The 65,602-nt window shown below is 43.2% G+C and overlaps 3 protein-coding genes, 2 long non-coding RNA genes and 1 pseudogene across 7 annotated transcripts in view; 2 read left to right on the top strand and 4 right to left on the bottom strand.

Moving 5' to 3' along the window:
• LOC143509700 (uncharacterized) overlaps positions 1 to 4,144 on the bottom strand; it is a 20,612-nt gene extending 16,468 nt beyond the window's left edge. Inside the window, exon 1 of the long non-coding RNA XR_013129740.1 lies at positions 4,017 to 4,144. This is a non-coding gene — a long non-coding RNA (uncharacterized LOC143509700). The remainder of the gene's footprint in view (positions 1 to 4,016) is intronic.
• A 4,657-nt stretch (positions 4,145 to 8,801) lies between these two features.
• mvk (mevalonate kinase) lies at positions 8,802 to 19,713 on the bottom strand. 2 transcript variants are annotated; one of them, XM_076999099.1, is made up of 10 exons: positions 19,458 to 19,713; positions 19,170 to 19,317; positions 18,687 to 18,834; positions 18,278 to 18,433; positions 17,998 to 18,101; positions 17,500 to 17,542; positions 13,303 to 13,393; positions 12,593 to 12,712; positions 11,905 to 12,058; positions 8,802 to 9,549 (listed from the first exon to the last, which is right to left on the bottom strand). In XM_076999099.1, the coding sequence occupies exons 1-10, from the start codon at positions 19,533 to 19,535 to the stop codon at positions 9,398 to 9,400; spliced, it is 1,194 nt and encodes a 397-aa protein (XP_076855214.1). In that variant the 5' UTR covers positions 19,536 to 19,713; the 3' UTR covers positions 8,802 to 9,397. The 2 variants fall into 2 exon arrangements, with proteins under 2 accessions (XP_076855214.1, XP_076855213.1); XM_076999098.1 differs by having other exon boundaries at positions 17,500 to 17,545; positions 19,458 to 19,711.
• Positions 19,714 to 19,855: 142 nt separating this feature from the next.
• Positions 19,856 to 23,507, top strand: mmab (metabolism of cobalamin associated B). 2 transcript variants are annotated; one of them, XM_076999101.1, is made up of 10 exons: positions 19,856 to 20,082; positions 20,289 to 20,353; positions 20,945 to 21,038; positions 21,145 to 21,202; positions 21,420 to 21,492; positions 21,873 to 21,970; positions 22,363 to 22,427; positions 23,017 to 23,076; positions 23,177 to 23,208; positions 23,306 to 23,507. In XM_076999101.1, exons 1-10 carry the CDS (start codon positions 19,988 to 19,990, stop codon positions 23,308 to 23,310), a joined length of 645 nt encoding a protein of 214 aa, XP_076855216.1. In that variant the 5' UTR covers positions 19,856 to 19,987; the 3' UTR covers positions 23,311 to 23,507. The 2 variants fall into 2 exon arrangements, with proteins under 2 accessions (XP_076855216.1, XP_076855215.1); XM_076999100.1 differs by lacking the exon at positions 23,177 to 23,208.
• Positions 23,508 to 25,956: 2,449 nt separating this feature from the next.
• Positions 25,957 to 28,858, bottom strand: LOC143509699 (uncharacterized). The gene is made up of 6 exons (XR_013129739.1): positions 28,802 to 28,858; positions 28,318 to 28,674; positions 28,151 to 28,189; positions 27,831 to 27,938; positions 27,687 to 27,718; positions 25,957 to 27,362 (listed from the first exon to the last, which is right to left on the bottom strand). It is a non-coding gene; the product is annotated as an uncharacterized LOC143509699 (long non-coding RNA).
• Positions 28,859 to 43,177: 14,319 nt separating this feature from the next.
• LOC143509608 (toll-like receptor 13) lies at positions 43,178 to 43,920 on the top strand (annotated as a pseudogene).
• Positions 43,921 to 54,136: 10,216 nt separating this feature from the next.
• Positions 54,137 to 62,316, bottom strand: LOC143510073 (uncharacterized). Its single transcript, XM_076999079.1, has 3 exons — positions 61,650 to 62,316; positions 58,879 to 60,330; positions 54,137 to 55,939 (listed from the first exon to the last, which is right to left on the bottom strand). The coding sequence occupies exon 2, from the start codon at positions 60,255 to 60,257 to the stop codon at positions 58,893 to 58,895; it is 1,365 nt and encodes a 454-aa protein (XP_076855194.1). The 5' UTR covers positions 60,258 to 60,330; positions 61,650 to 62,316; the 3' UTR covers positions 54,137 to 55,939; positions 58,879 to 58,892.
• Positions 62,317 to 65,602: the final 3,286 nt, after the last annotated feature.

The following is a 65,602-nucleotide window of genomic DNA, read 5'->3' as shown; positions in this document are numbered from 1 at the left end:
TCAGATACACTGGAATCCCAGAGAAGACCAAACAAGCAGTCAGTCCAGCTCAGGAGAACCAGAGAAGAACAGACATGCAGTCAGTCCAGCTCAGGAGAACTAGCAACAATTCCATACCTCATGCTCCAAACATACACCCCTCATATGGGATACCTCAGACACAGTTAGAGAGCTCCATTCCATCTTTTGAGGGGAACATGATAAGGAGTTGTTGAAATTGCGTGTTTGTCATCACATATTTTATGGGTGAACGTGTATGTGTTGAAGAGTATTATACATTAGGTTTATATCCAAAGGTTTATGATATAATTTTTAATATATTCATTATACATATTTTTGGTTCTCTTTCTCCACAATTTTAATGTTAGGAAGAGACAGAAAGATAAATTGACTGAGAAGAGAGAGAGAGAGAGAGAGAGAGAGAGAGAGAGAGAGAGAGAGAGAGAGAGAGAGAGAGAGAGAAAGGGTGAGGTGGAGGAAGGCCTGACTAAGGGATGAGCCATAGTCCAGACTGAGTGTTGCTCAACTCTCTCAAACATCTGCCATCTCGCCTCCCTAAGAGCACGACATTCCCAAAGGGAGGAAGAAGCAGGGTGTTATCATTCTGTGCCTCTCACACACCCCCAACGCCCCCGCCAGGTCTGACTTATGGTCCTGCCAGGAAGGCACACCCCCGGGCTTGGGTAGGGTGTGACAAGGCCACTCACACTGGCACTGGCTCCCACTAGGGCTGTGGGGAAGAGAGGTCTCCCTCTACATCAGGGAGGGGAGGAGGCAGGAAGTGAGAGAAGAGGGTGGAGGTGCGGATCCAACGGGCAACGTGGCCATGAAGGATCAATGCAACACAGATAAGACACACCTGCTGTCTTGGAGAATTTAGAAGTGACAGGCACAAGCCAAACTGAACAATGTAAATATATGAGGGTCAGGTGTGTTAGAGGGTCTGGATATATGATGGTCAGGTGTGTTAGATGGTCTGGATATATGAGGGTCAGGTGTGTTAGATGGTCTGGATATATGAGGGTCAGGTGTGTTAGATGGTCTGGATATATGAGGGTCAGGTGTGTTAAGTGGTCTGGATATATGAGGGTCAGGTGTGTAAGAGGGTCTGGATATATGAGGGTCAGGTGTGTTAGAGGGTCTGGATATATGAGGGTCAGGTGTGTTAGATGGTCTGGATATATGAGGGTCAGGTGGTTAGATGGTCTGGATATTTAAGGGTCAGGTGTGTCAGATGGTCTGGATATATGAGGGTCAGGTGTGTTAGATGGTCTGGATATATGAGGGTCAGGTGTGTCAGATGGTCTGGATATATGAGGGTCAGGTGTGTTAGATGGTCTGGATATATGAGGGTCAGGTGTGTTAAATGGTCTGGATATTTGAGGGTCAGGTGTGTTACATGGTCTGGATATATGAGGGTTAGGTGTGTTAGATGGTCTGGATATATGAGGGTCAGGTGTGTAAGATGGTCTGGATATATGAGGGTCAGGTGTGTTAAATGGTCTGGATATTTGAGGGTCAGGTGTGTTACATGGTCTGGATATATGAGGGTTAGGTGTGTTAGATGGTCTGGATATATGAGGGTCAGGTGTGTAAGATGGTCTGGATATTTGAGGGTCAGGTGTGTTAGATGGTCTGGATATTTGAGGGTCAAGTGTGTTAGATGGTCTGGATATATGAGGGTCAGGTGTGTAAGAGGGTCTGGATATATGAGGGTCAGGTGTGTTAGAGGGTCTGGATATATGAGGGTCAGGTGTGTTAGATGGTCTGGATATATGAGGGTCAGTTGGTTAGATGGTCTGGATATATGAGGGTCAGATGTGTTAGATGGTCTGGATATTTGAGGGTCAAGTGTGTTAGATGGTCTGGATATATGAGAGTCAGGTGTGTTAGATGGTCTGGATATATGAGGGTCAGGTGTGTTAGATGGTCTGGATATTTGAGGGTCAGGTGTGTTAGATGGTCTGGATATATGAGGGTCAGGTGTGTAAGAGGGTCTGGATATATGAGGGTCAGGTGTGTTAGAGGGTCTGGATATATGAGGGTCAGGTGTGTTAGATGGTCTGGATATATGAGGGTCAGGTGGTTAGATGGTCTGGATATATGAGGGTCAGGTGTGTTAGATGGTCTGGATATTTGAGGGTTAGGTGTGTTAGATGGTCTGGATATTTGAGGGTCAGGTGTGTTAGAGGGTCTGGGTGTATGATGGTCAGGTGTGTTAGATGGTCTGGATATATGAGGGTCAGGTGTATCAGATGGTCTGGATATATGAGGGTCAGGTGTGTCAGAGGGTCTGGATATATGAGGGTCAGGTGTGTTAGATGGTCTGGATATATGAGGGTCAGGTGTGTTAGATGGTCTGGATATTTGAGGGTCAAGTGTGTTAGATGGTCTGGATATATGAGGGTCAGGTGTGTTAGATGGTCTGGATATATGAGGGTCAGGTGTGTAAGAGGGTCTGGATATATGAGGGTCAGGTGTGTTAGAGGGTCTGGATATATGAGGGTCAGGTGTATTAGATGGTCTGGATATATGAGGGTCAGGTGTGTTAGATGGTCTGGATATATGAGGGTCAGGTGTGTTAGATGGTCTGGATATATGAGGGTCAGGTGTGTTAGATGGTCTGGATATTTGAGGGTCAGGTGTCTTAGATGGTCTGGATATTTGAGGGTCAGGAGTCTTAGATGGTCTGGATATTTGAAGGTCAGGAGTGTAAGAGGGTCTGGATATATGAGGGTCAGGTGTGTTAGAGGGTCTGGATATATGAGGGTCAGGTGTGTTAGATGGTCTGGATATTTGAGGGTCAGGTGTCTTAGATGGTCTGGATATTTGAGGGTCAAGTGTGTTAGATGGTCTGGATATATGAGGGTCAGGTGTGTTAGATGGTCTGGATATATGAGGGTCAGGTGTGTTAGATGGTCTGGATATTTGAGGGTCAGGTGTGTTAGATGGTCTGGATATTTGAGGGTCAGGTGTGTTAGATGGTCTGGATATTTGAGGGTCAAGTGTGTTAGATGGTCTGGATATGTGAGGGTCAGGTGTGTTAGATGGTCTGGATATTTGAGGGTCAGGTGTGTTAGATGGTCTGGATATATGAGGGTCAGGTGTGTTAGAGGGTCTGAGGGCATGAAGTAGATGGGCATATGGATAAGAGTTGGAGATATAGAGGTGAGGTTGTTGTGGAGGTGTGGTAGTGGGGTGGAGGTGAGGGTGTGGTGGAGGTGTGGTGGTGAGGTGGAGCTGAGGTGGAGTGTGTTGGAGGTGTGGAGTGTGGTGGAGGTGTGGTGGTGAGGTGGAGCTGAGGTGGAGTGTGTTGGAGGTGTGGAGTGTGGTGAAGGTGGGGGTGCTGTTCTCAGTTACTGTACCAGAATTTTTTAATTGGGACATTTTCTGCTTGTTATGGATCATCATCTCATTTCATATCTCCACCTCACCTGCCACACACATGTGCACGTACACACACACACACACACACACACACACACACACTAATCCAAGGTGACTCCCTGTCATGCATTTAATGGCTCAGGCTCATGCGCACACACACACACACACACACACACACACACACACACACACACACACACACACACACACACACACACACACACACACACACACACACACACAGGGATATTAATATAGATGACTGTAACTGATGCAGTGGAGGTCAAGTGTGGGGGAGGGTCATAACAGAGTTGCTCACCAGGGGTGTTCTGCTGTTACCAGGTTACAGGTCCATCTTTCTGCCCACTAGCCCATCCTTGAGCCTGCCTGCCCCTGCCCCACTACACCCATGATACCCAGACATACGGGAGAGAGAGGGCGACCGGAGGGGTGAGAGGGAGACAGGAGGGGTGAGAGAGGGAGACAGGAGGGGTGAGAGGGGAAAAGAAGCATCCAGATGCCTGAACACTCAACAAGCACTGCAATCAGGATGAGAGGAGGGAGTGATGTGCATTCCTGCGCTGATGAGAACACAAAGCTAAAGAAATGAGAGGAGACAGAAGGATCACCTGAAATATCATCTGCAGTGCTGAAGACTTCTGATCAGAAGAGGCAGAAAATGCTTCTTCAATATGGTGTCTCTTTTTTTATCATTTCTTCCCCATTTTCACAGTCAGAAGAGTTGTGGGAAATGATTGCTAATCTATGCAAAGAAGCAATCAGGAAGTCATGCATAATACATGAGGAGAGAAAGAAAAATGCACCAATTCAGAACTGCTTTCAGGTGATCAGATGCTAATGGAGTGGGTGGGTGAGGGGGGTGGAGGGTCGTAGCTGGGCGGTGCTTGTAATGGTGGACTGAACCGAAGACAGACCTGACGTAGTACAGGAGAAAAGGGATTAACACGAAAACACACAGCCCACACCACGGAGTGTGTCAATTACAATTACAAAACCACAGCACTCCAATTCTTAATGCGAATTATGAAGGATTATGGTGTGTGAATTATAAAAGTGATTTATTAAGGATTTTCTGTGTGTGAATTATAAATCTGAATTATGAAGGATTATAATGTGTGCGAATTGTAATGTTTTAATATCAAACCTGCTTGTCTCTGAAGAGGTTGCAAGTGGAATTTGTGGATAATAAAATTTGAGGCCACGCGCGTCTCACACACGTAACCGGCGCTAGATTATTTCAAAGCACATCGAATCACTTAATCTGTCTGATTCGGCTTTCGCATCCCAGTCGAGCCTATTTATCCGTAATTGCGCGTGTTCTATTTTTGGGAAAGGCGGAACCGAGCCAGTCGCCCTTATTCCGCGGTGCAATTACATTTGAATTTAGATTGCATCCATAGATCGCGCGGTTTTAAAGCGTGTGTCTTTCGGTGCGCGCGAAGGGAAACATCGCGTCACCACAACGCTGATTGAATTCTAATAATTTAATATGAAACTAAACCGCTTTTCGAGCAGGTGTGTAAGTTTGCACTCCACGTCGTTCACCCAGTAGTCAGTGAAGGGAGGGAATTGTGACGGAACTGGCCTGAACTACGATGCTACCCAAGGCGTCTTGATCTGAAACCTGCCACACTTTATCTGAAAAAGTGTCCAGCCTGGAAGATCCAGCTCGTCAATATGTCCTCAAAAAGCTAAAACAAGGCCCAGAAAACTGCTGGCGCTACACACATCAGGAATCAGTTCAGTGTCATGTGTCAACACGTCTGTAGACCCCCCCCCCCCCCCCCCCAACCCTTTTAAACATTACTTTTTTTGACCAGTTGTCAAAAATGTATTGAAAACACACACACACACACACACACACACTTTATCTCTGAATGCTGCTCTGAACCCGATTCCTCCACAGACTGCTGCTCTAATGGGGTCAGATGATCTCAGCTTTTTCTTCACACACACACACACACACACACACACACACACACACACACACACACACACACACACACGACCCTGACCTCTGAGGTACCTCTTATTCAATAGGGTCAGCAGTTAGAACAGGGCCAAAGGTCATAGTCTCTTACGCTAGACTGCAGTGGAATCCATTCAGTGAAAGGGCTATTGGCTCTGCGTCATCAGAAGAGGGTCACGGGAGCACACAAAGGCTCTAACCCCCCCTTAGAACACATCCTCGGCCTGGGGGATTTAAAACTGGCTTCTGACTACAAATAACAGCATGATCAGCTGGTTTCTAACCACAGTCATCAGGGTGATGTTTAAAAAGGACTCAAAGTTAAACTGTCAAAGGGAAGTAAGTCTTCACCGTGCGAACGGTTAGTTACAGACTAACTCACAGTATGTGTGTATATAAAGACTCACATACAGCAAATCTGAGCCTGTCTGAGTTGTTGTTCCTGTTCAAGACACACACACACACACATACACACACACCATGTCCAGATGATGGTATAATGATACGGTGCCCTGTTGCAGTAAGACATACACAGACGCTCTGTTGCAATAAGACACACACACACACACACACACACACACACACGTACTATGTAGAGGGAGGCCGTTTGCTCCTCAAAGCCCGCATGCTGATACCCCAGACACAACCCACCACTTGGACAACGCATTACCCAGGAGAAACACACTTACACACACACGCCTGTGTGGCTGGCCTCATGCCGACAGGTCTGTGTGTGTAATGGAAGGACGTTCTGCCCGCATGCTTTTAGCTCTTAATCTGCTTGTGTGGAAATTGCAGTGGAGTCCGGATCAGGCGTGACCGTACGAGCCCCACACAGATCTCACACACACCACATACACACAGACGTACACCCTCACACACACACACACAAACGCATACACACATGCACGCACACTATTATTCTACTTCAGCAGGGGAAAATAAAATTTTTGTTTGTTCTATTCTTTCTTAAATGTCATTTTCCTAACAGTCATCAAGACAAAACGTGTAACCTGGTGAAATGAAGTGATTGTGGTTCTTTATACCAACTCTGTTCACCTGAATCTCTGCGTCCCGTCGTCTGACTACCAGAGCTTTAAACATCGAGGCCATTACTTTGTGTGAGCTTCCTTAATGCAAAAGCAGATAAAGAGAGGGGAAAACACACACACATGCATGCACTCACACGCACACACACACACACACAACCACACACACACACATGCACACACACAACACTCAGACTCACACACACACACACACACACACACACACACAGGCACACACACGCACGCCTTTTTTGGTTTCCATTTTGTTTCTGCAGTGGTGCCTTTCAGCCTGCACCCTTGACCCCATTTCCTGGCTGCCTCTGTTATCTGGAATAATGTCAGAACATCTTTACAATCTATTCATCTGAACACAGAGACGCTTTTTCTGACATTGATAAAAAAAAATACCATCTGTGCCTCACAGGGAGGGGGGAAAGAGAGAGAGAGAGAGATAGGTAGAGACAGATAGAGAGAGAGACAGAAAGAGTCAGAGTGAGAGAAGAAAGAAAGAGTGAGTGCAGGCAGTTGAAAGTTCTTGCTTGCTCTCTCTCTCTTTCTGTCTCTCTCATCAACACAATTTAAATTGAAATGCTCAGAGGTAATTAAATTCCAGCAGGACCAGGTTTTTGGGGGGAGGTGGATGGCAAGTGAGGTGGAGTGAGGGTGATGTAGCAACTGCAGAGGTGAAGGTGGAGGGGACCGAGGTGGGTTGGATGCCAAGCAGCTCGCCCAGAGGCACCCCTGCCCTCCTCATACATGGTATGGCCCGTCTGGCAGTACTACGCCACTAAAGCCTTCTGACATTTAAAGAAATGAATTAAAACAACAGAAAGAGAGAGTGAATGGGAAAGAGAGAGGGAGAGAAGGGGGGGGGCAGAAATCAATTATTCCAGACTTTCCCCAAATTGACCTTTTCTCTGCCAACATTCACTGCCAGCTGTTTGCTGGCTGAACTTCAAAAACGCCAACGGGGCCCACCTCATAACTCTCCTCATCATGAGAAAGAGGGGGAAGGAGAGAGAGAGAGAGAGAGAGAGAGATAAAGGGAGGCAGACAGACAAACAAAAGGGAAAGAAAGACAGTTAAAAGGAAGTGTAAGAGTGGACTCAGAAATGATTTACTGGTTCACTTTCACGGAACTGTTTGTTAGCTCAAACAAGATGCGCATGCCAATCCCGTGGCTGGTGGGATTTGGTGGAGAGAGAGAGTGAGAGGGGGGGGGGGGGGGGGGGGGGGGGGACAGAGGGATGGAGACAGAGAGAGAGAGATAGAGACAGAAAGATGGAGACAGAGAGAGGGAGAGAGAGAGAGGGGGAGGGAGAGCGAGACGCTAATCCCAGCCTTCTTGCTCTGCTTAAACCCAGCTTTATTGATCCGTCTCCTCTTCTCCCAAACGCTCCCTGCGTCACTGGCTCCTGTCCCCACTAATCCCGTTAGAGCATTCCCACACGGAGACCCTCTGTCTGTCTCCGTCTGCCTCTCTCATTAGAGCAGGTCTGAGAGGGCGGTGTGGTGACAGCTGCCTCGTCCGGATCAGGTTAGCGCAGCTCAGGGGCCGGAGCGGGCGCAGCACGGAGCGCGGACATAAAACGCCTCAAAGCAAGACTGCTGATTTGTGGCTAGATATCTTTCATGCGGTAATAAACAGAACTACACCAGGACGGAGATTAGGTGATACGGGTTGAGCAGTGGACAACCGCACATGCAGGTGTCACTGAGAGAGCGGAGGTGAAAATGAAACTGTGAGAACACACAGGTCCTTGGGCTCGTCCGAACAGGTTTTATTGGAAAGATTTACACCATGGGCATTTCTCTGGAGTCAGAATCAAATTCTTGTCCTTTGAATAAAAACACTTATGCTAGTCTAGTGTGAAGAATGTGTGTTTGAGGCTTGGAGTGCCCATGTCTCCCCAAAGGTTCAACACTCTCCGTCCTAACAGAGTTCAAGATGACAGGAAGCAGCTGGCTCACCTCCAACTGCACCTACCCAACTCTTATCACACTGACCTCCTCATACACACACACACACACACACACACACACACACACAGACCTTTTAATTGGCCAGGACCATAACGAGCACTGTGAAGTATGAGGTTTAGACTGGGTGGAACAGAGGTGTAGTGGGTGGAGGAAGGGTGGGTGCACCAGCTCTACTCCTCTTTGTGGAGCGCCACATCTGAGGGAGGGGCTCCTCAGGACGCTAACGGGGTCCCTGAGAACATGGTGACATCAGGCAAAAGGAGGAAGGAATGTGGATCAGCAAGGCCTTTCCTCCCTCTCACACACACACACACACACACACACACACACACACACACACACATTTGTTGTTGGACCTCGTAATCAGTGAAACTGACACAGTAAACCTGAAGCATGCTTAGATATTTGTTATAATTGCATCATTGCACGTTTATCATAATTTAACACAAGCAGCTTAATCTGTCGCTTGAAAGTTTATTGTGGACGCATTAAAGTGATGCATTAGCTTACTAGACATCCGAGGTCCAAGAGGTTTGCCATGGTTAACATTAGTTATCAAGACTCTGCTGCCATCTACTGGTCAAACGGAGTCAAAGCTTGATGGAAAGTGCAGCGTGAGGTACAACCAGACATTACGCTGACATTTATAAATAAGTAATCCCTGTAAACCAAAGCCGTTGAATACTCAGTCAAACATGGTGAAATATCCATTTTATTCAGGAACTTGGTCCTCTAAGATGATAAGCTAAGAAACCTCCAGCAGGTCCCCAGACGTCTTCAGAGAATGTCTCTAGACGTGTGGCACCACCTGTTTGTCTGAACCGTGTACCGTAGACAAGCCAAGCTCAGAGTCGTTGTTAACGGGACTTTAACGCCTTTAGAACCACACGTGCGAGTCCTACTACTGCTACATTCCCAGGACCGCCGAGAGCCTTTGGTAATGGACGTCTTCTCCTTATGGTCGCTTTAATGTCCGTGTTGCACGTGTTCAACAGCTGGTGAGGACGTCGAGGACACCCTGAGGTAGTGACGAGGGTGAGTGAGGCAGGACTCCCGGACCGCCGATGCTCGTCTCCCAGCACTCAAAGCCCGCCTCCCTCAACTCCTGCCCCGCCTCCTGGACCGCCCACGTGGGCGTCTCTGTGGCAACAGACACACAGCACACACCTCTGACATCGACCAGGCTGCAACAATCTACAATGACCTTTAATTTAAAAACAAATAAACACAGTCAGTGTTATGAGTGTGTACATACATAGACCATAAACATTGCTTATGTGCCATAAAGTGTCACTTAATTAATGACCTACTTGATTGATGATGACCTTTAAAGCTGGTAGTGTGTGACCTACACGTTCACCTTTACTCTGACGTTCTGATCAACTGTACATGGTTGGTGGGCAAGACGTGATGTGCTGAGGTCTGTCTTAAGACGTTCAGCATATCGAACGTTGTGTCTTACCACAGGCCTCCAAATAAGGCCCTTACCACACACACACACACACACACTGCATGTATACACTAACCTCAGATGCAGACAGTGATGCACCTGAGACACTCCAGCAATAACAGTGGGATGCAAGATACTAGCAGACAGAGCGTACGTGGAACGGCATAACCAAGAGTGTGTGGAGTCTACACATCAGATCTACGTAGTGATGGACAAACAGGTTGAAACAGGAAGAAGGTGTAGTGGTAGATGTAGTGATAGATGGATCAGTCCCAAGTGATAGCAGCATCAGGAACAAGGAACACAGAGAGATGTATTAAACACAGGTGTTCTAACACAGGCGTTCCTGAGGAGCAGGGTGTTTCAGACAGAGCTTCCCCAACTCTGCCCGTCTCCGTCACCACCAACCGTGACCGTTATCGATCACGCATGTTTCCCACTCTGCACCTGGGTCTGACAGTGGAGTGATCAGCTGTTTTACGCCCTCTTAACCACACTGGAAGTACTGAAATGACAAGTGGAAAGTGTGTGTGTGTCTGTGCGTGTATGTGTGTACGTTTAGCCTGTGGTCATGAGCCAGAGGGGATAAAATACTACAGGACAAAGGCCTAAAGGACTAAACAGCTGTCTACGTTTGTGTAAATGGGGGTTTTTCTAAAAGTTTCCACGTATAATTCCCAGATCTGGATTTTCCAGTCCCGGCCCACCACTCTACCAGACCCCTCCCCCCACTCTTCAAGTCCCCGCCCATCACTCTACCAGACCCCTCCCCCCAAAGAAAGACTATGAGGGTGCAACGCCTGCTCACCAGATGCTGAGGCAGATGTAGACTAACAGTGTAGAGTGACAGCACGGGCTTTCCACGGGACACTACCATGAGGGAGACGAAAAAGAGGACACAGTCGGAATGGTGTGTGTGAAGTGAGAGAGAGAGAGAGAGAGAGAGAGAGAGAGAGAGAGAGAGAGAGAGAGAGAGATATAAAGTGAATGAGTGAGAGATGACAGACGGCTAAAGAAAAGCAGAAACAAAAAGAGACCCAGGCACACGCAGAGACTGAGGGAGAGAGCGGGAGAGAGAGATGTCCTCTCAGAGGGGGAGAGAGAGCGATGTCCTCTCGGAGGGCTGCATTTAAGCTTAATGAAGTGTGTTCTAAAAAGGCAGCAAGCGCACAGAGCTCCTGTGTCTCTCCTCAGTGTCTCGTGGCGTCTCTGCCCCTCCGCGCTCCACACTTCTGACACGCTTACGTTCCTGCCTGCTGCTGCCTCCAGGCGTAAACAAAGCAACAGCTCGTGCTCATCAGCCCGCCAGCCCCATTAGGCACGAGCGACAAATCCCATCCGCTTCCCACAGGAACGTTAGCACCACTGTTTCCCACAGAGGAGCGCTAGCATCACTGCTCCCCACAGACGAGCGCTAGCATCATTGCTCCCCACAGACGAGCGCTAGCATCATTGCTCCCCACAGAACAACGTTAGCATCATTGCTCCCCACAGATGAGCGTTAGCATCACTGCTCCCCACAGAGGAGCGCTAGCATCATTGCTCCCCACAGAACAACGTTAGCATCACTGCTCCCCACAGATGAGCGTTAGCATCACTGCTCCCCACAGATGAGCGTTAGCATGACTGCTCCCCACAGAGGAGCGTTAGCATCACTGCTCCCCACAGAGGAGCGTTAGCATCACTGCTCCCCACAGAGGAGCGTTAGCATCAGCGCTCCCCACAGAGGAGCGTTAGCATCAGCGCTCCCCACAGAGGAGCGTTAGCATCAGCGCTCCCCACAGAGGAGCGTTAGCATCAGCGCTCCTCACAAGAGTGTTAGCATCAGCGCTCCTCACAAGAGTGTTAGCATCAGCGCTCCTCACAAGAGTGTTAGCATCAGCGCTCCTCACAGAGGAGTATTAGTATTAGCACTCGTCACGGCGGTGTACCAACATCGCTGCTCCCTACATAGGAGCATTAGCATTGGTGCTTTGACCATTGGTATATTTGTTTACACACACACACACACACTACAGGTGTGCAGAGGTGGTGGGTGGTGTTACCTGGTCGGAGCAGGGTGATGCCACAGCCCCCTCCGCCTGCTCCTGTCAGCTTGCTGTGTAGCCCGCGAGCGAGCGTGACCCGACACAGGGTGTCCAGAGCCGGGTGACCCACACCCATCACATTCAGGTGGTGCTGGTTGATGTCCATCAGCTCCTAATGGGGGAAAACACGGGGTAGGGTGGGGTTAGTGGGCCGGTGGCTACAATCTAGTGGCTATGTTAGTGCTAGCTCAGCAGCTAGCAAAACGACTGATTACAGACCCCTCCCCCTCTACAGTTATACAGCACAAGTTTCCCATAACTAAATATTTACTTCATAAAATTTACATACCAATTTTAGCTACTAAACATTATCATGTCACTCTAAACATCAACAGTCCAGTATACATTACTGAAACTCCAGTATCTCCAGGACAAGAAATTGACCTAAAAAAATTATTTTCTCAAAGTTGATTAAGTCTGTTTATTTGCCATATTCTGTAGTGTGATGTTCTAGCACACAGAAAATCAAACTACACTCCTGTACTTTCCTGAAGTAGTTGGCCGGCCCAGACCACAATGCTACTGTGTTGGGTTCACTGGTAGTGCATGTGTTAACTCTGGTATGTTACGTATGGTGAATGGTGTGTTGGGCCTGTGTGCTGTATGTTGGTAGCATGTGTGGTATGCCGATGTTAAGCATCTCTACCTCCAGGATGTCGTAGTGTTGGGCCGACGCCCCCTCGGTGGTCATCTCCTCAAGAGTGAGCTCACAGGTGCGAGACACGGCATCCACAGACTCCAACACCGGCGCCATTATTGAAGGGAACTGCACCACAGAGAAAGATCTAACAACCACATCCATAGGCAGGAGCCCAACAGGATATAACTTTACACAACTACACACCAGCCACACAGCCATATACACAGCATTACACAAATTCTACACAACAGCTTACTACACAATTACACTCTACACACCAGGTACAACAAGCAGGGAGTTAAACCCTGATCGCAACGTCTTTCGCCAACTTCTTGCACAGGAAAGGGCTCGAGGTTCCTCAATTAACACTACACCATGGCAACAGCAGAGATGAAGCCCGGCCGATTAAACCTCCATCTACCCCCCCCAAATCACCACGCAAAACTCAGGCTACCTGCTGCCGTTGCCAGGGCAACAGGGCACCGAGGGGGTGCAAGCAGAGGCCTTCATCTGGAGCTTTTATGAGAAGCACTCAGGAGCCCCTGGAGTGTCCAGACACACACACACGCACGCGCACGCACACTCACACACACACACACGCACGCACGTACACTTGCATGCACGCTCACACACACACACACACACACGCACACTCACACACGAGTGATTATGCTAATTGGAGGTGTATGAATGGGGTCACAGGGGTGTTTTGGTACCTTGTTAATTTTGTCCTTCACACCAGAGACCAGAAGCTTGGTGCTGCGGGGAACTTTAGTGTTAGTGAGGAGGATCCTCAGCAATGGCACCCTGGAGATCACACACACACACACACACACACACACACACACACACACACACACACGCACACACAAACACGCAAACACACACAAACACACCACACACACACACAAAAACACACAAACACACAAACAAACACACAAACACGGACACACACAAACACACACGCACTCACGTACCACACACACACACAAATACACACATACATACAAACACACACACACGCACTCACGTACCACACACACACACACACACACAAATACCGACACACACACACACACACACACAAACAAACACACAGGCACGCGCGCACACTTTATACTTTATTTGATTCCATATACAGTAAATAACATCATCAGGAAACAAAATATTGCTAAAAAACATCCAGCATGGTATACAGTTCATTTCTCAAGTGTGATTTCAAGGATAAAGAAAACAGCGCCTTTTCCAAATATGCAGACTCCCGATAATTGCTGAGATTGAGCAATATCTCACCACCTGTTTGGCTTTTGTTCTGCTAACTCCCCCAAGTCTAAGACCACGTACTGCAAGTTTATGTACATGACCAAGACTTCCGAACACCAGGACTATCAGTTGGCATTTAAATCCTAAGCCTTCAATAGTATTCACTAATGTTTGGTACTTTAAAATTTTTGACGTATAAGATTCCTCCATATACAAATCAAATGCACATGATATTTCGTATATTATAACCCGCTTCTGACTCTGAGAAATGCAAATGATATCTGGTGTATTAGCAACTCCTTGAAAGATTTCAGATGTTACATTAAACCACTCAGGTCTAACTGTAGAGTGTTTATAAATGGAATCATTCTTTGCGTATGGAAGTTGAGCTGATATCACGTCGACTAGTCTATCATGACGTGCAATGTACAGACCTTTAAAAGAGCTACAGCCATTCAGAATGTGGGCCACAGACTCCAACTGCTGGGTGGAGCCATGAAGCAAACAGAAAGGTGAATGGATAGATGGATACCAGAGTGAGAGGTTATATTTAGTTGGTAGAATCTGTAAGCGCGCTTTCACGCCAAATATCAAAACCTCCTCACTGATTTCAGCATTTCTGAATATTGAGTGTGATACTGAATGATCAGCAGATGCCAGCTGAGCCAGCTTCCCCTGAAGCTTCAGACTGGACCAGTATTGTTGTTGCTCTACACGTTGAACTTCCAGCAGTATTTTTCTTGATGTTTTACTCTGCAGCTGGTGGGATGTTTCGTTAACATTAACACAAGCCTCAACAATCACTGACGTATCTTTCACTATTATTTCTGAAACTTTTACAGATTCCTGTTCTAGTGTTGTCCATTTTAATTCTGTATTTGTTCTCCTACATAAGTCATTTAGATCTGGCCAGTCAGATGAAACACCAAATCCCTGAGCTTGCACATCTAGTTTCCCATTATCTTTTCTTCTAAATCCTAAGAAATTATCTTCACCAGGCAAGGCTAGTGGGATTTTACGTCGTCTAAAGTCTAGGAATAGCGAGGCTCTTGCCATTTCCCGCACCAATTTATCATCATTATTCAACATATTAATAAGATGAGCTTGTCGGGTTGCATTGTATAACCAAGAGCAGTTAGGAACACCCAAGCCTCCATGTTTTCGGCTTTGGAATATAAAGCACCTGGTTGACCGTGTGTTTATATTAAGCCATTTTCTTACAACCTGCACAATCTTGTTGTCCATTTCTTGGAGAACATGTTGTGGTAAATGAACATTAGCAAATAGATGTTGAATTTTTGCCACTACAATTTCTCTTATTGCTTCTAGCTTCATCACAATTGGGAGTGGACACGTATCAATCATCTCTAGTCTAGAATTGAACTGGGTTCTCATTTGTTCCACCTGCTGACTCCACTCTCCTGCTATGTTAAATTTGTGACCCAGATAGCTGTAGGTCTCATGTCTACTATACACTCTAACTGGCTGATCAAGAATTGTAAACGTTGGCGGCTTGTCTGTCTTAGATCTGTACCAACGATTTCCTCCACTTCTCCTCTCGTAGAAAACAGCACATTTAATCTGCTTTACCTCTAGACCAGACCATCTTAAGAATACATCAGTACATGAAAGCATGTTCTTGATGACAGATTCCTCTCTAGATGCTAGTACAACATCATCAGCATAGCCCTGCACAGGATTAGGGGAGAGCACATGAGGTGGTGCATACATGCATAGCCACTTAATCCAGTGATTAATGGCAAGGATAAAATTCACAGCGCTCCAGGGACATCCAGTTTTAATTCCTATTCCCATATGTATAGGTTTGGTAATAACTTTATCACAAATAACCTGTAGGAAGGACCCGGTATATACATCTTTCACTATTTCCACAAACACTTTAGGAAGATGTATTTCTTCTAGAATATTAAGCATAATGTCATGTGACAGTGTTCCAAATGCATCTCTAAAATCCAGAAAGACTGTATACAACTTTGAGGATTCATGTTTAAAGTCATCGATGGCAGTCTTTAAGCAAAAGACATGTTCATTCATTCCTTGGCGCTCAATATAGGCTTTTTGTTTACTTGACAATATTCCTGTATCAGTAAGCCAGGGAAGTATTCGACACAGCAGACATTTCATAAAGACTTTGTACACAGTTGGTAAAAGAGAAATATCCCTCCATGTGGAAGGATCTTCTGGTATATTGTCTTTTTTTGGAATCCTATGTACTAGTGCACCTTTCCATGATGTGGGCACTTTTCCATTGTACATACAGGTGTTAAAAATTTGTGTCAGAGCTAGGATGGTCTTTTGTCTTGTATCTTTCAAATTTTCGTATGTAACTCCATCAGCACCACTGGCTTTATTATTCGGTAAACTCATAATCACCTTTTCTATTTCATTAGGTGTAAAGGGTGAGGTTGATGGTAGATAGTCTGGCTCATTTACCTTTAATTCATCACTCCAGGGGGGCAGTTCTTTTACTGGAGATGATTTAGGACTACATTTTTCCACATAATAATTATATACTTGTTCTACATTGGAAGCACTAGTTGGTAGACTTGGATACATGCTGTTGTTTAAGATAATCTGAATCGCTTTTGTTCTGCGATGTTGCCACAGGTAACTGAGTTTATCTCGTCCTACCTTGCGAGGTGTTCTGTATCTCTGAGTCCCATGAGTTAATGATGGTTGAATAACATCCCGCACATACCGTAGCTGTTTTTCGATCCATTCCGACAGACTCACTAGTGTCGCCTCGCCTGGTACACGTTGCACCACAGGTAGCGTTCTCAAAATACGGGTCACATACTTTAGAAGCGCTAATCCAAACGGCCGCCCGTCTCCATGTGATACTGTAAACACTCCGTTTTTAAAGAAAACTCCGTTCAGAATCGCCACCAGCCGCATCCATCTCTGAGGACTTTTACCGGTAAATATAAACTTTTGTTTCTCGTGTAGCCGCTTTGTATCGAGGCTTTTTCTAAAAAGTTTTTCATCTCGCTGGAAATCATTCCATTCATTCTCCTGCAGAGGTCTTTGATACCTGGAGAAATCACCGGCTTCAATGTAGTAGCCAGTCAGACAGGTGTGCTGCTGTGTTTGTTTGTGGATCTTCCCGCTCTGTAGCGCTTGTTTAAAGGCAGCTTTTAGCGATATCGTAAGGCACATAATGATCAGTAAACAGCAAAAAGAACACATGCTAGACATTTTCTCTACTTTATCGACGGCAGTTACGACGGGTGCGTTTAGTGGGAGCGTGCGGCTACATGGAGGCAGCCATCTTGCACACACACACATACAAACACACATACACACACACACACACACTTGCTCACTTGTGTGCATTCACATGTGCATGCATGTGTAGCTGAAAACCACACACGCACTCACAAGCACAGCTTGCGTGTGATTTTCAGCAGTTGCTATTCAGATGTCTAAACGATCATATGAACATTGTTATTAGCAGCCATTAACGTGAAGCTACTTATTAATCATAAAACATAACAACCTCTTGCCAGTCCTGAATTTCACCACGTTTGAGGGTGAAATACACAACACACGTGCAAACATACACGCAACCAGACACACACGCATCATGACGTTTACCGTGAGGAGCACTGGTAGTGGAAGCACTACGTTACCTGCTCAGAGGTGTAATCTTCCCAGCGTGGTACCGCAGAACGCCTCCTGACACACACACACACACACACACACACACACACACACACACACACACACACACACACTTCACTCTACTAGGACAGTCTGAGCTTTCATTCCTGCTTCTCTGTTTTTCATTTTTCCACAGGGACAACTTCTCATTTTTGACAGGATGTCTCACAAAATATGATGCTATGTTTTCCCCCCGTTTGCTGTTCCATGGCATGTGCAAGCCATGTACCCCAGGAGCCTCTAGTGAGGCTCAGTCCCAGTCTGGTGCACCGCAATCTCTGGGTAATGCATTGTGGGTAATGTAGTCATAAGTTTTGCTACTGACACATAAAAGTGCTGATATTCACTTTATGACCTAAACAGGAAAAATAATGAAAAATGTGCAACACAATAAGCAATGAAATGCATTGCTTTATGACTACATTACCCACAATGCATTTAACAGGTGAGAAGAGCTGCAGTCTCACCCCATGTGCTCACGGCGTTGTCCACTCCAGATGGGTTGCCGTGAATGATCTTCTCGCCTAGAAACGCCCACTTGTTGATCAGGTCCAGATCCTTATCACTCCACCTCAACACACGAATTGAAACGACTTACCCACAATGCTGCAGTTCATTACACATTTAAATATTTGCAAAATAGGTTCAGTTTGTAGTCTTGCTGAGACCGAATAAAATGTGTGTGTGGTTTACCTGGCTGTTCTATTCCCGTGTGAGGAGAGCCATGTGTGTGTATGTGTGTGTTACCTAGCCGTCTCCTGTTGCTGTGTGAGGAGAGAGGAGATGGTTCCTTTGGTGGAGAGGAGAGCAGCAGACAGACACACAGTGTAGGCAGCACTAGAGCCCAGCCCCGCCCCTGTAGGCAGCTCCGACCACAGACACACCCTCAGACTGGGCAAGGCTCTGAACGCACACACACACACACGCACACACACACACACACACACACACGGAAATACAAGCCAATTTATCATTCATAATTACATTCGTGCTCACACACATTCAGACATGGAACAAAACCTGAAACTATACATGATAATTCTAATAAGACCTTAAATTAGTGCAAAAGAGAAAAAACTCAATCAACTGCGGACTTTGTCATCTGCATCTCACATTTAAATCGAACGGCCTTTCTGACTCCTGCAGCGGGTCTTACTCTGCGCCTGCAAACACCGCCAGGAAGATGTAGAGGAAGGCCAACACTGCCAGACCACCGCTGTCCGTGGAGCCCTCGGTGACGCCCGCAAACTCCCGGAGTCTCTCCAACAGCTCGAGATCCAGTTCCTCCGAGCTCCCGCACGCGGCTGCAACCGGGAGATGACGGATGAAGCATTAGTCTGCCTTCCTTCTGTTCATATCTAAACGGTTGTGAGATTCCATTGGTCCAGTGGAGATTATAGACCATCTGAACCGGGGGGACCAGACATGAACCAGTGGGCAAGGACGGTCTGACAGGTGCACTGCCCCCCCCAGAATTGCCTCGGTCTGGACTGTTGCGTTTTTCTTAATCCTAGTGGTTCAGTTCTTGAAATGACTAATTAGGAATTTGATTAGTGCTATCAACACAAGAGGTCCCACACAACAAGATAATACTTGACGGTTATGATTAATGTAGGTCACGGGGCTTATCCAGTCGCACCTTTCCTGCCAGACAGTAACGACTGTAGCGCGGCGACATCCCAGGACCGGAAAGTGTGGATATTAGGGAGACTGATGCAGACTTCACCGGAGGAGGTGGACACCAGCCGCAAATACGTGCGCAGGTTCAAACTCACAGCCAGGGCGACCTGTTTGGAGACAGCAGCACTCAAAAAACATCCTCAACTGTGGCTTTTACTAATTAATTATTAGGAATTTCCTGATGTCTCAGACAGAGAACCTACCTGTCACAGACAGAGAACCTACCTGTCACAGACAGAGAACCTACCTTCCCGTGAACGACGGCATGTTCGCCGTGCAGAATGGACTTGCCCGGGGCCGAGACGAAAGACTCCCCGGCGCGCATCTCCAGCGACGCCCGCTGCAGCCGCCCGGCACCCGGCTGAAGGGTCAACGTGACCGCGGACAGTCCCCGACACGGCTTGGCTAACCCGGCTAGCCGTATATTCACTATGTAGTCGCGCTCGTCGCGTTATAGTAATCCCCAAAAACGTGCGGGACGTCTGGGTAAACGCCTGTAGAAGGAAGCGCCGCCTCCGCGGAACACTCGCCGTCAAACCCCCGTCACTTGTCGACACATGAGTCGGACCTTACAACCGCCACCCATCCACCAATCAGAATCGCACCCTGCATGCGCGGACGCCGAACATCCAATCGAAACACAGACAAGCAAGTCGTGCCATTGGTCGTGTGTTCGGACCGGTCCGCCCACTCGCCTACGGATACCGAGAGAGGCCAAAAGTGATCGATCGTAAACACTGTCGAGATTAAAACCACGTTTGCTTGCCGTAACTCAGCATGGCCGCGACGTTTTCTCGGTCTGTGCACCTTCGCCGTGTTCTTCGTCTAGTAAAAGCGCAGACGGCACCGCGCACCTGTGGAAATAACAGGAGGTAGGTGTGTGGCCGTGGTGTCTTCGTCTCACGGCTGTCTGTCTTCATGCCTAGCTGTGCGTCCCACTGCTTGCTAGATAACCTTACATACAAATAACATCCCGTAGAACCCACCGCGCACATGATTGTAACAGGTTTTCTACCTGGAGTCCTTCTCTGTCGTCCTTGTGTGAAGCTGTCCAGTAACGTTTTATTACCTTTTCGAGGTATTCCACAACGTCTGAGGGAGACCGTCGACTTCCAAAGATATACACGAAAACAGGAGATAAAGGTTTCTCGTACTTTTTTTATTTCTTTTCATAACGTTGTACATGCATTAAATTCATGTGTCCAATGAAACATTACGGTGTGGTGTTACTACGAAATCTGTGACCACCGAATTCTGCAACTGTAGACTATATTTAACTTGCTCTTAAATTGTATACACTACCATTTACTATTTAATTACGTTTTAATGAACAAAATTTACTTTAAGGGGACATAATTGCGCAGTCATAGCAATAAGAGATCACACTTAATAATGATAATGAATGAGTTAAACACCAGTCAGAATGTTTCCGGTGTTGTCACCTCACCTTCATTTGCACAAAGGCCTTTTATGAGATCAGCAGAGAGCCAACTCTCGTGCACACACCCGTCACCACACCCTACACATTTAGACGGGTGTTTAACTCATTTATTATGACTGTACAGTGGGGTTACATATTGTGATGACAGCTGTCAGAAATTGTGACCTGTGACCTTCAGTGACAGAATTTGATGGTCACCCATTTTTGTGTAGCATTCACCTTATGAAACAAAGTGAAAACATTGCTGATGTGGAGATTATTTTATAGGACGCCTGGTTATTCTATTTATTTAGGATTTTCTAGCACTTTCACAGGAGAGAGGAGGCCGAAAGAGGATGGGATCTTTGAAGCTTTGGGGACGACAGATGAGCTCTCGTCAGCCATTGGGTAATGGAACACTTACCTGTGCACACGGCTGCGTTCCTGTCTGTTTTGCCATGGCGACGGTATAAGTGTGACTCCTCTTTTAATAGTGCAACGTGTCCCCTCTTAGGCTGGCCAGAGAGTTTTGCCTTGAGAAAGGACATTCCTTCACAAATCAACTAGACAAGGTGTGTGTGTGTGTGTGTGTGTGTGTGTGTGTGTGTGTGTGTTTATTTTGAGTAGTTTCATTCATTAGGAGAACAGGGCATTTGTGCCATTGTGCCAATGAAGAATCTGGATTCAGGCCTGTGTGTGTGTCTGTGTGTGTGTGTGTGTGTGTGTGTGTGTGTGTGTGTGTGTGTGTGTGTGTGTGTGTGTGTGTGTGTGTGTGTGTGCGTGCTGTAGATCCAGTGTGTGCTGCAGGATGTGGGATCTAACATCGCCACTCCTCATTCATCAGCCAGGGAGAGCCACATAGGTACATAAACACAGTATGACGTCTGACCAATGGCAACGAAACCAGAGTCTGACTGTGCATGGATAATGAATTCTCTTAGATTTGCTGTTCACTAGGAGGTAAAGTAAAACCATGAGGATGTGTGTATTTGTATTAATATCTCTGACATGGCCAAGTCAAAGTGTGGTACATTTAACACCTTTATCAGGCACCTTGAGCTAAGCTTAAGGTAGAACTGAGCTGAGCTGAACACTTTCCTTTGGGTTCTGCTCAGGACCACCTTAAAAAGTCATTCATGCTGTTTAATCCATCTTCTGTGTGTTTGCCCTCCGCTGGGTGGCCGAGCAGTAAAGACTCCCGTGGTGCTCTGCCTTGTTCACTGTTTTCTCGTTCGAAACCAGAAAAGACGAAGTTCAGTAGCCAGCCCGTGTCCGAGCTCGAGGGCTGGATCGACTCCTACACAAAGGAGCTCCCTCCGCTAACAAACTTCATACTGCCCGTAAGTGTGCTGGCAAACAGCATGGCTCAGACGAGAGAGTGTGGTGTACACATGGTATGTGGTAACATGTACATTTAAAATGTGTCCTCACCATTACGTTACTGCTTCTTGCTAATAATACTCTGATTAGAAGCTGCATTTCTACAGCTTTTCTCTCAGTGCCACTTTAAAGGACTGTTATATTTCTATTGAAATTTGATTATGCTGTGATTAGGTATTGTTTCCTATAGGTGGACTTAATTATAATGCTGACTGTGGGCTGTGATTGGTTATTATGTTCTAGTGGAATAACACACTCCATTGTTGACCGTGGGCTGTGATTGGTTATTATGTTCTAGTGGAATAACACACTCCATTGTTGACCGTGGGCTGTGATTGGTTATGTTCTGCAGTCAGGGGGGAAGAGCAGTGCTGCCCTGCATGTGGCTAGAGCAGTGTGTCGGCGGGCAGAGCGCTGGTCAGTGACACACACACACACACACACACACACTCTCTCTCTCTCTCTCTCTCTCACACACACGCACATTTTGGGCAGCACATCTTTCAGAGGACATGCTCTACTCTCAGCACTGTGACTAACTACATGTTATCTCTGTATGAATCTGTATGAATGATGTTGCATTGTGGACTTGTGATCCTAACTACCACATATTACATTTCTGCACATTATGTGCCTTTGCTGGCTTCTGAAGGCATCTGAAGTGTCTAAATAACTTCGTATTTCAAGATCTGTAAACATCAGCACCAACAGGTTCATGATTTGAAACATATGGGGTGTCAAATCTCCGTTATTCTGGTAACGTCCCCGAGTTGTGTGTCACCCCTCCCCCACTGTCCATAGTGTAACCCCTCCCCTCTCGCTGTCCACGGTGTGTAGCCGCTCCCCTGCTGTCCACAGTGTGTAGCCCCTTCCCTCTCGCTGTCCACAGTGTGTAGCCCCTCCCCTCTCGCTGTCCACAGTGTGTAGCCCCTCCCCTCTCACTGTCCACAGTGTGTAGCCCCTCCCCTGCTGTCCATAGTAACCCCTCTCTTCTCACTGTCCACAGTGTGGCCCCTATTATACGCTCAGGTGAAGCCGACCCTGACGTCTCCAAGTATCTCAACAGGTAACCTCTTCATCTGAATCAAGGAGCTCAAACTGCAGCCACAGGACCTGATTTACTCCAGGAGACTTTTATTTTGACTGTAATCTGTATTTGTTTACAGCTGGTACAGGGGTACATACAGTGACATTCTTGGTCAGTCTACATAGAGCACCATTGTTGAACAGGTCTTTTCTCTTCTGTCCTGGTTGGTTGTTCTAATGGACCATAAGAACCTGTCTTTGCTCCACAGGTTGAGTGACTACCTCTTCACAGTGGCCAGATATGCAGCTATGAAAGAACACAGTGAGGAGAAGATCTACAGGAGACCAGAATGAGGACGTGTGTTAATCACCACACTGCACCTCCCATTTTACACAGACCCACTATGACATAAAACACAACACAGTTCTCAGTTTCTCCCTCTAAAACTAAATAAATGGTTTTCTACAGTGTCTTGTTTTTATCAATCATTTTCATCCTGAGCACTATTAACTGATGAATTGGGCAGTGACTACACTACAGGTAAGTAACCTAAACCAGCAGGCTGCATGATGGTCAGCTCCAGCATTGATGAGGTTAATCCATGGTGACCCTGCTCTACCCACTGCTTTCTAAGGCATCTCATGAAGGACTGAATACATAACTGAGGTACTGAATCAGATGTTGTAGCAGAGGTTCACCACTAGATGGTGCCAAGACACTATTTGTGTATTTCTACGCCGCATCTTTGTTTTGCTATGTACAAAACATTTCCTATTAATAATATGCCAAATATATAAGCCTAAAATCTCAAATCTTTAGCAAGAGGAAAAATAATAGCATGCATTAGTGTAAAGTTGTTATTCGGCCATGCAAACAGAATATGGTTTTCTGATAAATTCAAGAGTGATTCACAAGTAAATTTGATATTTTAAGGATGTGTACACAGCAGGAATGTGCAAGTGAATGTAGTTGTTTCTTAGTTGTGAGACATTGTTTTATGTCTGTTTTATTGTACTATGCACCTGTTGAAATGTATTCAGGGAACATCTGCTGAAATTCAGTTTCTGTGGCAGACAATAAACTGTTATTTGCTAAATACAAAGATGGAGTACATTTATACATTATTCATTATTATGGGGGAAACAGGCAAAATCCAACAGCTGCCCCCAGCTGGAGAGGGCAATCTCACCAAGACAACCCTGAAAGAACAAGAAGTGAACATAGAGTGTGGTGTGAATGTAGAGTGTGGTGTAAATGTAGAGTGTGGTGTGAACGTAGAGTGTGGTGTGAATGTGGAGTGTGGTGTGGAGTATGCTGTGAATGGAGTATGGCGTGAATGTGGAGTGTGGTGTGGAGAATAGTGTGAATGGAGTATAGTATAGTGTGGTGTGGAGTATGGTGTTGATTATGGTGGTGAATAGTACACATCAGCCTTAATCAGATTAATGGTGGGAAGACCAAATTAAATGTTCTGAAAATGCAAAGCATAGGCAGGTACTTCAGTTCCTTTCAGTTTAAACTTGCTGTTCATGTTACTTCTTATACAACTTATTAAATACTACTATTCATATTACTTCTTAAATACTACGTATTTCTAGAACATTGCGCAGATTTCTTCATTAATAAAGAAGACCCTCTCCAGTTCTTTGGATCTGGGACACCTGCTAATAATTCTTGCACTCATTACTTATTGAAAATACCACTCTATACAAAATATCACCTTAAATATTTTAGTTTAAATTTGCTACAGTTTTTTTTTTTACATATCTTTTATAATCTTAAAGCAGCTCAAATCCCAGTCCAAACCTCAAAAAAGCCAACACAGTTTAGATGTGGATGTTACAAAAGTGAATTAAAGTGAATTCAATTAAAGGGACAAAGCCTTTAAGGCAGAATCAAAAGGGAAACCCAAGGTTTGTTGGCCAACACACAACGCTCCTGTCAGTAATGCCAATATAGTTAGGCTACCTGTTCATTATCTCCCGATTCGTAATTCCATATATACCCCAGTTGTTGAAGTTGAAGATGTTAGTGAAGCTTTGTTGTTATTTCACTCCTGATCTGTACATTTTAAGGAATTCCTAGAAATGTGTAGATTTATTGCTTAATGCTTGTGGATCACATTTATACTTACATACTGCAGAACCCTTCAGCATATCATAATAATGTGATCTAATGTTGCATGAAACACAGCCATACAGATTATTATGAATTGTGTACAAAAAAAGTATTAAAATGGTTGTTTTTGCTATTTTCCAAAAAATTGGATACTTATCTTTGACTAACATATATTGTCAGTTACCAGGTCTCATTCAGGAGGAACAAGTTGGTCTCTTTTTTCAAATTTTACATCAGCTAAAACCTGAAAGGTATGTCAAACCTTTCAGTTGAATACAGTGCGTCGTTTACCCGCTGGTATATGACATTTTCAGCAGTGTGAGATGTGCTCTGGTGTGTTTTAACCACACACGTGTGACAGCTTCACTTGGTTCAACTTCAAGCTGAAAACATGTTGCTGAAAGTCACAGATCAATGCAGAGGGGTACGAATGGAAGTTATCACTCATGAGAATGTGACTTTCTGGTACATACTCCCATTCTTTTACTTTGATCTAAATAAATACATCCTTTGTTTAACTTGTATCTGAATAAAGACTTACAGTTCCTAGTACAACTACATCTGCCAGTGACCCCGGTGCTGGATGGTTATGAGCGTGTCTGAGATGAAAACGGTGTTTGGGTGTTTATCATGCAGCAAGGAATGTGTGAAAATGGGTCACAGCCTTGTTGGAGACCACAGAGATGTGCCACACCCACAAGTGTAAGCAACACTCTTTCAACTATGATTTTACACAAACAGCATGATACAAGTGAATGCAGACATTTAAGTTAATGATATGAAGAAAATGAAGATTTTTAAATTATGTAAAATATTTTTATTTTGTTAAGCAACTCTAGGCTTAGCTTTTAAATTCTGTTCTGCAATTACTGTAGGTACAAAATACAATTACAAAATAACAATGACATGGGAATTATACTCAAATAACTTAAAACAAACTCAAGCAAACATGAGGAATTGAGTATTTTCAATTGTCAGAGTATTTTCTCTCATTTTAAATAGTTTATTAACATCAGAATAACTCGATGTTTTCAGTTAATCAACTGTGTCAAACCACATGTAGTTTGAATGATAATAAATGAACATAAATATGCTTATATATTCATACTTATTATTCTGATTCAACTTATGAGGAAACTAAATAATAAATACTCACAATCTGCCACAAATAGACCATATTTATGTTCACGGCTGCTTATACCAAAATGTTAATTCTTTAAACAGTAAATAATATTAATTTCAGGACCACTAATTAATTGATTATGTCAAGCTACAAGTTTTCAAGTACTTTCAAGTAACATAAAACATCATTTTAAAAGAGGCATTTATCATGTGGCAAAACCTGAACTTATTAAACAGCAAATGCCAGTGCCTTTGCACTGTAAATAGAGGTTAACTAACATATTCAGTTTCTTCACTTTTAATGTGGATATTGTAGCGAGTCATATATAACTGTACTTTCACATCATATTAAGACCTTTCATATTAATTATTACAACAGAAGGTTGCAGCAAAACAAATGCTTTTAGTCACACACACACACACACACACACACACACACATACACACACACACACACACACACACACACACACACACACACACACACACACACACACACACAAATAAAAATAAAAACAACAATAAAAAGTAAACATAAAATCAACTAGATCTAAACACTCTTTAAATACAAAAGGTTGTACACATAACTGATGTCTGGTGTGTTTGACAGTAACTCTAAACTGATTTGTTGGTTTAACAACAATTTGAACACTCTGCTTAAGGATTTTTGTTTATATTCTAAATACATGCTGACCAAAAACACAAATATAATAATGCATTTCCTAATCAGTAACCTGCAAGTATATAAAGTGGATCAGAGTAAAAAAACTCCCCCTCCATTGCTGTACTGGTACAAGGTAAAACTACATAATGTATGATTACTGTTACATATATGACTAAAATCAAAGTGAGGCCACGAGCTACTGCATTACCGCTCATGACTTTAATCCCTTAGGATATTAAAGTAGATAAAGATGTTCCAATCAATGAAGGAATGATGTACAACTTTGTTCTGTTACAACACACTAGTGTCTTACTGAAGAAAACTCTACATGTGTATCCATCACTTCATGTGCCTCTACCCTCATGGTTCTGTGATGAGAGAACTGTACAGCAGCGTAGTTGACTGAGTTATGATCCTGCTCCTGTACCAAGGTAAGATAATGCATATTAGTCACACTAAAATATAGTAATGACATATAAATACGTATAAATACAGACAATTTATTATTTTATTATATAATTATGTTATTTTATAATATACTATTTTAATCTTAAAAATTATTTGGAGATTATGATTTATACAATTGGTTAAATTTTGGATTATGTGCTTATGTTTGTGTAAATTGTAGATCAATGTTCACCAATACAATCACTTTCAAATGTAAACATATATTAAAATATAAATTACATAAAATCTCTTGTAGATTTTAGGGCTTTACGCTTGTTTCATGAATTTTCAGAATTACCTCTTGGTCTGTTTTAACTTTATAGCCATTTGCTGTAGGAAACATTGAAAAGAGCATAGTTAACTGTGTGTGCTGTTGAGCAGTAATAAGCATTCATCTCATAAATATACAGCAAGTCATATATAACTATATATCTCATTATACTTCTGTTTTGTGTTTTTCTCTTCAGAAGGAGAAGGAGAACACTGATGAGAACCATATTCACAGCACTGATCACCACCGTCAGGATGATAACATCTGAAGAACAGTGAACTGAAAAAGAAAAATGTAAAGAAAAAATATATTATTTTTAAACTGTACATGTGACAACACCAGGCAGGTGATCTAAATTTTGCAGCTGATCCACATTTATGTTTTAAAAACCAGAATGAAAACAGCAAACTGAAGTGAGGATGATTCTAATCCAAGTACTGCAGATTAATAAATCAATCAGAAACTGATCAGCAGAACATGAGATAACGAACCTTCTTCAGAATTGTTCCTGGAAACTGTCTCATTTTGCTCTGAAAAAAATAGTTTATTGATTACATCAGTTTATTACACAACATGCTATAAAACATAAGCACTTTAAATCATACATGCCATGTTTGTTGATGGATAATGTAGTGTGATTCTTTTGCACAGAAGGTACCTCTCACTTGTAAGTATGTTGCATTGCTGAAGTAAATGTTTATGCCCTGCTGAACGCCGAAGTAATACAGTCCTGAATCAGTGTGATTCACAGCGGGTATTGTGAGAGAGGTGTTCTGGGAGTTTACAGACATTACCATTCGATTACTTTGATGAACATGAGAACAGGGCCTGGGTGGGGAAAAAATACTGTAAAACTGGCATGAAACGTAAACTGGCACAGATCTGTCTGTGTGCTTTAACCAGTAAACATAAGTTAGTCCTGTTTGTTTATGTTGGTACCAAATGGTGACATCATCACCAGGTTTTGCCACCAATATGAAAGTATCTGGAGAGCCGAGAGTCACTGGGAGCAAATCTGTAATCCAGATAAAAACAACAAAATGAAAATTTTATTAAATGTTGTCATTTAAATTGGCCTCTTTGCCATCTTCAGAACAATAAAGTTTGTTTTAAATAATGTAATTGAGATTAATATGACATACCAGCACCACGGAACAGCAGAATCAGAACTGATAAACAAACCATTCCTGCTATCAGACATGAAGAGGAAATGTGACTCTTACATCAAACTCTGTTTTATGTAGTTGGAGGTGGGGCTTATACATTAAACGAAAATGTATAAAGTGCAGTCATTTGAGTGCAAATTTCTATTTGCATTTTGTAACACAAATGAATAGGTAATATACAACAAATTGAAGTCAACATACATTCATATACAAATTCATTAATGCTATAATATTTATTCATATCCATTAATATATTTGTTCATATTTACCACTGCTATCACTGTCAATATACAGCTTCACCTGTTGAAGCTCTGAATCTAATTTGTGAATCAAGACTATATTTTGTTTAGTACTTATACTATTGCAGATAAAACCATATAATTATATTACATTAAACTATAGTTTCTCAGGTAAATTGTGATGCATTTTTCCCCTGTTCATTTCAATTCACCTTGCTAACACAGCTAGTTAAACAATGGCTGACAGGGGTTGGGTGGGTTGTAACATAGCTTTTAAAGTGTTACAACCATCACCTTACATACAACTAAGAAAACAATTTTAAAAATAATTTTAAAGAAAGACTGACAGAGGTGTGCCTGCAAATGTTTTTTAAAAGACATATCTGATGAGGTCACAAAGAAGGACAAGTCAGATCAGTTGCAAAGGCACATGGTATCTGCCATGTAACACACACACACACACACACACACACACACACACACACACTGACATTATTTATTATTTGACCTACATGTTCTTTACACAGGTACATTGTATTAGTGTTCATTAAGCATACATGTTGTTAAATAAGTTTGTTCTAGTACACTAATTTACACACACACACACACGCACACACACACACACACACACACACACACACACACACACACACACACACACACTTCTAGGTGAAACTATTTTTGAAGCATTTTGCATGGTGTGGCCTCTGTTTTTGCTTCTTTTGTCTAATTGTTACAACTTACCCCAGCATGTGTTACAACTTTACAACTTACCCCGGTAGTGGGGTAGGTTGTAACAAGGGAACACCATGTATTTGACATCAACTCACAACGACTGTGATATTTCAATTGAAGTTTGAACTGGGGCCATTTGTAGTAAATAAACGGGTGTACTTTGTATAAAAGTTTTATGAGAAGTCTAGCTTAAAAAAAAGCAAAAAGTGTTACAACCATACCCGGTCTCCCCGATCAGTGATTAGTATTTGATCGGTGTCAGTGAAGGTTTTTCTTACATCAAACAGTAGGCTACCAGTGATTCTTATACTGTGAGTTTCCAACTTAGTATCTAACCAGATGCTTAACAGAACAGCGAAGCTGTTAGCATAAACTACTGCAGTGTACTGTAACAGATAGATACTCTCATTTTATGCAGACAATGAACAGCAAACTACACATTTCTAACAGTGAATGAGTCACATCATGTAATGCAGGGGTGTTCAAACTTTTTGCAATGCGGGCCAGATCTGGTAAAGTGAAACTGTTTGGGGGCCGACCATTATCTAATTTATGCAAATTATCTAATTTGTTTTACAGTAAATAAAAGGGGGGGCTGCTTTTTGTTTGCGTGGAGGGGATGGGACTTTTTGGGGAGGTCTTCTCGTGTGTACCAGGCCTACTGCCATCTCCTGGTGAAATATAAAATAGCGGGTATTTTATTTAGAGAAAATAGCGGGTGCTTGCGCATCGCATATTACTGATTTTATGGCATAGGCTGCGGGCCCGTGGAAGTTGATTTTTGGACATGCCTGGTGCAATGTGTTTTTAAGTGTGTTTTCATATTAATACGTCAATATGTTAACAACAAATTAACGTGATTTTAGAATTAGTGCCTTGTGACATTGTTTTCAGTAGCTTCCACATTTCATATTGCATTTCCTGGTTTGTGCGAAATCGTAAATGCAAAATATTGGTTTAGTTTTGTTTCTTGGTTAGTGTAATAGTTTGCTTATTTGTTTGTGTGTTATTCAGTTGTCAATCATAAGTTTATTACAAACAAGAACAGCATCAAATCAAGCACCATGGTCTTGCTTGAGAGGGGTGTCTGGCCAATGTGAAATCTTCTACTCTCGATCGCTGCATCTTCATACCTTTATATATATTTAGAAAAAGGGGCCTCAATATGTAGTCTAGACAGAGACAGGAAATCGGCCCACCTGACCTTTGACCCCTAGACTTGTACTCCTTTCAAAATCAGAACCATATGAAACCAACACTCTCTCACCTCTTCTCTGACTAGCTCACTCATAAGGAAAGATAAATGAATTTCAGACACTCTTACATTTAAACCTAATCACTACATAAAGGCCTACATACACTTAGACATTACAGTGGTTTAGTGAGTGTTTGCTACATGATTTGTTAGTGCTGAGTGCTGCTAGCAGTGGCCTCCTTGTGGCCTGATGTGCAGCAGGTGGCAAGATGAAGATCTGAACACACAAGCAAGTCATGACATACTAACCACATACAGTGACCATAGAGGAGACTGAAGCATATGTGGCAAATGGAAGTGAAGCAAACCACCCAAGAAATAAATGAGACAAGAAGAGAAATATAAGTATTTAAAAGAGGATGAATAATATACAACACAAACACCAAGGGTGTTCCAGTGATGGGTCGCATGGTGGTGTGACCCCTGGACTGAAGATGTGGCTTTAACACATACGAGGAATATTGACCCCAGTTCAGTAGGACACCCTCCTAAAATACTGTGGATTTTACATGTGATAATCTAAAGAATATCCCCGGGATCTACAGTATACTGTACTGAAGATGTAGATGTGGAAATAATTCTGTGCAATTTTATACTAATTTTAATATAAATTGTATTAATTGCATCATGTAATATTAATGTAGCTTTAATGTTCCCGCAAATGAGCATTCACATTTGAACTAAACCTGGGTTCTACATTTATTTTATCAGCAGACACTTGGCAGGTAATTGAATGGCTTGTTATAACAGAGCTCCTCAAGTGAACTTTTGTGGTTGGTTGTTGACGTGAAAAACAGAATCTGATGAGAACAGTGATCAAGTGGTTTTGAAGCAAAGCGTGAGGTAAAACTGGGGGGTCCACACTGAGGTTGGAAAATATTCAGACCACAGTGTGCAGAGAGCAGAAAGGCTAGAATGGCTGGCAGGGATGGAGCCACGGCCTTCAGTGTGGTTAACGAGTAGACACTGTGCAGACTTTGCACAGATAGACATGCACACACACCTGCAGATCTGTTTCCTTCACACAGTGCACTGGCCCAAAGGTAAAATTAAGTTATATGTTTTATTTATAAATGGAAACAAATACATGGAATATTTGGAATGTTTATTTATTACAAAATAAATTACAGATGAATCTACAACCATCAATCGAATAGTCTTAACAAGAAGCAAATTATTTCCAGAGCATTCGATCACTTTGGATAGTGATCCGCTAAATCACCAATGTAAGCACAGAAAATGTCAGCACCCCCAAACACTAAGCCAGTAACATTATCCCCAAACACTAAACCAGAACATCTGAGCTACAATATACTTCCACCAACAACTTAACAAATGGAGGGCTGGATTCTATCACCACTCTACCAACCAAGCTCCACCCCTACAAACCTAGCTTCTCCTCTACCAACCTAGCTCCACCTCTACCAACCAAGCTCCACCCCTACAAATCTAGCTTCTCCTCTACCAACCTAGCTCCACCTTTACAAACCTAGCCCTGTCTTTACAAACTTATCTGTATTTGAAATAGCGTACTACATACTGCACTCAGTATATACTGGATACTGCATACTGGTCCTCGTAGTAGTATGCAGTACAGTTTCCAGTATGCGACAAAAGCAAAGCGCACTACGGAGTCACGTGAACGTAGCGTTGCATGATGGGATGTAGTACACCACGAAGATAGCTCTGTTCGCATACTGGCATATTTTGCGGAAGTAGGATGTCAACCGGGGATGTTTCTCGTACTGCAAAAGTTATTTTATTTGCATACTGCATACTGGATACTGATTTGGGGCCCAAGCAGTACACCAGTAGTATGTAGTAGGTTATTTTGAACACACCCTAGTTCCACCCTAAAAACCTAGCTCCACCCTACAAACCTAGCTCCACCCTACAAACCTAGCTCCACCTCTACAAACCTAGCTCCACCCTACAAACCTAGCTCCACCTCTACAAACCTAGCTCCACCCTACAAACCTAGCTCCACCTCTACAAACCTAGCTCCACCTCTACAAACCTAGCTCCACCCTACAAACCTAGCTCCACCTCTACAAACCTAGCTCCACCCTACAAACCTAGTTGCACCCTACAAACCTAGCTCCACCTCTACAAACCTAGTTGCACCCTACAAACCTAGCTCCACCTCTACAAACCTAGTTGCACCCTACAAACCTAGCTCCACCTCTACAAACCTAGTTGCACCCTACAAACCTAGTTGCACCCTACAAACCTAGCTCCACCTCTACAAACCTAGCTCCACCCTAAAAACCTAGCTCCACCTCTACAAACCTAGTTGCACCCTACAAACCTAGTTGCACCCTACAAACCTAGCTCCACCTCTACAAGCCTAGCTCCACCTCTACAAACCTAGTTGCACCCTACCAACCTAGCTCCACCTTTACAAACCTAGCCCTGTCTTTACAAACTTATCTGTATTTGAAATAGCGTACTACATACTGCACTCAGTATATACTGGATACTGCATACTGGTCCTCGTAGTAGTATGCAGTACAGTTTCCAGTATGCGACAAAAGCAAAGCGCACTACGGAGTCACGTGAACGTAGCGTTGCATGATGGGATGTAGTACACCACGAAGATAGCTCTGTTCGCATACTGGCATATTTTGCGGAAGTAGGATGTCAACCGGGGATGTTTCTCGTACTGCAAAAGTTATTTTATTTGCATACTGCATACTGGATACTGATTTGGGGCCCAAGCAGTACACCAGTAGTATGTAGTAGGTTATTTTGAACACACCCTAGTTCCACCCTAAAAACCTAGCTCCACCCTACAAACCTAGCTCCACCCTACAAACCTAGCTCCACCTCTACAAACCTAGCTCCACCCTACAAACCTAGCTCCACCTCTACAAACCTAGCTCCACCCTACAAACCTAGCTCCACCTCTACAAACCTAGCTCCACCTCTACAAACCTAGCTCCACCCTACAAACCTAGCTCCACCTCTACAAACCTAGCTCCACCCTACAAACCTAGTTGCACCCTACAAACCTAGCTCCACCTCTACAAACCTAGTTGCACCCTACAAACCTAGCTCCACCTCTACAAACCTAGTTGCACCCTACAAACCTAGCTCCACCTCTACAAACCTAGTTGCACCCTACAAACCTAGTTGCACCCTACAAACCTAGCTCCACCTCTACAAACCTAGCTCCACCCTAAAAACCTAGCTCCACCTCTACAAACCTAGTTGCACCCTACAAACCTAGTTGCACCCTACAAACCTAGCTCCACCTCTACAAGCCTAGCTCCACCTCTACAAACCTAGTTGCACCCTACAAACCTAGCTCCACCTCTACAAACCTAGCTCCACCTCTACAAACCTAGTTGCACCCTACAAACCTAGCTCCACCTCTACAAACCTAGTTGCACCCTACAAACCTAGCTCCACCCTACAAACCTAGTTGCACCCTACAAACCTAGCTCCACCTCTACAAACCTAGTTGCACCCTACAAACCTAGCTCCACCTCTACAAACCTAGTTGCACCCTACAAACCTAGCTCCACCTCTACAAACCTAGCTCCACCCTACAAACCTAGCTCCACCTCTACAAACCTAGCTCCACCCTACAAACCTAGCTCCACCCTACAAACCTAGCTCCACCTCTACAAACCTAGCTCCACCCTACAAACCTAGCTCCACCTCTACAAACCTAGCTCCAACTCTACAAACCTAGCTCCACCTCTACAAACCTATCTCCACCCTACAAACCTAGCTCCACCTCTACAAACCTAGCTCCACCTCTACAAACCTAGCTCCACCTCTACAAACCTAGTTGCACCCTACAAACCTAGCTCCACCTCTACAAACCTAGCTCCACCTCTACAAACCTAGTTGCACCCTACAAACCTAGCTCCACCTCTACAAACCTAGCTCCACCCTACAAACCTAGCTCCACCTCTACAAACCTAGCTCCACCTCTACAAGCCTAGCTCCACCTTGCAAACAACACAATATGTTATTTTCAAATGACTGCAATCAGCATCTCTAAAATATATACAGAATCATATATAGCAAACTTGACCTGTCACCACTCTGCATCTTCCATTCTCCATAGAAGCACAAGTGCATGACACACAATGATTTAATTCAGAAAGGTTTATAGTCTTGGGTTGTCCTTAATCATTTCCTGCATACTGATTAATTTATTGATCAATTAGACAATGAAACATTACAGGTTAGCAGACATAAACCAATGGGCTTCATGCTGGTCAACTCCAGCAATGTTAAGGTTAAATCGTGATTTCAGAACCTGGAGTGCCCCTCCTCTACCCAGTGTCTTCTAACACTCCTCATTCTGCATACAAGTAATCAATCAGATGGTGTAACAGAGGGTCACCACTAGATGGCGTGCCAGGGCTGCATTTGTGCATTTCTGCATTAATTCAGTGTTTACCATATACAAGATCTTATATTACCTGCTAATAATAATAAGATACTGTTGAGTTTAAAATCCTCATTGAGTAAAGTCTCATTTACTGTAAACACAACCAAGCTGGGACCACAGCAACAAATGATTTGATAAGCTCACACACATAGTAGGAAAGTGAAAGTGGTTGTAACTTTGTGAGCATGTATCTTTATTTCATGGATGTTTTAATAACTTTGGTTTGTATGTAGGGATTTAGCTATCACTTCCAGTTTACTCAGTTTCAGTAAACTGTAAGCCATTAGCTGAGCCAGCTGCAGTCAGCCTGTTTTAGTACCAATTATTGCAAATAGAACTGTGATTATCAAACTTGCTGTTTTTTTACTGCTAAACATCCATAAGTACATAAGGACCATTGTCACGTGTGTACTTTGCAGAACCGTCCAGAACATCATACAGGAACAGCTGGACTACTGTAGCTGATGTTATTTGAAGGCAAATTTACTATAAATACACAATCTGGAATTGTATATAGACCATATGTCAAAACTGAAGCAACTAAGCTGGTAATATTTTTTAATTATTTTCCAAAAATTATAGATGTTAACTATAATATATTGTTAGTTAAAAATATAGAAGCATTTCCCAAGTTTTTAAGGGGAAAAGCCTGTAGTGGTTCATCTGTTTTCTGCCGTTAAATCAGCTGAAAGCTGACTGATCTGTCCAACCATTCTGATAAACACACTCTGTTTCTCTCTGTTTCTCAGCTGCAAGCTGAGAAAATGTTGCCAGAGGTCACATTTAAATACCAACCACCAAACTGGTTTATACCCAGTTCAGTTCATGGTTCACATCTAAAGTAGGCTTACGGCTCGTGATCCTGTCTGGAGCAGGTGACCAGCTTATCACTTCTGAATGGCACCGTATCAACTTGCCATAATTTCTTCACATAGCCCATCAGCTCATTCACCTGAGTTGGTACCGATGTCACCAAGCAGTGGTGTGGGCAAGCCGTCTGGTGTACCATTCTAGCAGGCCCCTGTAACGCCCAGCCCAACCTCATATGAACTGCAGCGGGGCCTCCCGCAGGCCCCAACCGGACCGGCTCCATGGGAGTAATGAGATGTGGGTGGTCACTCCCGATGAGTAGAAGGGGTCTGACGGTCTTGAAGGTCTGTATGGGCAGACCAACCAAGTGCTTGTATTTTCGCTGAAGCTGCTCCATGGGGTAGGTATGATCTGCTAGGTCGATGCGAGCTGCAGTGAATGCTCCTGTGATGCGATACTTCCGTCTGGGGTTGGCAGGAGTGGAAATCGAGAAGGACACTGATGCACCATGGAGAGTCTGAACATCTTGTCGTATACTACGCAGTGTTAGATCTTCTGGGGCACCTTGCAGACTAAGCCTGTCTGTGGGAGCAGACAGCAGCATTGTTCTCTCTGAGCCATCATCTAAGAAAGCGAAAGAATCAAATGTCTAGTTGGTGTGATGAATGAGTATGCGGACAACTTTTAGCAGGACTCTGGCGTTGACCTCATGAAGCACCTGTAGGTGTTTTCCCTGACACAGACCGCAAGCCTTCTTAGGTTACACTGCGCTGCCTGATGCTGTCATGCACATCAACATCTTCGACTGGTCCTTATCCTACCTGCGTTGTGGTGAGCTTAGATATTGCTGTTGGGGGAGATCTGGGGTGGGCCGGGGGGGTGCTGGGTTCCGGACTCAGACCAGCATATCTTCACCGTGTTGATGTCTGTTGTTGTATGATTATTGCGAGATTGGTATGGTAGTGGGTGCCTGCATGGGTGCGATGTACATATAGCACAAGGTGTGTGGGTGTATATGTATGTGGGTGTACATATGGGATGAATGTGTGTGGGTGTGTACGTGCGTGAGAGAGAATATGTGTTTAGGTGTATGTGGATGTCTACTACTCTGCGGCGGGGGTTTTGGGGGTCTGGGCTTGGATGCGGTGGTGGGGTGGGGTGTCCCCCTGGTCTCCCCGGGGCGACCACTCCCTGCCTCGAGCGGGGGGGGCAGCGAAGCTTGGTGCCCAATGAACCAGCTAGCAAGCTGGCTCTCCTCCCTTACCCTTTCCTCTGGACCTAAGCATCCCCCCCCCCCCCCCCACACACACACACACACACGCACACAGTCCTTTTACATTTAGGATCCTGGGGGGCAGGCATGTTACCCAGAGGTTGACAAGGTGGGCCTGCTACCATGGTTCACCCGTTTCCTCACCACTGTCTGTCCCTCAGTTTTTACTGCACTTTAGACATTGAGGGGCTTTGAGGGGACGGTGTGGACGAACACTGAGCAGTGGCCCAAGGCTTTGACCACGTCTGTCCCAGCACCTGTCCCCTCAATTTTAACTGCACCATAGTATCACACACTACCACACATGCATATACACCAACACCTACACACAACACAGCACTGGGGGTGGAGGGGTGGGAAGGCCTTCCTTCACCCGTTTCCTGCTCCCTGCCGGGGCGGGGGTGGGTCGCTAGCGCGGAGCTGGGCTGGGGGCGTCCTTGGGCTGCTGCCGATCCTTGCTGGTCCGGCCATTTGCCCCCGCCGCAGAGAGTGTGTTAGTTTGGATGTATGTGTGTTTTTGTCTTTGTCACTGTTTGTATAGGTAGATGAATGAGTACGTGTTGGGGGGGGGGGGGGGGTATGGGGACGTGTGAGGGGGTATATATGTCCGCAAGAGTGTATATGGGTGTGGGTGAATGTGTGTGGGGATGTATGTTGGAGTGGATATGCATGCAGGTGTATATATGTGAGGATCTAAAAGAGTGTGAGTTTGGGGGTGTGTGTGTGTATGTATGTGTATAAGGATAGGTGTAGGTGTATACATGGTAAGGGTGTATATAAGGGGGTGTGTATATGTATGTAGGGGTGTAGATATAGGGGTGAATGTAAATATTAGTTTGAGTGTATGAGGACAGCTGGTTCTGGGTCGGGGGCTAGTCGTGCCTGGTCCACTCCCGGCTTCTCCCCTGTGATTACTGCTCTACTCCAGAGGGGGGGGGGGGGGGGCCTTGGGGTTCCGGGGCCTGGATTGGTGCTCCGGCATGGGGGCGGTTGGCCCGCTCCCCTGGGGGGTTGTGGTCCGGGGCGGCTCGGGACTCCTCGGCGGGAAGGGGGCCCTGCCGGGTGGGGGGCTTTGTTTCCTCTGGTTCCCCTGGACCTGCACTCCTTGGCTGGGGGGGCGCTGTCCGGGGTCTCCCTCTCCCGCCTGCGGGGGCAGGCATGCGAGGGTCACTGGGAAGTGCTGCCCTGGGGCTCCACAGCTCCTGGGGGGGACGTGGGCGGGTGAGATTCCCGGGTCTTTCTCTGCTTACCTCTGGCCTCTGGGGGGATGTTGTCACAGCTTTCTACCCTCGCTGGCAAGTACATTCCATACATTTATCCTATGTTGCACTTTTGTGTTGCACATAGACACACATTCACACATACATATACATCAGTCATTTGTGCTATATGTCTTGGGTACACTTTCTGCTCTTCTTTGCAGTGGTCATTTGAGCTGCTTGTTTTTTTACTTTTTTTTTTATACATATATATGTGTACGTGTGTGTGTGTATATGTGTATATTTGAATGTGTGTGTGTGTGTGTATGTATGTGTGTGTATATATATATATATGTATATATAAAATTTATTTATTTTTTCTCCCCGCCCTTCTGTCTTTTCCCTTTTTATTCTCTCTCTCCCCCTCTTTTCTTTTCCCCTCTTTTCTATACTGTCACGGTGAGGCGGCCCCCTACCGGCCGCCTCCGTCCACAGCGGCTGTTGTTGTTATTGTTTGGTGACGTCATGTGCGTCCCTCAGGTGGGCGGAGCCCATGATCCGTCTCACCTGAGAGTCGTTTGTTTGCCTATATATGTCTTGTCTTTGTACCAGTTGACCGCTGGTCATTATATCCTTAATTTGGATCTTTTGCACGGGTTTTGGTTTGCACACTTTCTATTAAACCATCCTTTTTCCCTGAGACTTGGCGTGATCGCTTCCTTTTCAGTTGCTCACACTGCCCGTCACATATACTCTATCCTCTCATGGTCCACCTAATCCCAATAATTATCACTTCACACTATATTATACAGAATTGTTATTATTTGATCCATTATTTGATATAAAAACAAAGTTGTCCTCCAAAGATGGGGGGGTGGAGGTGGGCCATAAAAAAAAAGATATTGCAGTACACTGACTGAGGTAATGCTCTGAACTGTCACAGGCTCTTCCCTTGCGAGGGAGCTTGATTGGGTGGAGTGCTCTCCTTTTTCATCGCTTCACCAGCGCCATGCAGCACAGTAACTGATCTCCTTCCCTGACACGGTTCTTGTCTAGGCCTCTGTCCTTCCCTGGTCCCCTTTGCAGGTAGCTGGCCCTCAAAATTCAGCTATGCTGCAAGGTGAAGCAGGGTGTAGCTGGTCCCGGAGTAGTGAAACATGTGGCAGCGAAACTCTGCCCTCTGCTCGGCTGGACTGTGTGTGAAGAGGTGACCGTGATCTGGCGGGAACTGCAGGCTGTGGAACTGTCAGCTGTCGTTCAGGATGCTGCTGCCTCATCGGTAGAGTCCAGGAACTAGGAGGGGGTGCTGAGATCTTGGTGCTTAATACCTGAGGCAAGTGAGTAGTTCCACGTATGGCGTCCTCCTTCTGCGTTTGCGTTGTGAACTGGAGCATGAGGAGATGTCTTCGCTTCAAGGTGTATATTCTCGTCAATTGCCTGAGCCTCCATCTTGATGGCCTGAAGCTCTCTAATCATCTGGTCGAGGTGGTCCGTTAGCGGTCGGTCGCTACATGGCTGCACCTCTTCTGAATCGTTTGGCCAGGGAGGTGGCACAGGCCACTCATCCTCTTCGCTATCTGGTTCACTCTTGCAGGATGGCCACATCTGTTCTGGGGTCGGGTCCTGTTCTCTAACGCACGTGTCTTGTTTCAGTTGTGTGCTATGAAGAGGACTTTGGTCAGACTGGAGGTGACGAGCTGTATCCACAAGCTCCTTCATATCTGCTCTGATGGAGCCAAGTTCAGCTTGGTCAGATGAAATGCGCTGCTGTGACTGTCGGAGTAGGAGGCGTTCATGCTGGATCTCCTCCACCTCTACTCTGATATCCTCTTCAGGCTGCCGAGAGAGAGAGAGTATAAATGTGGAGTAGAGTAATCTCGTGTCGCTCCCCTATATATTTGAGCGTAGCTGAGATGCCCACTGGTTCTCTGCTTCAAACATAAGACGGGTGCCAGGATAGCACACATTTGCCTCTGTCCAGGCCTCATCATATCCCATGGGCTGGTGGGGTGGTGAACTGTGAGTGTAGTTGAGGGGGGTCATCTTGGCCCTTCCCTCCCAATACGGATTCCGCCCATCATCGTGTCCATGCCTGTGGGGATGATAACCGGCTAATGCTACCTCATACTCCTCATAGCGAGTTGGGAGCCGCAGAAGCCGCTTGGTACGTACATCCTGTGTCTCTTGTTGCTGAACTGCATCTTCAGGGGTAAACACAGCTCTATCCAGTTCAAAGGACCATTAAATGTAATGAAGACTAAACTTGAGAGTTAGAGCTGGTCACCAGTCTACCCTCTTTCGCTGTATTCAACCCCGGTGTGTCGGCCAGAACACCACTTGAGGCCAGGATGCGTTCAACTCTTTATTCTCCAGTTCAAGGCAGGAATATGAATGTGAGGTGTGTGTTCCAGGATGGCTGTGTATAGTGCAAATCTGTGTATGTGTGTGTGGTCTGAAAACACAAATACAGATATGAGATGTATAATCTCCAATTATAGATAACAAGCACAACAATAGAAATATAATAAACAGTACAACTGGTACCTTTGCACCATCTGGTGGCGGATATACACATTTGTCTTAATGACTTATTAAAGCTGTACAAAGAAATGTGTAACTACTCGTAACAGCAAAATAATACCCTATGCAAATAGCTATAAGGTAACAAACACATATAACCATAAGGGCCGGACATTACACACATTGTAAAGAAACAAGTCATCGTAAATGAACTAACTTATTAATCACGTGCTAACCGCTAACTTATGAGTTAGCTAAACCCATGCAGTGAACCCAATGTAAATAATATCATAAGCTTTTATTTAAATGCTTTCTCTCCTTTATTGCTTTTATTTTGACATTGGTAAATCCGGAAGTAGTGGTCCGTCAGACGCACAACTGAACAGAGCACAAAAATATAGTTCAGAAACGCGAGCAAAAGAGAGGGAACAGGGGAAGGAACATTTACCTGAAGAATTTTCACGTTTGAAAAGTGCTGGAATTTTGACTAACGTAGCCTACTTTAAAATGCTTGAAATTGTAATGGTATTTCTTTTCACAACAAATAGCTGTGACTGAACAGTTTGCTTGTATTACGTTTACAAATACATTTACAAATAGTACCGCGCAGCTACACACCGCGACTACTACTCCTCACGGTGAATTCCCTAACAGACAGGCACTTGGCCTCTCAAGGTGTCTTAGCCCTTTAAGTGACACTGGGGGGCGGAGCCTGTGCGCGCCAGCGTTGCGTTATCAATAGTTTCCCTCCTCTGGATTTTTGGATTAAGCAGTTTCTTCCTCGGTTACCGAACCTGCTTCAATACATTGTTACTGTTAAAAATGCACTTCCAATAATGAGTATTGGAAAAATTAATTTTGTTGCTGAATGTAACTACTAAAGTAACTTGTAAACTAACGTAGTTACTTTTAAAATCAAGTATTCAGTAACGTAACTAAGTTACTTTTAAAAGCAGTAATCAGTAATCGGATTACTTTTTCAAGGTAACTAAGCCATCACTGCTCATAAGTTCAGAAGTGTTTGATGTGTTCAGATGTGTTCAGAGGTCCAATGATATTTGAAAGGTTCATGTTGAGAAGGAGGATGATGGGTGATTTGGTTCAATGCAATTTTGTACATACACTCACATGCACATACACATATATGCACATATACACACAGACAACAAAGCAACAAGAGCAACAGAAACTTTTTGGAAGGGGAGGACGATGAGAGAAGGAGATAAAGGAGGAAGATGAGGGATGAAGATGAGAGGAAGATGAGAGGGTGTGAGTTAGCACGGCAGGGGAAGTGACTCGAGACTCAACACAACAGCACAGCTGCATGATGTAGATGGAACTTGGCAAATCAGAGGACAGATAATGATGTTAAGTGTTTTAAAGGAAGCTTTCTTACTCTTGAGATGTTTTTCAGAGCATTAATTTGTTTTATCTGTTCAGTGGGTAAGTAGACAAGCTTTTGGACTTAAAGACTCTTTTAGTTGTTAGAGGGTAAATATTAATGTTGACCATCCATTTAAACATTATGGATATGCAGAATTTAACAAATGCAACATGTATTTTATCGAAATCCACACTGTCATCTTCTGTGTGTTGTCTAGCTGTGCATTTGTCAGTGTGATAAATGGATATTTCTTGAAAGACTACACTGTCAAAGGCTCTTTAATATCTCCAACGATGAAAGTGCTCTGTTACAAAAGAGGCCTGTGTGTTGTGCCTGAACACATATTGACCAGTCGGAGAGGGATCCAAATGCGGAAGAATACCTCTTTTATTTAAATGAAACACTTGTACAGAAAACGGCAGGTGAATCACTAGGTGAATTGTGGCTACTAGACCTCAGCAAGAATTAATTACAGTGACTATCAGTAGAAATATTTATACAAATGACAAAACTCAGTAGTCAAACAATGATGCAAACACACATTCTGGCAAACCTCAGCGAATTACAAAGTTTGTGGATTAGAAGAAATTCAATAATGAGTGTTATTAATGAGTCTGTGATTGAATCCCTTCCAAAGTTATCCTATTTGGATATACAAGTAAATGATTTTTCGTGTGAATGTGACAATACCTGATTCATTATCTGGACAATCACCAACAATGATACGCAAGTTGTAAATGTTGATCAGTTCACATGCAGCTACCCATCCAATCTCAGAGGTAGTCGACTCATAGATCTTGATTTAAACTCCTGTACTGTTGATGTGGGGTTTTTATTATTCATCTCCACCCTGCTCAGTTCATTCCTCTATCACTTCCTGAAATGGCAGGTTGTTTAGGGAGAGCAGGGCTTGAGGTTGTGTCTGCACCACAGGGACTTCCAGCCAGGAAAACCCATCATAGACAACATCGTGGACGGCATCTACGGCAGCCGCAAGACCATCAGTGTGATCAGTGGCCACTACCTGGAGAGCGAGTGGTGTTCCAGAGAGATCCAGGTGGCAAGTTTCCGCCTGTTTGATGAGAAAAATGACGTCTTCATCCTGGTGTTCCTGGAGGATATTCCAACACATCAGTTATCTCCATACTACAGGATGAGAAGTTAGTTAAGAAACACACATACCTCAGCTGGCCCAGATCACAGCAGGACACCCAGGACTTCTGGCAGAAACTGAGCGCAGTTCTGGAACCCAATCTGGAAAACACGACATAATTCAGTGAAGAGATGTGAGTTGTGAGTAGTGAAGACATGTAAGGTTTTCACTAAGGTTTTAACTTTCATAAAACTTCAAAAATCTAATTCAGAATTATTTGTATGGTGCTTTTAACAACACGATTCATCATAAATCTTCACAGAAATTTTAAGAATCAGAGTGAGCTGCTAATGACCAACACACAAGCCAAGGTGACCATGTCAACTGATTATTTATTGAGAACAAGAGAAAGAAACCTTAATAAAGAGCCAGGAAGGGAACCAATCCTCCTTTGTTCAGCACTGAATGACAAATAAACACATAACAAATAAAGTTACTTTTTACTTTTAATTAGTGGTGGGCTGTAACGGCGTTAATGGTGTTCATTAATTTGATACTCTTATTGGGCGATATAAAAATTATCGCCGTTAATCTATTCTTAAAGTTGGGTTGGGTTAAACTATGATGACTGTCAACTTGATAGTTAGCTTGGCTGTATTCCTAACCAAATTGCACAGTAGGGGCGAGAACGAGTTTTCAAACCTGTGAATTACAAATCGTACGTGTGTTTACATGGATGCAGCCACGAAGTCACCAGGTTTGCCAGCAGCACATTCAATACCATCCAACCCCACCTACTGGTGGACAAACTGGTCAAGTTAGGTGTTAACCCGAGGCTCATCATATGGATGAATAACTTCCTGTTAAATCGTACTCAGCAGGTTAGATTTAATCAGGCCATCTCATCCCCTAAGGTCATTAACACAGGTGCTCCCCAAGGATGTGTGCTGTCTCCCATACTCTACACTTTATACCAATGAGTGTCATGCTCTTACAACTACACACTCTTATTTTAAGTACAGACGACACTGCCCTGGTGGGGTTCTTGAAAGCAGGGGAGCTGTCAATGACCAGCTTTGAAGAGGAAGTGAAGAGCTTCATAAAATGGTGCTTTGACAATTTCCTTAATATTAACACAAGCAAAACTAAATAAATGGTTATTGGTTTTAGACGTAGTGCAGAAGAAGTACCAAACACTGTCGTCAACAACACACCGATAAAGAGAGTTAACACTTACAAATATTTAGGGGTTGAAATTGATGATCAGTTGAGATTCGACAAATGTGCCACTGTTAAGGTGAAGAAGCTTCAACAAAGAATGTTTTTCTTAAGGAAATTGCATAGTTTTAATGTTGACACTTAGAGCTATTTTACAAGTCTGTACTTCAGTGTGTCTTGTCCTTTGGTCTGGTCTGTGTCTTTGGTAGTATGCGTAAACAAGACCAGGATAAATTGCAACGCATTATTAAAACAGCTAGCAGGATAATTGGGTGCAATCAAATATCAGCTGCCCAGCTGTTTCAAGACACCATACTACACAAGGCTGAAAGTATTATTGCAGACACTACCCACCCTTTACATAATAGATTCCAGTTAAGTCAACGTGGTAAGGGGAGGCTACTACAAAGGAAAATAAGAACAACTAGGTTCAGTAAGTCATTCGTTCCTCTTGCAATTAGAATGGTTAATGAAAGACAGTTCTCAGCAAGGGACTTGACACTGTAGCACTGTGTGTGTGTGTGTGTGTGTGTGTGGTATTTTTATCCTGTTTATGTTGTTTGTACCATACGCACCATGACCATTTGAATTTCCCTTCTGGGACAATAAAGTTAACTTTGACTTTGACTTTGACTTTGACTTGCTTCATGGAAAATTCATTTTTAGGAACGTAAAGTGTTACCGGAGCGGAGCTCGGAGCGGTCGTTTTCTGCATGGGCCTAGCGCTAGATTCGTCGCTATTTAAATATTTATTTTTAACCGTTAAAACTACAGAGGACCAAAACTGGCTTTTGAAAAAGTCCCCCCCAAATTACGCAGACATCCCAAGTCTCCCGGAAGCTGCGGGAGTCTCCCGCATTTCGGTAGTGGCTCCCTGATACCCGCGAGTCACATATAATCTCCCGGAATTCAGAACAAGTGCCCCACATAAACGTGCACACAGGCGACATACTATTTTTTCTCAAATCGCGAGTGGGAAGGAGAGAGAGAAAACAGAGAGGGTTCTGATTGACCCCCCCCCCCCCCCCCCATCAACTTACACTCACCAACCCCCCCTCAAAAAACTTACACTCAGGGGGGCAACCTCCCTGAAATCAACTTTTGCAACTTGGGATGTCTGAATTACGTCCGTGAGGTTAAATGTACTAAATGTTGGCTTACATTTCAAATATCATGTTTAGCTGAATAAACATGTTATCAACCCCTTTTAATGTACAGTATGTAGGCTTACAAATTCATGTTTAACTGAATAAACCGTTGAACACGAGTAGCCTACATTTTATTGAGCATGTTTTTTTCTTCAAGTAGAACAGCTTTCTCAAGCAGTCATTGATGGATTTTGGAAATGAGATGAGCACCTGGTCTAATGCACCCTCTGTATTAAGAAACCCCATCTCAAAAACTGACTTTTAGTCATTACTTGGGTAGCACGCATATGAGCCATTTTAATATAGATTAATCTAGATTAATCTAGATTAATTTCAAGATTTCAGTGAGATTAATCTAGATTTAAAAAATTTATATATGCCCACCCCTGCATTTAATTAAGGTGTTACATTAACAATTGTAGTTTGTAAGACTTATGAAATGACTAACCTAACATTTAGCAGAGGTGCTCAGATTATTCAGTGAGATCCATTTGGTAGTTCTAGTAAACAGAGAAACATCTAAACACAGTTGTGCAGGAGAGATTAATGAGGTGGTGATGCACTCTTCACTAAAGTCTCTATGGCAACCAGGAATCTTATCTGGAGAGTAGGTGGCACATGCAGATGAGTGATCGTGTCAGCTGAAGAGTCCATGATGTTCATGTTCATAATACCATAAACGTCAAAGCTCAGGTGAGATCTGTGCGCTGTTCATAGTACCATAGACGTCACAGCTCACTGTTTAAGAGCTTGCTGTGTGGCTCAGTGTTTCCTCCGTTAACATCTGGGATTAATGTTCAATCAATTAGAGGGAAATGCCCACTGTTGACCCAATGACACTTTACTCTGGAACCCCACTAAACCACAAATGTCCACTTTTTGTTTTATTTTGTTTTGAGAGAAAGATGTTTATTTAGTAGTATAAATGTTTATTAGTATTATTATTATTATTGTAACACCTGGCACCGCCCCCTCCCTGTCTGTCTAGCCTGGCTCCTCCTCCTCTGGTCTTCTTCTGTTTAGTTCCGCCTCTGTCACGGTGACAGCTCCGGACCCTTCCCAGTGGGCGTTTTGCTATGTCGTCTGAGTGCAGTTATATCCATGTTTGTAGTTCCGTGTGGGTCGTTTGTGAGCATGTTCGTAGTCTCACCTGTGCCTTGTATCGAGATCACGAGGGTATGTGTTAATCACCTATATAATGTGCGTTCGCGCAATGTCTTGTGCTCGTCTTTGTCTAAAGTTCATGCCAGCGTGAGTGTGTACTTGCATTCTTGCGGTAGAAGTGCTGGACTTGTTTGTTTTCGTGTCCATTAAAGTGTTTTTTGTCACCACTATTACGCTCGTCATGCCTCCTCCTTCGTGCGTAACAGCCTCTGTTTTTGGTTTCTATGGTTTCAGTTCTTTTTCTCATTGAGTTCAGCTGTTGCTTGAGTTTAGATAAAAAAATCTTTATGGCACACCAAACTCACAGTAACGATCTAATTTGTGAAGCATGCAAGGTATTCTACCAGGCATATATTGAGGTTACTGATATAAAAGCAACTCAAATTGAATTTGAGACAAGAGAGCAACGTGCATCTGATTTGTGGCACAGTGCAAGAAAACTCAGAATTACAGCTAGTTCTGCAAAAAAGGTTCCAGTACATACTACCACAAAAAAAGACAAATTTCTATGTGAGCACATGTACCCTACCTTTAGAGGCAACTATGCAACCAATTATGGAAAAGAAAGTGAACTTGCAGCTTGCAAACAACTGAAAGACAAGGGCATAAATATTTCACACAGAGGGACTGTTATAAGTCTCCAAGAACCTTGGCTCTCAGCAAGTCCAGATGGAGTCATTGACTCCAGTGTGCTTCTTGAGATAAAATGTCCTGTGCCAAACAAAAGCCACATGTCACTCATTGATCAGCTTACTCATAAATGCAGTGACCTCAAATTAGTGGATGGAAAGCTTCAGCTGCAGAAAACTGGTAGCAGAGGATACTACATGCAGTTACAACTTGCAATGTTCTGCACATGTCTGAACACAGCCAGATTGTTCATCTGGACACCTAATGAGAATGTCATTCTTACAGTTAAGTTTGACAATGTGTATGTACAGGAGCATGTACAGCGTCTGAAAGGTTTTTACTTTTCATGTATGCTGCCTCACCTTGTAGATGAATTTGTTGGGGGACGGTTTACACTGAATAGCAGATATGTTGACATTATGAGAAAGTTATAGATTAAAAGTATAATGTGTGCTGTACAACAGAATCACATCTCTGAATGCATTTGAGCTGTGTAAATAAATTACATTCATTGTAATGTAAAGCATGTACAACATAGCACAGAAATACAATTTATTCAAATTGTCTTCACTGCAATAACAATACACTTCACAAGTTAGAGGTTATGTAAACAATTCATTACATATAACATGTTCAAAATATACCAATGGTTTCCATACGGCTATGATAATACTAAATATTTTACAAATACATTTATCTTCAGTAAATAATCAACTTTGTTCCAAGATATCTTTCTCTAGACATTTATTTGTCTGTGTTTTGATAAAATATACTTCTCAAAAAGGAGAATCAGTGTCGGATCTGGTGCTTTGTATGACCACAACTTTTTAAATTTAATGTAGAATACATATAGTAGTGTTACTTGTACCCTTAAATAAAATTACTCAGAATCACGAATATGTTCATCCCTTAGGTTCACAAGGGCAGCACATACTCTGAGAATTTTGTCTATCTTAGACCCCATGGTAATTGGTACAACCTGTGACAGAATTTTATATACTTTCAAACGTCAAATTGCTCTTTCCACATGGATTCTAACATTTGCAATTCTTCTAGTTGCAGTGACCTGTTCTTCAGTGAGGTGAGCTCCTTTTTTAGTGAATGATGGCATTACTAACTTTACTTTTCTTTCGAAGAGTACATCTCTTATTAAAAAGCCCCGGTCTGCCATTACTTCATCTCCAGCATTCAAGTAATCTAAAATCCCACAGTCCATTGTTATAAATTTATCACTGGATCTGCCACCATAAGCTGCAGAGATGAACATGATAAGTCCACATGGGGCAACTGCTACAAGATATTTTACTGTGTTGTGTGAATAGTAATGGCTATATGATTCACCCCTTGAATCCAAGTTTTTGGGTTTTTGTAGTAGGCTCTCGCTGCAGTCTAAAAAGCATGTAATATTTGGAAATGTTTTAAATGCTGCTGGCATTGTTGCCTGTATAGTTTCCTTTGGAAGCCATGGAATAAGGGGTCGTAAGACCTCCTCCAATTTGTCAATCCAATATGAGATGATCTTACTTGCCATGCTCTGTGATACACAGAATTGCCTACTCAGGTCTCCTAACACACGGTTCAGTTTCAACTTCATAAGCGTCAATAGCAATTGGTCTTGTATGGGCATTTTAAAAGCACTGCTGCTAAACATTTCCAGTGTTGAAACAAGGGTGTCGAATGTTTGAAGTTTTAAGCCAGTGTACAGCAGGGAATCTGTGTCATTTTGTAACATGAAGTACCCAAAGTCATTACACTGTGTCATCTGGTCCCGCGTAGCCTTTTCCTTGACTGTCTTTGTGTAATCATGATCAAGCAGGGTGCAGTCTTCCCACTGTGTGTGAACAGAGTGGCACTGTGAGGCAGATGTACATTGAATGCTTGATAGTTCTATGTCAGAGGGTTCCAGGGGGAGGGCCGCACTGCAATCTGATAAGACAAGTGTAAACACAAAGTAAATACAGGAAAGAAAATTATACATGTATATCTAAATAGCAAGAGGAGAATAATATCACATCACTTCTTAGATCCCTGCTAACAAATACAACATGTCCAACTCAAGCTGGTTAAGATGGTCAACTACCTTTTGATTTTGACCTGCATATGGTATGTTATATTTTCAGTTTGATGGCTTAGCTGGTCAAGAAGCATGACCAACTTGACCAAGCTAGAAAACAATTATGACCGAGCTTAACCATGCTGGTAGACTAGTATGACCAGCAAAAGCATACTGGCCAACCAACACGACCAATATCTAATTCCACATACACTATGCTGGTAAAAAAGCTGGTTAACCTGTTGCAAGACAGTGTTGTAAAACCACAGAATCAGTTAATAAGAGTTCCGCACAAGAGAAAGAGTTAATCACACTCACGAGGTTCACCGTCTGCATCTTCATTGGGGTTGGTGGTTGTAGATGCCGTTTGGCTCATGCAAATTAGCTTCCGTCGCTTCTTTTGGGGTGGTCTATCATAACCCAAATACAGCTCCGGGTCAGGATGTAGCTCTGTAGGCTTCTTTTCAACGAAGTGAAACGAGCAAACATATATCTTCTTTGGAGGGTATTTGAGTTTTAAAGCTGCAAGCCACGCTAGGCTCCTTCCTTTGGGCATGGAATGCAAAGCATAAGGAGCTGGACACGGACAGTGTTTACGAAGCTGGTGATGTTCAAAGCATGTATTTTCCAACAACAACTTCAACTTTTTTGAGTTGTAATGGCACCCGACAACGGCACACGTCGAGCCTGAACTCATACTTGAAGCACAAAATCCAAGCTACTTTTATTCGTCTCAAAGCTCAGTCACTATCACCAGCAATGTTTTGGTTAGCGATGCTGAAACGCTAGCGAGAGCGGAACTAATGAACCATAAACCGGAAATAGTGAGACGTCATGGCAACCCCCATTGGGATTCCAGGAATAACGTGGATAGTCACACTGAAGAAACATGTGACACCTTTGACTTCAGAAGAATACCACACCATTAATGAGTGTCTGGGTGTGTCATCTACCTTCAATGAAGCAACCACTGAGTTATCAGAGGAACGGAGAGTGTCAGGATTCAAAGTCATTTCTCTCATTAGAATGCTGAGACATGCCTTAAATACAAGGCACAGAATGGAAAGGCAGTAAAATTGTGCAGCAACCTGTTGAGACTGCTAAATGAAAGGGTGTCTTCCTATGAAACAATGAGCATTATGACACTGCCCACTCTTTTAGACCCACGATATAAAACTGGGATTCTGTAGCCAGTCTAATGCTCAAGCTGCTGTAAAACAGCTCACAGGAGAATGTGCACGTTATAAGGATTCAAGAACCACAAAACACTCCATCTACTTCCACTGGCACCAGTCAGCCACAGATAGAAGCAACAGTTGCCTCATCCAGTACTACACCTAGCACAGGTACTCCCTGTGACACTTTGTTGTTACTTATAACTTTGTCGTGAAAATATGTAGTGCAAAATGTTTTAAAAAATATCTGACTATTATGCTTCTTAATTCTTTCAGGTGAAGGGCTGTGGGATTTATTGGACAGCCATGTGGTAGAAACCAGGAGAGTGAGAAATGCCACTGCAGATGCCACTGTTGAGGTTCAGAGGTACCTCAGTGATCCACTATTACCAAGGACTGAGGATCCCTTGAGATTCTGGGCATCACAGAAAAATGTTTATCCCCACCTTTATCATCTTGCACTGGAGTTTTTATGCACACTGGCCTCTTTTGTCCCATGTGAACGGATCTTTTCAAATGCTGGAGAAGTTGTGACTAAAAAAAGAAACCAACTGAACCCCAGCACAGTGGAAAAAAATGTATTCCTAAATAAAAACTGTACACATGTACATAACCACTTCCATTAAATAATGTGACCATTGCCCCTACACAAACACCTTCACTCCATAAAGTTCCTTCATACAATTTTTTCCTTCATATAACCTATGTAGCAAATCTACATGAGCCTTGCCTATGGAAAAATAGGCAATGGACTAGTGATACAAGCCCAGCTTGGTAGGATGTGAATAATAGTGAATAATATAGTTTTATAAGTGAATAATATAATCAATAACATGGTGAAGGGAAACAAGCAACAATGTGTAATTAGAGTTATAAGTGTAGTTTTTCCAGTGTACCATATCAAGACACATTCTGAGGGTGTTATATATTAATTCAAAATATATTACAGTGTAATGCAGTGGGGAAACATCAGGGCCCTCTATGCCCTCTCAGAGGGCCTAAAAATATTCTTAAAACATAAATATATATCTTATATAATTATCCAATTTTATTTTATCTACTTACAGTGACAATCGACATCTAAACAATTACAAAAATGTAAGCAAATAAATTATTCAACCGTGTCTATTCAATCTATGTTGGAATGTGAGGGGTTAAGTGGAAGCCCGCTGTTCGTTTACAGAGGGCCTGGCAGTTATAATTCAACACAATACCAGTTTCAAATGACAGTAAAATTGACCAATCATATCTTCCCTCTTAGTGGGCAGGCTTAACTGTATGATAATTTCCGCCCGCTGTGGCGACGCTAGCTGTCGTTAGCGTACCACCGCTAGCTAGTTTCGATTCATTCCTTTGATGCCCTCGTGCACGTTGTTTACATATTCCGCTCCCGAGGAACCTTATTTTGCTTAAGAAGTTATCTAGTTCAGATATTATTGTTTATTGCGTTTCTAAAGCTGTACTGTCATCTCAGTTTTTTTTCTTTATTGCAATTAATTAGGAGAGGAAACAATTTTTTTTTGGGTGGGTGGGAGCGGGCCCAGGTTTAATGGTCACGGTTCGCTACTGGTGTAATGTCTTTTAATATATTACATTAAATTATCCAGACATCAAAGTATCCTGCCATTTGTTTTTAACAGTTGTTTTTAAACCTCAAATGTCGTGTCAATGTACTGGAACAGTTTTAAGAACTGTAATTCTTTTTTTTTTAAGCCCCTCTTCCACTAAATACACAAAGCACGTTCAGGTGTTGGCCAGATGCCGCTAATGTCCACTGTGTTATGAAGCTCCGAGTAATGAATCTTTTTTCGATACAGTTAGGAAAAAGACTTCAGTGCTTCATGGTGGCTTGGTGGTTAGCACGTTTGCCTCTCAGCACTGTGGTCTTGGGTTCAAGTCCCTATCTGAGTGGAGTTTCCATGTTCTCCCCGTGTCTGCGTGGGTTTCCTCCGGGGCCTCCGGTTTCTTCCCACAGTCCAAAAACATGGAGATTAGGTAAAATTGGCATTCCCTGATTCCCCAACAAATTCTCCCCTTCCTGCACCCCATTCAGTCCCCCAGGGGGCTGTGGATCCCGGTAGAGAGTATGCTGTGCGCAATTGGCTGCCGCTTCTTGCCGGAGTGTGACTGGTTGTACCTGTGTTAAAATTGTAAAGCGACCTTGGGTATATAGAAAGGTGCTATATAAGTTGAAGATTCATTCATTCATTCATTCAGAAAGCCTCGGTTTGCCATCACTACCATCAGGTTTGCAGCATTATTCTCACGCAGAAAAAAAATACACAACATTCCAAATTATTATGCAAATTGGACAGAAGTGTCATATAGACACATTTTTTTGTTTCTCAATTAAACTCACGGATGGTATTGTGTCTCAGGGCTATTTGGATCACTGAAATCAATCTCAGACACCTGTGAATTAGTTTGCCAGGTGAGCCCATTTAAAGGAAAACCACTTAAGAATGATGTTCCACATTATTAAGTAGGCCACAGGTTTCAAGCAACATGGGAAAGAAAAAAGATATCTCTGCTGCCGAAAAGCGTTAAATAGGGCAATGCAAGGTATGAAAACATTAGATGTTTCATGAAAACTTAAGCGTGATCACTGCACTGTGAAGAGATTTGTGACTGATTCAGAGCACAGATGGGTTCGTACAGAAAAAGGCAGAATGAGGAAGGTTTCTGCCAAAACAGTTAATCGGATTAGGAGAGCAGCTGCTGAAATGCCATTACAAACCAGCGTACAGGTATTTGAAGCTGCTGGTGCCTCTGGAGTGTGGCGAACCTCAAGGTGTAGGATCCTTCAAAGGCTTGTGGTGCGTAAACCTACTATTGGCCCCCTAACCAGTGAACCTCAAGGTGTAGGATCCTTCAAAGGCTTGTGGTGCGTAAACCTTCTATTGGGCCCTCTAACCAGTGCTCACAAACAGAAACGGTTGCAGTGTGCCCAGACATATATGAAGACTAATTTCCAAACAGTTTTGTATACTGATGAATGTCGTGCAACCCTGGATGGTCCAGAAGAATGGAGTAGTGGATGGTTGGTGGATGGACACCAGGTCCCAACAAGGCTGTGATGTCAGCAAGGAGATGGTGGAGTCATGTTTTGGGCTGGAATGATGGTGGAGATCTGGTAAGCTCCTTTTAGGGTCCCTGAAGGTGTGAAAATGACCATGGCAAAGTATATTTTCTTCCATGGTACAAAAAGAAGAACCATGCCTTTTGGAGCAAAATCATCTTCATGCATGACAATGCACCATCTCATGCTGCAAAGAATACCTCTGTGTCATTGGCTGCTATGGGCATAAAAGGAGAGAAACTCATGAGGTGTGACCAGTTTGTTTGAATAGATCAAAGTCAATGCAGGCCATTGGAGATATAGCCAGGGGGAGTATCATAATGCAATCACAATACAGTGTAATTCATACTGTATAAATGCAAACTGGTATTTATTTTCAGTGAATTAGTTGCTACCAAATAATGTTTCGATTGTTATATGATCAAGACATTCAACCGTGATGTGAGTGTAACAAACTAAAGACAAAAAACACAAAGGTCTGTTTGTGTAGTATTGCTTTTAATCTGTCTCTAGAGCATTTACAGACTTTCAGAAGAGTTAAAAACACCACCATGGTTTCCATGGAGTCCCAGTTAAAACATTTATGAACATTTCACATCAGCTTTACTCACATATTAAAAACTAATAAAATTATTGAAACACATTGAAATTTCAGGCTTAATATTTTTAGAGGAATCCAAAAAAACACAGTAACTTGTATATTCACTTTGCAAGCAAGTCTAGTCCATACTTTCTGTAGGCCATGGAATAGAGGTGATGCTGAGATTTTAAGGAGGTGTCATGTCTAGCTCCGCCTCCCTGTCAATCATGTATCACTTTTTAGTCTGTTCAGTCAGGCCCCATGTTACTTCCCCTTCAGCTCTGTCTCATTTGTAATTTAGTTCTGGTATTTATTCATTGGTGTTCAGTCTTTGTGGGTTATTGTAATGTTATGGTGCATATTACAGTGAAACTTATTGTGAAAGTAAAAATTATGGTGATCGTTTGTGGTCTTGTGCAGTCTGTTGTGTTTTGGAAGTCAGTTTCGGTTAATCTTTCTATACTTCTGTTTTGTTTATGGCTTCTCGTGTCTGTAGATGTCCGTTTGTGTAGTTTGTTATCTAAGTTTTAGTGTTCTGTTATATGTCAGGTTGCTGGTTGAGTCTGTTGTCTTGTCTTTATGTCTAATGATTAGTTGGTCATATCTGTGTTAGTTCCGTTAGTGTTACCCAGCCTCATTGTGCTCGTGCTGTTCGTGTGTCTGTCAATTTGTGTGCCACCCCATAGGTTCAAAGTAAAACCCATAAAAAAAAAAAAAAACCAATCCCCTCAGAGACTGTGTCCACTTCCTTATTGCACAACACCCGCCACGTCACAGAACAATCCACCATTAAAGGACAGTGAGGGAGTCTTACGAGGTGAGGCATTATCAGGAACAGGATTACGGTTATCTTCCAATGCGTATCTTGTCTGAGGACTTGATTAAACAGGTTAAGGATGGTGAGCCTTTTGAGCTACCCTCCTCGATTTGTCCCTCCCACGAGTTCAATGAGGAGGATAAATTGGAGGGGTTTATTCTCCAGAGCAGACAATTTTTTTTTTTGGCTTTGTCTCAGCCGAAAGAGGAAATTAACACCCTCGATGGGTTATTTGAACTTCTTTTGGCACTATTTGCACTATTTGGCAAGAGTGGATCCACGGTTGATTTTGAATTTGGTGCATTCTCTGCTCCCGAGGTAGTTCATTTTCCACCTAGAGCACACACAGAGGAAGTCTCAGCACAGGCACCAGCACCAAAGAAGGTTACCACAGCCCCAACAACTTCTACTACTAAGAGACCTGCTACAAGGACAGATGAGCAGTACGTTAATATGGCTGTTCAGTATGAGCCTACAGTTCACTGCTCCAAATCTGTAGTGGTACAGTGTACATTCAAGGCCAGCCGACAAGTGTCTGTGGCTGTACAATGCAGCCCCAAGCCTGCTAACAAGTGTCTACAGTCATGGCCAAAAGTTCTGAGAATGATACAAATATACATTTTTACAAAGTCTACTGTTATAAAGAGTGATCACCTTAAAAGGACCAGCTAACATCGTTTTAGTGATTGCTCCATTAACACAGGTGTGGGTGCTGATGAGGACAGGGCTGGAGATCAATCTGTCATGATTAAGTAAAAATGACACCACTGGACACTAAAAGGAGGCTGGTGCTTGGCATCATTGTTTCTCTTCTGTTAACCATGGTTATCTCTAAAGAAACACGTGCAGTCATCATTGCTCTGCACAAAAATGGTTAACAGGGAAGAGTATCACAGCTAGAAAGATTGCACCTCAGTCAACAATCTATAGCATCATGAAGAACTTCAAGGAGATTCCATTGTTGCCAAAAAAGCTCCAGGGCGCCCAAGAAAGACCAGCAAGCGCCAGGACCATCTCTTAAAAGTGTTTCAGCGGCGGGATCGTGCTACCAGCAGTGCAGAGCTTGCTCAGGAATGGCTGCAGGCAGGTGCGAGTGCATCTGCACGCACTGTGAGGCGGAGACTCTTGGAGCAAGGCCTGGTCTCAAGGACAGCAGCAAAGAAGCCACTTCTCTCCAGAAAAAACATCAGGGACAGACTGATATTCTGCAAAAGGTACAGGGAGTGGACTGCTGAGGACTGGGGTAAAGTCATTTTCTCTGATGAATCCCCATTCCGATTGTTTGGGACATCTGGAAAACAGCTTGTTCGGAGAAGACGAGGTGAGCGCTACCACCAGTCTTGTTTCATGCCAACTGTAAAACATCCTGAAACCATTCACGTGTGGGGTTACTTCTCAGCCAAGGGAATCGGCTCTCTCACAGTCTTGCCTAAAAACACAGCCATGAATAAAGAATGGTACCAGAATGTCCTCCGAGAGCAACTTCTCCCAACCATCCAAGAGCAGTTTGGTGATCAACAATGCCTTTTCCAGCATGATTGAGCACTAGGGATGCACCGAAATGAAAATTCTTAGCCGAAACCGAAAATGAGGAAACCAAGGCCGAAAGCCGAAACACCGAAATACATTATGCCAATTATTAGTAACATTGGATTTATGGCTCACCTCACTAAAATCAAGGCATTGCTATTCAAAGAATAAATCAACTACAAAATTTGATTTGAAAATATTTATTTAGCACTGACATTACAGTAATGCATATTATAAAGTAAAATTAGTGGTGGGCCGTTAACGGCGATACCGCTGACAACGGCCGACCACTAATTAAATTTAACTCGCTTGCAGACCGTTTTTATCCGAGAGGATAAATATATGTATTTTATACGAGTTAAATTTAATTATAACTGACTGGCCTGAAAGATAAATATAAATTCTCTCATAAAAACGTGACGTGAGTTGCAACAACATTAAACAGCTCAGGTAAACACGCTTCTGAGAAATGTCGTCTGCTCGGCAAAACATAACGGGGCTCAATGTGCTCTATTAGCCTACGAAATCCCTACGACAGAGAACGGCTGATCGTCTAAGGCAACGAGTTCCATAATTTTTGGTGTAATGTCCTTTGCCTTGGCGCCATCACTGGAAAACTTTTTTGCTAGCTTTATCCAAATAAACACGTGCAGGCGATTTTTGCTTGCGTCATCACAGCACATTGTTTCGGCCGTGTTGTTTCGGTGATGAAAGTATTTCGGCCGAAAACCGAAAATGCAAATTTAAGCCATTTCGGCCGAAAATTTTCGGTGGCCGAATTTTCGGTGCATCCCTATTGAGCACCTTGCCATAAAGCAAAGGTGATAACTAAATGGCTCAGGGAACAAAACATAGGGATTTTGGGTCCATGGCCTGGAAACTCCCCAGATCTTAATCCCATTGATAACTTGTGGTCAATCATCAAGAGACGGGTGGACAAACAAAAACCTACACATTCTGACAAAATGCAAGCATTGATTGTGCAAGAATGGACTGCTATCAGTCAGGATTTGGTCCAGAAATTGACTGAGAGCATGCCACGGAGAATTGCAGAGGTCCTGAATAAGAAGGGTCAACACTGCAAATATTGACTTGCTGCATTAACTCATTCTAACTGTCAATAAAAGCTCTTGTTATATAATTATATTTCTGTATGTGATAAAACATCTGACAAGCACACATAAAAACCAGAAGGGCAGCAGATCATGTGAAATAATATTGGTGTCATTCTCAAAACTTTTGGCCATGACTGTACATCAATAAAGTGGTAGAACCTGTTCTGGCTCATGTGCCCCTGGTGGCACCCCTAGAATCCCCAAAGGTACCAAAACATTTTTGGGGGTACGGGGCACATTTGTATATGTGGTTTTTCATATATTCACCTCTGTGTTGTTATCTAGTAACGTTTGTCATGTTCCAATTACCAACTACTATCTCTTATGTGCTGACCCATATTTACACTAACAAACTGACATCATTCTTAACCAAGCAGGGACACTGATGCATGTGAATACTCCAGTTAGCCTGCTGGCCATGAAGACTGAAAACATAAATAAACTATAATCATTCATGACTGATGAGGAAACGTTCAAACATCTGTGCTCAGAGTCTCCCACTACTGTTTACTGCAGATCACATGTAGTCTGTCCAACATGTTTCATTTTGTACTAATACAGTGCAGTATTGGTGCAAAGCAGAAAATGTACAGTAAGCTAGAACTGTAGCTAGAAGTTTCTGACTTACCACACTGAGCAGTGTTATGGCATCATTCCTGTGTGAATTTGCTGGTGTTTGTGGAGATTACTCTGTGTAGTAAAACTCATCCCACACTCTGAGCAGTGATATGGCTTCACTCCTGTGTGAATGTGCTGGTGACGTTGAAGAGTACTCTGTTGAGTAAAACTCCTTCCACACTCTGAGCAGTGATATGGCTTCTCTCCTGTGTGAATGCGCTGGTGCTGATGAAGACTACTCTGTGTAGTAAAAATCTTCCCACACTCTGAGCAGTGATATGGCTTCTCTCCTGTGTGAATGTGCTGGTGTTCGTTGAGACTACTCTGTCTAGTAAAACTCTTCCAACACTCTGAGCAATGATATGGCTTCTCTCCTGTGTGAATGCGCTGGTGCTGATGAAGACTACTCTGTTGAGTAAAACTCGTCCCACACTCTGAGCAGTGATATGGCTTCTCTCCTGTGTGAATGCGCTGGTGCAGTTGAAGACTTCTCCGTTCAGAAAAACTCTTCCCACACTCTGAGCAGTGATATGGCTTCTCTCCTGTGTGAATGCGCTGGTGTTTGTTGAGACTACTTTGTTGAGTAAAACTCTTCCCACACTCTGAGCAATGATATGGCTTCTCTCCTGTGTGAATGCGCTGGTGACGTTGAAGACTACTCTGTTGAGTAAAACTCTTCCCACACTCTGAGCAGTGATATGGCTTCTCTCCTGTGTGAATGCGCTGGTGCAATTGAAGACTTCTCCATTCAGAAAAACTCTTCCCACACTCTGAGCAGTGATATGACTTCTCTCCTGTGTGAATGCGCTGGTGACGTTGAAGACTTTTCCGTTCAGAAAAACTTTTCCCACACTCTGAGCAGTGATATGGCTTCTCTCCTGTGTGAATGCGCTGGTGTTTGTTGAGACTACTCTGTCTAGTAAAACTCTTACAACACTCTGAGCAATGATACGGCTTCTCTCCTATGTGAATGCACTGATGATGTTGAAGACTACTCTGTTGAGTAAAACTCTTCCCACACTCTGAGCAATGATATGGCTTCTCTCCTGTGTGAATGCGCTGGTGCAGTTGAAGACTACTCTGTGTAGTAAAACTCTTCCAACATTCTGAGCAATGATATGGCTTCTCTCCTGTGTGAATGCGCTGGTGACTTTGAAGACTACTCTGTTGAGTAAAACTCTTCCCACACTCTGAGCAGTGATATGGCCTCTCTCCTGTGTGAACACGCTGGTGCACTTGAATACTTCTCCATTCAGAAAAACTCTTCCCACACTCTGAGCAGTGATATGACTTCTCTCCTGTGTGAATGCGCTGGTGTTGCTGGAGATTACTGTGTTTATTAAAACTCTTTCCACACTTTAAGCAGTGGTAGTTTTTCTCCTTTTCCATGTTTACTGATTTCAGCAGTCCTCCTCACAGATAAATGTGTTTGTGTGTTTAGGAAAGTGGACAGCATTAATTCCTAGAGGAAAAGGACAAATACCATAAATGTAAATGTAATTTGTCATCAGAGAATTAATCTATGGGCAGCACCAACATATCACAGAAAATTCACCTGTGCACACGATTACTCAATGTGCCATGTTTCCAGGTAGATTGAAGGTAAAAATTATGTTGGCCTCTTTAGAAAATGCTCCTGTTAAAAGTGTGCAAAAAGTCACATGATCCACAAAGGACATTTTTTGTACGTACGTATTTGTACGTGTAGTGTGATGTATTAGAAAGTTGCTGTGCATTTGCTTGAAAGTCACATATGAATTTACATCTATCACATTTTGTATTTTTAAGTTGTGGTTTTCATTTAAAAATCACGGGATGTTTGCTTGCAAATAGTATATTTGTGGAATATGTTCTGTTTGTTTACAATGATTTGGCAGCATTATACTCCATAGCAGAGTTACTGTCCTGTTCAGAAGGGTCTATAACTCTGTCTATGTGGGGGAGATACTGTATTAATACTGTGTTAAAGGATGTATAACCCAGCCTGTGTGTGTAACGAGATTGGGAGCCAGTTCAAAGACCCAAAAACAAACAAGGCTGCATTAGGTATCCAAATCCAAAAGGTACAATTGGGCCTACAGGCTACCTGTAGGCTGTGTGTGTGCTTTAAACTGTTGCTTATTTATCTGGATTATACTGAGAAATGTATCAGTCGCAGGTTTAAAATATAACTCACCTCTTCAGAAGATATCAGCGAACGTTACTTGTTGAGCGGGGGGGGGGGGGGGGGGGGGGGGGGGGGGGTTGTATATCGCGATCGAGGTTATCCATATCCAGATATGGATCGGATATAGATATGGATCGGAGGTCCATAGATTTTTTTTTCTCGCCGTGTGAAATCGGAAGTGTGGCGTGTGAGCGTGTGAAGACGGTCAAATGCGTGTGTCACACGCTCAATGCGTGAGACTTGAGAGCCCTGTCAAATGTATTTAATATTACAATACATCCACTATAACAGCATACAGTCAAAAGCTACTGTAATAAAACCGTACAATATAACTAGCATATATGCTTTTATCTTTGTAACAGGAACCACTGAGCTACTAAACAAAAGAACCAAACAGAATTATATTCGTATAGTAGCAAATAAGTAGCTACGTTATCTGGCTGGGTTAGTTAGCGCTACAACATCCATTATAAAAACACTTTAACACGTTGAATTTTCCACCAACTTAGTCAAGACACGAGATTCAACCGTGAGGTAACGGAACGAACAAAATAGTGTGGTTAAGATTTGGTTAAAAGGTGTTAGTGGTACGTATTACTAAGTTAAGTACTTACAGGTCAACCAGTAGTCCAACACTTCCAAACACCAACACGACAATAGGCGCAACTCCACTAAACGCCCGATGCTGATATTGAGAATAAACCTGTGGTCTGTAATGTCCGACGGTGATGGTAGGTAGAGGTGGGCGGATCGATCAAAATATTGATACCAACGCTGGTATTGATTTTGAGCAATGCTCGTGTAAATAAGATTAATACTCAATCTTTTTAACTCTCCCGCACGCACCGACTGCTGTGTACGTGGATTCATCAAAGTCTCTTCTCTGTCTGTAAGAGCAGCGTTGCCAACTCCTCAGTAAGGAAAGTCGCTATTGGCTATCCTAAAAGTCACAAAATGGCGTCATCGCCTAATTTGCATAACATAAAAGTAAAAAGAATAACGTTGTGGGAGAGGAAAATGATTAAAATACCCTAAATATGTTAGAGTGACTGACTGAGACTGTGTGAGTTAAATTCAGTAATTTATTTTGTATTACACTGAAGACGCATTTATATTTACATCCGGTTCTGTAAATACGGGGCGGGGTCAGCGGCGGCTTTGGGCATGCGCAGTTCATTTGCAGCGTGGACGTGGAGCGGTGTCGGTCTGCTCTGACTGTCAGACTGCATTGTGAGTGTTGTGGGCGGGGCTCACGGCAGCACCCGCTGCTCGCTGAGGACAGTAACTGAAGACCATGTGTGTTCATCTCAGAGTCTACAAAAGTCTCCAACAACACCACAAAAAGTGGCTAGATTTGTCGCTAATCTACGGTGGCCCTGAAAGCCCATCACGCTGCAAATACGAAAAGCAAATGCATCAAAATGACGACGCGTGCGCTACATTTCGGAAACATGCTGCAAATTCAGAAACGCTGCAAAACCAGCGAGTAGGGTCTGGCCGTATATTTCACCTCTGACGCTTAGCTCATCTGTGGGACCTAGGTTCCAGAGAGGAGGTCCTGTATTATCTTGATCTGGCGTCGGGCGGTATTGCACTGGAATATAACGTGTCATTTACCAAACAAAGCTGAGTGTCTAGCGTTCGACTTTTAACAAAGGTTACTTTGTTAAAGCAGGCCAATTGGACTGACGAACAATTGATAAGGCTGTAAGTGAAAATGTGTTTTTTGTTCTCTTTTGTTTTGTACACTGCGTGTGTCTGTGTCTGTGCATGCTTTTTGTGACTCTTGGTAGTTTGTCTTGAAGTTCGTTTTGCATCATGCATGGCCACGTTAATGCACTTTATTGTTCATTGTGCTTAAATGCCACTGTCAAAAATGGTTACGTTCTGTCTACTCCGTTCAGTTTAAAATGTGTAGTAAAATATAATTTTTCCTAGAAAAGTGTAAAATAAATAAATGTAAAGTGTAAAACAAATCTAAAATAAATAAATATATATATACGCTCCTGTGTGTGTGTGTGTATATATATATATATATATATATATATATATATATATACACACATATATATACACATACACACAGGAGTGAAAGAAAGCAAGCATGATTTAAACTCGCTATTCCTACACATGGTAATGGTCACGTAGGGCTACGCCCCCCTCTCTAGCTGTCACTCCGGGTCTCTGCTCCTCGTGTCTGTGTGGTTCCCTGCGTGTCTCCATGGTTTCCCTCCATTTGCGTTCCGTGTATTTATAGTCCCTGTGTTTCACATGTCATTATGGGTTGTTTTGTTCTCCTGTTCAGTTTGTTCATTCATGCTCTTTGTGGATTTTTGTAATCATCGTGAGTATTGTGCTTTCCTGTTCCTAGTCACCCTGCTTTATTGTTTTCGTGTCCCCAGTATCGTCATGCACGTTTACCTGTCGTGTTCTGATTGCCCTCCCGATATGACCCATGCCTTGCGACCATGTATATGGAATTCCCTTCAATAAATCTCGCTCTTCTCAGCGTTTGTGTCTGCCTCCTCGCTACACGTTACAGTTATATTATACAGTTATGTGCAAACATTTGCAAACGGAGTTTCATTTATATATAAATATTAATTATAATATTATTAGTTCATTATAATATATATAACAAATTAAACTCCATTTGGCAAGAGGTGTGTGTGTGTGTGATGTTTCCTAAATATATATATATATAATATAACCCAGGAATGGGCAACACACGGCCCTTGTCCTCACTCAGTGCGGCCCGCAAATAGATCAGTAATAATTTAATAATTAAAAGAAAAAAAAACAGATAGAGCAGGACTTTTTTGTTCTTGTCACGTAGGGCTACGCCCCCCTCTCCCGTGTCGGTGTTGTTCCTTGCCCGGTTATCCCGCCCTGCGTGTCTGTTGTCCTGGTTTCCCTCTGTCTGCCATGCACGTGTCGTCATTGTGTTCAGTTGTGTCTAGTTTAGTCCTGTGTACTTGTATCTCTGTCTTTCGCCCATTGTCGGTTATTTGTGGTTTGTTCGGTTTTGTGGATTATCTCGGTCATCGCTGTTCTGGTATTTTCCGTCTCCGTTGTGTTTCTCTGTTGTGAATGGCTCTCCTGTTACGACTCCTGCCTGTCCTGTTGACCACTTGGATGGCTCTCCCGTTTTGACCCGTGCCTGTACAAACGACTTCGCCTATGGAATTCCCCTTATTAAATCTCGCTCTTCTCAGCGTTTGTGTCCGCCTCCTCGCTCCGCAGCGCAAGCTGCATTACAGTTCTTTGATATGAAGGAGTTCAAATTCCTTTTTGCACTTTTTTATTAAGCAAATGTTTTGTCTTTGTTGCTTATTAAGGACATGTTAATGCATTTATATGCAGAAAATAGATGTGTGTTGGTGCAATAAACATACAGATCTGAATTCATTTAAAATGTGTTGAGAATAATTTGTGGTGTCTTTCATATCCAATTATTTGAAGTGTGTGGTCATGTGGCCCTCCAATAATAGTGCTGAAAATTTTTTGGCCCTCTTTATCATGGAAGTTGCTCTTCCCTGCCTTAGCTAGTAGCTAGCTTGTTGCTATGACAATATTAAAACTCAATAACTCTTACTCCTTTGCACAAAGTATTTAATTTAACAAGCAAATATTACACCAGCTTAACCAATTTGGTTATTTACTGAAATAAATGAATTATTAACTAATTACATAAAGGCTCAGAATTTTCTTTCCCAAGGCCATCTGTATCTTAAAACACACAAAACTTTTTTAACCCCCTACCTTCTTTTCTATTTATTATCCCGATGAAACCAACTTACTTTGTCTACCCATGCTGAATATGAATTTGAATGTTAACATTGAAAACGTTGGGACACACTACCTGTTTTCACCCTATGTATATATGCCCACTAAAAGGCAATAAATCCGTACAATGTAAATAAAACCATATGCAATCCATGAAACAGAGCATAGGACAGTGGAACATGTTTCAAAACATGACATAACCCAACTACAGGGCATAGTTCATGGGTTAAAGCAAGAAATTTTCATTTGACTGAAAATTTTTCCTGGCAAAAGACAATGCCAGCAATTACTGAAAATGTGGTGTAGCCTCTTTTGTCTAATTCTACACAATAAACACATTTATAAAGTATATTTATCTAAACAGCCTGTGTAATGAGAGAAGAGAGAATCTATGAAGCGACAAAATGCAACACCTGAGCTATAAATGTACATAAATGTTTTTATAATGGAGTTATCTGGGGGTCCTCTTCCAGAACATTGTTTAAAGATCAAGTCAAATTTAGTGAATCCTGGTGAGTTTTAAAATGGTATGAAGCTCTCTTGTTTTTATCAGATTCACTATCGCAAAAACATAAGCAGTAAGATTACCTGGTTTATCTTACAAAAAAATTGAAAAAATGTGCCTTTTTTCTTCGACTATTAAAGCTAAACGAAGAAAAGTCTGTGATCGGTGGAGAGATTCTTCAGTATAAATAACCATAACTTCTATATTTCACTACAAATTCAAATAAAATTTGAAATGTAGTCACTTTATAGTATGGACATGACAGTATAATATTCA

The sequence above is a fragment of the Brachyhypopomus gauderio genome, chromosome 3 (genome assembly GCF_052324685.1).
Source record: "Brachyhypopomus gauderio isolate BG-103 chromosome 3, BGAUD_0.2, whole genome shotgun sequence".
In the NCBI taxonomy this organism is placed as follows: Eukaryota; Metazoa; Chordata; class Actinopteri; order Gymnotiformes; family Hypopomidae; genus Brachyhypopomus; species Brachyhypopomus gauderio.
The sequence above is the reverse complement of the archived record's forward strand: the minus strand, read 5'-3'. Positions and strand labels throughout refer to the sequence as shown.

Bases quoted from the DNA above. Each gene is read 5' to 3' on its own strand.
- mvk (XM_076999098.1), bottom strand. From the start codon at position 19,535: ATGCGCGCCGGGGAGTCTTTCGTCTCGGCCCCGGGCAAGTCCATTCTG. The intron at 19,318-19,457 runs GTAGGTTCTCTG...GTCTCCAAACAG, and splicing joins ATGCCGTCGTTCACGGGAAG to GTCGCCCTGGCTGTGAGTTT. The intron at 13,394-17,499 runs GTAACGTAGTGC...TGTGATCTCCAG, and splicing joins AAGATTACACCTCTGAGCAG to GGTGCCATTGCTGAGGATCC.
- mmab (XM_076999100.1), top strand. From the start codon at position 19,988: ATGGCCGCGACGTTTTCTCGGTCTGTGCACCTTCGCCGTGTTCTTCGT. The intron at 20,354-20,944 runs GTTTCTCGTACT...CTATTTATTTAG, and splicing joins CACGAAAACAGGAGATAAAG to GATTTTCTAGCACTTTCACA. The intron at 21,971-22,362 runs GTAAGTGTGCTG...TATGTTCTGCAG, and splicing joins TAACAAACTTCATACTGCCC to TCAGGGGGGAAGAGCAGTGC.
- LOC143510073 (XM_076999079.1), bottom strand. From the start codon at position 60,257: ATGGAAAAGGAGAAAAACTACCACTGCTTAAAGTGTGGAAAGAGTTTT.